Genomic DNA, 53,071 nt, shown 5'->3' with positions numbered 1-53,071 from the left:
GTTCAGATGTACCCACTTGGTAAGGCTGAGGCAGAGCACCACATCATACTCAGGTGTTTGGGCGTCCACCAGCTCATCTCGATCCAGCACATAGTTACCCTGAGGGAGAGGTCAACAGCGGCATTAAAAGAACTATGAACCCACACATTCAATCTGCAGCCTCACTTTATAGCCCTTGGCCACAATCATCTTTGATACCGTCAGTATCACTTTTTTGCATGCTATTGGTGGTAAACCAAACAGAAAGAAGCCTCACAAGATCTCCAAAGTTGGGGTGAAACTGCCGAGAAAGAATGCTAGAGTTCCTCGAAGACGCTGTCCATTAAGCCGAGCGACTCAACGGGACCTAACCCAGATTTGAAAGGGAGACCTGTGGTTCCTTCTCAGTAGTTGGGGCTGGCAAAGTTTTAGGATTGTTCTTTCCAGAGAAGTGAAGAGACCATCCCTCAGGAAATTTTTTTCTAGATAAGCTAGAAAAAAGTCCATTTTCCAATACTATTCCTGCAGATGGCGAATTGGAGTGTTTCACGAGGAGCTATGTGCAGGCAGTCTGGACAGACGCTGAAGGCATGTTACCCTTCCCTCCTGCAGAGGACTCTGACTCTTCTCCATCCTATTATCTAGTGTCAATGTGGAGATGATCCAAGGCCAAGCACTTGGGTTCCTGACCACGGACACTCTTCAACTCTATATCAAATGCAAACTAAGTCCCTATCAATGGAGAGAAACTGCAAATATTAGCCACTATCCTAATCCTCCCTCCCCCGTGAGACATTCCATGTCTGATACCCATCCCTTCATGCACCTTCAGTAGGTTAGAGGACAAGTTTCCATGTGGACCAGATCCCCAAGTAAGCATCAGCAGTAGCCCCCTAGAGAAGGTGGACTGGCCTGGATTACAGTCCAGGTAGGGAGGAGGGCAAAAGGGGTCAGATCCCATGTTGGGGCTAGGAGTCACAAGAAAGGAACCCAGGTAGAACTTCCTTCCACCTTTCCAGGTTATAGGAAGGGACACCCAGTGGATTCAGACCCTTCTCTTGAGGACCTGGTTCTCCCGGTGTGGACTGCATATACAGAAATCCCTCTGGCTCATAGCCTTCCCGTCACATTATTTAATCTCATCCTCAGACCTGGGCCCTATCCCAAGACCCTCTTACCGTAACGAAGACAACATTGTTGGGGAAGACTGATGTGTCTGCTCCATCCAAGGGTACTTGGGGTGCAGCAATGGGACCCCGGCTTGCTGTCAGTGAGGCTGGGAAGCAGCTCCTCTTTCGAACGGTTTTGACCCCTTCCTCACTCTCTGCCCCTGGGTCCCCCTCAGCGGTCTGGGGTTGCAGACGCAGCTCCTCTGACAGGTAGTGTCGGATGTTTTGGCGGGCCGAGTGGATGAGCTGGGCATCAATATCCAGGCCTACCATGCGGGATGGGCCCCACTTACAGGCAATGCTCAGGGTCACATGGCCCACATTGCAGCCCAGATCTAGGACGTCCCGACCCTTAAACCACTCAGGCTTCAACACCCGAAGGCGCCCATCCTCACAGGAAGGATTCCGGTACCCATAGTACTTGCAGTAATTCCCATACTGGAACTTGCGCTGTTGCTTTTTGAAACCTGCTGCAGGTAGTGGGTGGAGGTGGTGGCGGCCTCCCCCACTCCCGCGGCCCTTTTCCTTGGGACCCTGGCTTCCTCCACTCCTAGCCCCTGCCTCTGACTTGCTGGAAGTCCTGCGACGTTTTCGATGTCGTGAGGAGGAAGACGGGGGTGCAGAGGTAACTGAGGCAGCTGAAGAGGCTGAGAGGGAGCCTGAGGGGCCCGGTAGGGCAGACGGAAGGGGAGACACGACCTCGTCCCTGCAGTTGATGGCCGTGTTGAGTTCATAGGGCTGGGGGGCATCACGGTTTTGGTTCTGGCCCCTGTGCCGTTGCTGCTGTGTGGCGCCCTCCCCATGGAGTGAGGGAGTGGGGGGAGCTGTGGGCGGCACCGAGTGGCTATCAATCCCTCCAGTTGCCTGCTGCTGCTGGTGGTGCTGTCCCCGGTGTCTATGTCGCTTCCGACCAGTCTTGAGTGGTGAAGCAAGAACTACTTGGGCCTCATCAGTGCAAGTATTGAGACTCAGTGGGTCAGTAATATCTTTGGGGATGAGAATCTCCACGGGATCTCGCCCCTTGGCCGGAAGCGGGGATGACTTAGGGGTCTCAGCATTGAGTGCGCGGCTCACTTCCTCATCCAGCAGACTATTCAGGTTCAGTGGATCAAAGATATTGCCCCCCAGGAGGAAGTTGGAAGGTAACACAGAGTCACAGTCCGAATTAACCCGCCTGCGCCTCTTGAAGGCCGGATGTTTGAAGCCTCCACCACCTCCCCCTACATTGCAGCTATTTCTCCGCTTGCCCCCACCTCCCCCAGGGGGCCGGTGGGGCTGATAGCCGTTCCGGGGTCGAGGCGGGGCAGGGGGTCCCAGTTCTGTTCCACCCCCTCCCCGTCGCTCCTCCCCCAGGTCCGGGGGAGCCGCTCGCCCGTGGGGATCCGACAAGCGGGCCTCCCCGTGCGTGTGGAGGCCGCCCCCGCGTTGCTGCTGCGACTGGCTGACCCGAGGCTGGGCAGTAGCCCCGGGGCTCTCCTTGCCCGCTCCAGAAGCCAAGACCCCGGCTGGGTGTGCTCGCGGGCCAGGCCCACGCTGCGTACCGCCGCGGAGCTCCCCGGAGGCGGGCTCTTGGTGCGGCTGCACCGAGGGGCTGCCCCCTCCGCCTGACTCCTCTTTGAGCGGCGGCGGCGGGGCAGGTACCAGAAACGGCTCCTTCTCCGCCGCCATCTCTATCATTTCCTCCCCTTATTCCGTCCCAGTCGAGGGCTAAGAGGGTGGACCAGGGGGCTTAACCCCCCCCCTTCCTACACCCGCTCCCTTCCCCCCTTTCCTGGGTGCGCGCGCAGCTGCTCTCGCCTAGTCTCGCGCCCTAGCGCCTCCCCCGAAGCGCGGCCCCCTTGCCTACGAGACCAAAACAAGATGCCCGCGAGACCCGAACTCCAGGAACCAACCGCGCGTGCGCCGACCCTTCTCCACCACCACTACCGCTTTGCCGCGAGCGCGCACAGCCCAAGCGCGTTCCTCTCGCCCCAGAATCACGCATGCGCACTCCGCCGCCACCCTGGTCGCGCGCGCATCCGAGTACGAACCAACTTAACGGCTCCGGGAGTTTAAATATAGCTCCCTGTAATCCCCCCCAAAAGCCCACCACCCCAAACTGACACCCTACTTCCCTTCGCAGCTATGTTCGTCCCTACTGATATCCTTTGTCTCTGCCGCGCGAACCCACCCACCGTAGGCGGGGACGGGGAGCTGGTGTGAAAAGGTCTCCTTGACACCCGACCCTTGTTCCTGAGGAATGAGTCTCAGCGGTCTCCGCCCGGCTCTAAACCCAACAAGCTCCCTACCCCGCCTCCTTCCTCCCCCTAGCGGGGAGCGCCTGCGCACATCCTTTTGGGCTTGCGCGGGTTGCTGCAGCACGTGCTGAGGGTGGTGCCCCGCCCTCCGTCCTAGGGGCGGGGACTGTTACGTCGCTTCCCCAGGTTTGGTACACGTAACGTGCGTTAGCACGATTGGGAGGGGCGTGGCTAAGGAACGGGTAGGCCCTCATGAATTATTCATGACTGGTCTCCGTTTGCCCACCTACTTAGAAGGGATGGGGGTAACGAGGGGGGGGAACCTTAAAAGTAGGGGAAGGAGCGAGTGTACTGACCGTCTTCCTACGAGCTGTTCTCAGTAAAATACGATAAGTCATTTTAACTCACCCCCCTGGAAAATATTCACTGCTGAACTGAAAAAAAAAGTCACTAAAACAGCTGATGTCCAACTTCCTCTTCCAACGAAATGGCCGAGTAGTCCTCTCGCTCTTCAGCCTTCCCCTAATCGCGATCACCTGAGGACACCACGCCCTTCCCTCCGTCTCCCAAAGCCCCGATACCAACGCCCCCGTACCCCACCGGACTCCTGCGAGCTCGATCCCCTAGCCCGAGGACTGCGACCCTATGCCCACCACAGCCACCAAAAGCAATACATTCACCACTACCACCAGCTCGCACGCAGGCCTTCCCGAGCGCACGCTGCGGCTTCTCGCCGCCTTATAGATAAACGAGTGTGGGTGGGGAAGAGGTTTAGGCTTGATTGCCCCAGCCTCGGCCAATGAGGAGGAAGCTATTCGACGCCCATTCTACTGGGTGCAAGGCGGCCCGTTCTCCCAACAGTGCTGGGGTGCGGGCCCTGTTGCACCCCAGAGGGTGGGAGAGTCGAGAATGGGGAGGAGAGTCTCAAACAAAATATTAAAATACGGGTGCGAAGGAGACTAAAAGGAATAATAGGAATCAGGGAACGAAAAGGAAAAGACAGCTTGGGGCAGAGAAAAATTTAAAGAAAGATGTGGTTCATTAACGATCAGGCACTGCTGTGGACGCCTAAAGGAAAAAGTGAGGCCATCTAGGATTGTGGGATTTGTAGTTTTACAGGGCGTTAGCGTGGAAGATGGCGACATTCACCTGCGCAAGCGCAAACGCATCTTCTGGCTGCGCATGCGCCTCAGCACTGAGAGTTCGCCGCTGGAGGGAACTGTGGAGCTTACGCGTGGCCTCGCGCCTTTTCTTGGTGGCGGGAAAAGTGGGTCGAGGTTGGAGGGGCTTGCAGAATTGTTGCAGTAGTTCTCTCTGTTCCTCGCTCCAGAAGGTAGCTGTCTCTAATCTGGTTGCAGATGAAGGTGTTAGGCGCAGCTAATCCTGGGATCTTCCGTCTGAGTTTCCTCGTCAGGGTGACAACTCTTACCCCTGCTCCTTAGAACCTCTAACCTCAAACTCACCCCCAGCCGACAAACAAAAGTAACCCATTCTTTCTTACTGGCGGGCAATGACGGTCCGAGCGAGAATGAGGATTCTGGTGTCTCCGCGGGAGGGGCAGCGGAGGGGGAATTCTCTCATGATGGGGTTCTCGATGGGGGAAGAGAATCTAGAAAGACGCCGTTTTCCTCTTGGAGGGGCGTCAAGAACTTTTGTCTGTGATACCTCCGATCTTAAGAGAGGCTTGGTGAAGGAAGAGCGAGGAAAAATGGGGATCACCACAAAGTTCTTCCCTCAAATGTTAAAGGTGGGATTAAGGCCTTTTACTGTTCCAGACCTAGGCAGCCTGAGAGGAAAAAACGGTGCGGTGATCTGGAAGTTGATGGCGACGTGCTCCTTTAGGCGAAAACAACACCGAACAGGCCGGTGGCGGCCGGCCGTCAGCGAGGGCCGCCGGGAGCGCCTGCGGCGGCGGGTAGCTGGAGCCGGAGCGCAGCCCCGGAAGGGCGCCTTCTTGTGATAGTGGCCCTATCTCTGCGCCTCCGTGCGCTCTCTGAACCGAGAAGCTGTAGTTCGCCATTTACAAGATTCTGTAGGAGTTCTAGGTGAACTGTGGTAGTGACGACAGGAATGTCTTGTCAGGTAGTCTAGTGTAGGCAGCAGGGGAGCTGGAATCTTCTTTTTCCTTCTGTCTTGTTAAATGTGAATCATCCTCTCTGAGGAGAAAAGAAAAGAAAGAAAGCAGCTGTTACTGATTGAGGCATGAAAATAAGCAGATTAAACATTAACGCCAAAAGGGAATCCAACTCCAGCTTAAAGGAGATTTTAGATAGAGTCTTTAAATACAGGTTTTTGAAACTTGCAGAGTTTAGGTTTAAAATAGAGTATTTTTGATCAGTCTAAAAATGCACAAATTTTAGAGTATAATTCTAAAGGGTTGACTTTTATTTTCTTAAGACCAAGGATTCCAGAAACAATATAAAGGGAATAATTGGATAGTTAGGAGGGAGAAATTTGTGAACACATTTTAAATGGGGGGAGGAGGGAAGAGAATGAATGCTGTTTGAAAAGTATTTACAGGACTGAATTAAGTTATTTAGCTACACCAGTTCTCAAACATGTTATATACTCTTTTGTACTCATGAAAATTCTGAAGGACTTCAAAGATTGGTTTATATCCATGGCAGAAATTAAACAGAAAAATTTAAACATTTATTAATGTTAAAATAACAATAAACTCGTTACATGTTCACATTTTTATGAAAAATATATTTTCCCAAACAAAAGGAAAGTTAGTGTGAACATGTTGTTGTTTTACATTTTTGCAATATCTTTCATGTTTGGCTTAATAGAAGACAGCTGGATTTTCATCTGTTTCTGAATTCAGTCTGTTATGATACAGGCACACCTTGTTTTATTGCACGTCCCTTTATTGTGCTTCACAGGTGTTGCATGTTTTTTTTCGTTTTTTTACAAATTAAAGGCAAGACCCTCCATTAGCAAAAGATTACAGCTTGCTTTATTGTGATACTCACTTTATTGTGGTGGTTTGGCACCAAATCTGCAATATATCCAAGGTATGCTTGTATCTTGTTCCGGTTGAAGTATATGAGAAAATCCAGCCTAACACAGATAAGTAGTTGGAAAAGGGAGAGGACCCCCAGGAGTCTTTGGATCACACTTTGAGAACTGCTGAGCAAGGTGATTTTTTTCTTAAAACCAATATGATGATTTTCAGTGTTTAAGTGAAAGTCATTTATTAGCTGGTCAGATGAAAGTTGGTGGTACTTTTTTGTGTATTTATTAACTATTTAGAAATATGTCTCTCTCTGAACTAGATTTCAGTATTTGTTATTGTGGGAGAAAATAATTAGTCTGGAGCAGAGCAGCAGAGACTTGAATTGTCAGTTACTTCCTGGCTTTCCTTTCTCTATTGATCAGGTTAGAGATTTACTTTAAAGGTAACGTTCTTCATCACAAACCCACTCTCGATTAAGGGGAAGTGTTACACATCATTGCTTACTAGTATAGATTTACTACAGTTTGTTAACTCAATAATGATCCACAATTTTATCCAGTTGGTTGGGGCTCCAGTAACACACTTTTGCCTACAGAGGTCAGTAGAGGCTTAAATAATTATTTGAACCTAACTTGGAAAATTTGTGCATTTTTAGATTGATCAAAAATACTCTGTTTTATTTAAAGAATTTAGAATTTAAAAAAATAACTTTTGAAGTGATAATATGTGTATGCTATAACATGTTAGAGATGCATAGGGGGGTACAGTAAAAAGCTCCGTTCCATACAGTTCTACTCTCCAGAGGCACATTATAAAGAGAGACATTTTTAAATTTTATTTTGTTTTTTTTTTCTTTTAAAAGATAGACATTTAAAAAAAGAAATGTTGTCATCTCAAATCTACTACTTTTCATTTTTCATTTAGTATAGCTCTTCTTAAAATTTATATTACCTTCATAGGGACTTCTAATGATTATTTTTGGGATTCTGGAATCTGAGAGAAGGTGTTTGTCATTTGTGGTCAAATTAGTATTCCTTTTGCAACCAATTTGATTCAGTTTCTAGCTTCTGCTTAGGATTATCATAAAGATAGAGACCAATTTGCTGTAGTGTTTCTCCCCCAATTTCCCATTTGCCTTTTTCCTTAGAGCAAATACATTTGGGGGTTGGTAGTGGTGAGTTATGATGCAAAAGTGAGAAAATGTGCTCTTTAATATGAAAGGAAAAGTAGTTATTGCAGAACAACACATCAGAATTATCCACATTCAGAAATTAAGAAATAGAACAGAAAAATACCAAAAGATAACTTAAAAATACTTTACACCCAATCATGCTGTAGCCACACTAAGTCAAGTCCCAACACCTTTTCAATTCATCTTAGGAACCAGGGAGAGGAACTTTACACCCCAGACAACTGAGTGTTTACTATAATTTGGCCGTTTGAAGGTCTTAAAATTTTCATATCCTTTAAAGGGAACTGTATATAAACTTAAAGATCCATTTTATGCTGCTTTGTGGGTTTTTTATAAGTGGGAGATGGCAGAGTTGGAAGATTGAATTGCAAGTCTAGGGCCTTCAAAGTACTCAAAACCAGCAGTCAGAAATAAGATCACTGAGAAGAATAGATGTTGTATTAGTAGAATTTGAAAGCAAAGGCCTGGATTCAACTTGGCTCTCCCATGTATTAACACTGACATTTGGGGCAAACCACTTAACCTCCCTGCATATTTTTCATCTGTAAAAAGGGGAAATGATATTTTATGACCTCTAATAACACTATCTGAGTTACAGTGTTTATTATAACTGTTACAAAAATAAGAGTGAATTATATTCTTTAAACCTAAGAAAACTGGGTAGAGGGTTATAAATTTAGGCTGATAAAAAAGCAGTTCTCTTCTAACAAGTGGATAGAAGTAATATCAATAGTGGAAAGAATAAATTGGAAAAATGTACAAATTATTGGAACATCACCCACAAATTGAGTCTCAGCATTTTGCTGTGCCACAGATGGCTTATAGATGTATGAATATGTTAAACTCTTCAGCACTTAAAACACTAAGAATTATTGCTAATCTTTAAAACAATAACTCTAAATATCCCCTGGCATGTAATTGGCATTGCTCAGAAGGCAGAAGTATAGTCAAGAAGGCAGAACATGTAGTTCAGGGGTTCCAGGAAAAGAAATCCTGAACCCAAGAAGACAGGAAGAGAAAAAAGTTTAAACTCATGTTCAATCAGAGCTTTAGCAGTTAATTTCTTTTTTCTAACAGAGCACAAAAGTGTAGCTTCTGAGCTGAATGATGACAACATTGCAGAGTAAAGAAGGTGAGTCAAGAGTGAGGGAGGTTGATTTTATACATATCTTTCATTTTTCCCTTCTCAGATTCCTACCAAAGAGAAGCTCAGTTTACATATTTTTTATTTCTACTTTGTTAAAGTTACTACATTTCTAGACACTTTGAGTAAAATATATATCTTAGAAATAGTCCTGCTCAAGGAATATATGAACTCATAAATATCTATAACATAAATTTGAGTGGGGTGAATGTCACCAGGCAGGTACAGAGTATTATGGAAGCTCAGAAGAAAGAGATATTACTTACACCTGGGAGGATCACTACAATTTTCATTGTATCATCTGTAGATTTTAACTATATTTTTTTCATTTTCTCTTAATTTCCCATAAAATTTTGTCCAAAGTTAAAATAGACAAATTTTTAAATTTTTATATTTAAATAATTCAGTTTCCCAAATGCTTATATTTTTCATATTTATCACCTTTCAATTACTCAGTGGTTCCTAAGCCTGAAAGTACATCAGAATCATCTAGATAGTCTTGTAAAATTTCAGATTCTCGGGCCTCACTTCAAAATATTTCATCAGAAACTCAGGGCAGGGGAAATGAGGGTGGGTGAGTAGAGACCTAGAAAGATGAATTTATTAAAATATTTCTCCAGATAATTCTGATATGGTCAGTCAATTGGCAGTGTTTTTTTTTTTTTTTTTAAATATATTTTATTGATTTTTTACAGAGAGGAAGGGAGAGAGACAGAGAGCCAGAAACATCGATGAGAGAGAAACATCGATCAGCTGCCTCCTGCACATCTCCTACTGGGGATATGCCCGCAACCCAGGCACATGCCCTTGACCGGAATCGAACCTGGGACCCTTCAGTCCGCAGGCCGACGCTCTATCCACTGAGCCAAACCGGTTTCGGCCAATTGGCAGTGTTTGGCAGTCTCTGTGTTAGACTCGTATGTTTCATAAATTTCATTTGATGATCAAATTTCTTTCAGAATATGGGAAAGGATCAAAAAAATCCTTTATCCCACCTGCACAAAAATTGCATAGCCTGATGCCCTATAACCCTAACTCACACAAAGAGGAGACTCTGGGGATCAGTTCCCTGGAGGCAGAGGCCGGACCAAACCTGCTAAAGGCCAAGTTAGAGAAGAAGGAGGAGGAAGCAACCACAGTGAATGGTCCATGCAGTGACCAGGAGAAAAAAGTAAAGGTTCAAGACAACAAGCAAGCAGAGAAGAAAGAAAAGGTATCAGTCATACTGATGGGCTCTAGTGGGACAGTTTTTTCTAGTCATTCATCCTGGACAAATAGAATCTTTCCATGTTTGAGAAATTCATCTTGTAGTTTCAGTTTTTTATTCCTTTTTTGGGACTTCCATTTTTTTCTTAAAAAGATAAAAAATGTTTTGATGACAGTATTTAGCAGGAAATAATGGTAGGTATGTAGGGGCTGAGGTGGTTTGGATATGAAAGTAGAGGTGGACAGAAATTTAATCAACTTTTTTCATTTTTTGATTCCTTTATTCCCAGGAGATCTGGGATAGAGTTTATGGAGTCCTTATATATGATCGACTTCATGCTCTCAGCCTTGTGAGTTTACTGCCTCATCTAACGGAGGCTTTTCTGACTGGCCAGAGAGGAGAACTGGGAAAAGACGAGCAGTTTTCCTTCTCTACCCTTGTCTATGCAGGAAAAATCACATCTTACCAATGAAGAGTTTGAGGAGATTTTCCAGACTGTGATACAGAAGTCCCTCCAAGAGTGCTTGGGTATGGCTTATGGTGAGAGAAAAAGAGTTTCAGGCAGAGAAACTGTTACCTGAGATGTTGAGTAAATTGACAGCTTCCTTTCTTGCCTCCATCCTCTTAAGTAAGAAAATATTAGATGGGACTTTGACATACTTTAAAATACTTCATCTTCTATCAAGGACTATAGCTAAACCACCTTAGATAGGGGGTGCAGACTTTTAGAAAAGTAGATTACATTGACTTCAGAATGTAAATACAGTTTCATCTAAATTTTTTAAAATGTAAGTTAAATTCTTTTCTATATGTTCAGAATTTACTTAGAAAGATAAATTATTTTTCCCAGGTTTGAAGAATTTAGTTTCCATCTACCCTTGTATATTTTCTGTTTCCCGTACTGTTTCAACATGCTAAAGGATTTTATTTTTAGAACAAAGGACTCTATAGCATAGGCCCCAAGACCCTATCAATAAGGTCATGGGGCTAAGGAAAATGATCTGATATTTTCAGCTATTCTTAGATATAATTCTATTCCTAGAGGAAAGCTTAAGGAAAAAGTATATAAGACACAGTAAATAAAATAAAATTAACATTTCCTGGCTATCCTGGAATGAGGCAGGTCAATCTGGAAAGGCTTTTAGAAGGACATAAATTTGTATTTTTTCCTGAAATTTTAAAGACTTAAAATTTTATGATATGACAAAAGTCCAAAAGTAGACTCTTTCAGGCAACAGGTGGAAGACATTTTAATGAAAGATTATAATTTAAAAATAATGGAGTGGTTATTTCTTAACATTACTTCTTTGCTTATAGTGTTTTGTTTTGGAAGAGATAGAATCTAGCCTTGATTTTGCAGAGACTTCCTGTGCCCAGCCCATAAGACATACCCAGTTAGTCAAGGAACCAGGAATTGCTTCTTCTACTACTGATAATGATAATGCTGATGGGTAAGTTTATTCCTGTTAGGTGAGTTGATTACAGGGTGGACTTAATATTTATAAAAGGTTGTCTATGTACCTACCTACCAACCTACCTATCTGGTCATTTTTTTTTCTGGTCATTTTTTATATCTCTGTAAATTTGTCTCAGTTCAGGAAAGCTACCTATTTGAATTGGGAAAAATAGGCAGGTAGATAGGTAAAATGACATCAGGAGGCCTTAGAGAGCCTAGGATTCTTCTATCCTCTTAAAATTTATTTTTGGATTCTTTTACCTTTTCATTTAAAAATATCTTATTTTCAGAGAGTGGGCAACGGTACCTCATATTCTAGAGAGTTCAGCCTCTCAGGAAGATGGAATAATCCCATCTAAGCCAGGCCAGCCAGATTTTGCATCATCTGAGAAGAAATTCGGTAAACTCTCCTTAAGGAGAAGAAAGAAAAAAGCTCGTAAGTATAGTCAGATATACTTTGACATCTGGCTCAAATACTTAATCCATAAAATTAGGGAATGGGACAGTGGGCCGGCTGAGAATTTCCAACCTAAAGCTTGAAACTATCATGCTATGATTTTTCTTCCTTCATCCTTCTTTCTGCATTACTATCTACAAAGAATCTCTCCCACATAACTCCACCCTACAATTATTTTATGTTCCCAGAAGATGAGAAAATGAAGAAAGCCCAGCGAGGACATGAGCATAAACAGAAAGACCAACTGAAGAAAATGGTTCAGGATCATGCTCAGATCAAGGACCAACAAAAAGGAGAGGAAAGTGGTTTTGGTAAGTTCAGCCATGGTTTGGAAAACTACTTGGGCTTGAAAACTGGAGATGAAGGAGAGAGGCAAGGGTTAGAATGTTAGAGGGAATTCTGCAAAGATTATAATTAATTTCTCATTGCTACTTGTTAGAGGATATGCTGCTGAAGAAGAAAAAGATTTAATTCGTTGAATTATTTGTTCATATAATCTATAGTTTTGGGGTACCTATTATATACCAGGCATTTTAGGAGGGCTGGGTAAGTGCAGAAGAAATGAGTATAAGTCTGTCACAAGGGAGACAGGCTTCTAAGGAAGGTAGATAAGAAAGCTATAAGTTGGGAGTAGAATTGGAAAACTTTCTAAGACAAGATACTGCTTGAGCCAGAACTTGAAGTATAATTTAGTCAGATGAACCAAGGTAGAAATGGGGGTGGATCAGAGTGATACTTTTCAGAGTTATGGAGGAGGACTAATGTTGGTAGCTTTTGGTTGTGCTTTGGGGTAGGAGGTTACAGGGGTAGGGGAGATAAGGCTAGAGACATGCAAGGGCCAGGCCATAAAGGGCCTTGCATGTGAAGTTAATGGGTTTTGGGTTTTATTTTATAGATAAAGAGGAACCATTGACATTAAGTAGGGGAAAATTGATAAGATTTCTATTTAGAAAGCTCACTTTGGCAATAGCATGGAAGATGAATTCCTGTGAACAAGACTAGACTCAGAAATAGTGATCCAAGCAAGGAAGATAGACAATATAGACAATAGCAGTGATGAGGAAGAGACAAATTTGAGATCTTTAAGAGACAGGATCACCATGATATGGTTACCAGTTGGATATGAGAGCTGAGGAAGAGTGAGGCGTGAGTGAATGAGTGGCTAAAAGGATTATGATCTAAAATGGAGAGTATAGAAGAAAAAGTTTAAGGTGGTGAATTCATCTGTGAGCAAGTTATGGGGTCTTTGATGAGATTCAGAGCTCAAGAAAGAGGTCTGGGTTGGAGATAGAAATTTCGGCGTCATCTACATCAGTAGGAATAGATGAAATTTTTCTACGAAGAAGGTAGGGAGTGAGAAGAGAAAAACACTGAGTAAAAAACCCTGGGGGACATAATGTTTAGAATTGAACAGAAGAAGAGCTGCCCAGGGAAAAAACTAAGAAGAACTAAGAGAAATTAGAAGGGTAGAAGGAAAATTAGGAGAATGTGGTATCACAGATGCTAGGGGAGGAGAGAATTTCATAAAAGGGAGTATTTAGCCTTGTCAAATGCTACTATAGAGACATCAAAGGGGATAAAGATTTGAAAATGCTTAACCGATATCACAATTAGTAAGTCATTATGGTCTTGATTAGAGCAATTATATGGGTTGGTAAGGGTGAATGGCAGATTATAGTTGGTTGAAGAATAAATACTTTTTTAATTAGTTTAGATGAGAAAACTAGGAGGGAGAAAATGGCAAATAAAAGGAGGAGTGGGTATAGAGTTAAGGGAAAGTTATTTTGAGCATTCTTTAAAAAGAAATAGTCTTGACCTGTGTGTTATCAGCATATTTATGTGCTCAGGGAAAATTGTTTATAGAGAGGGAGAGATTGAAGGGAATGAGAAGAAAACCAGAAGAATTATTCTTAGAAAGGACAGTTTAGCCTTTGAGATTGGATGGATGGAAGATAAGGATGGATATAGATGTATTTCTTATTTTAACAATAGTTATTAATGCCTTATATTGTTTGCCAGGCATTGTGCTAGGTGCTGGAAATATGTTGGTGAACAAAATAGATAATCCCTGACTTTATGGAATTTGCAGTTTTAGTGTATTGGACAGATAATAAACAAATATTTTATATGAAGTAATCGAGAAATTTTAGGATAAGAAATAAAATAGATCATATAACATATTAGTATTTTAAAACTTTGAATATAAATACTTATAAATATAAATAAAATGAACAATATGGAGGAAAACAGGCTTGTGCCCCCCCCCCAAAAAAAGACAGAACCCAAAGTGTAAGGAACAATGGAATAAACAGTCAGCTAGTGTTTAACATGTATATGTGTGTCTATATAATTTTAATTATAGAAGCATAATATGGTTTGTACATACTTGAAAGAAAATTCTAGCAAGACTATGCAGTCATCAAACAAGGTAGTCCAGGGCAATAAACTACTCCTCATGTTATTATGACATGGTAATATAAGGAACTGGAGCTATTAGCCTAATTTGGGTACTTGGATGGTCTGGGTGGTACTGATCTTCTCCTGAACCTCTCAGTATTAGGGAAAGGATTGCACTTTATTTTTTGTCAGAGATTTCTTTTTATATAGCTTGCCAAAAAGGGCATGCTTTAAGGTAAAGGATGGCCAAGATTCTTCTTCAGACTCATAGTTACAACCAGAACCAAACTTATACAAATGCAGCCAGACAAGAAAACCAGTCATTATATGGAATGATTTGGGGGTGTCCCTTCTCCTCGCTCTGGTTGCTACTGCAATTCCACCATTGCTCTCCTGCATTTTAATTCAAGGTTTTCAAGCCAGGTGGAAGGCAGATTTTCCTTGGAGAGAATTTACACATTAGCATTAATGATGAATGTGAACACAGTTTTTATATATAAACTGAAAATTGGAAGAGGTAGCACTTTCCAGAGGGAAGGATGTGGGGATAGGAGTGGGTGTTCACACACCACAGTTCTGGCTGCTCCCATCAGGATTGCACTTTAGACTGAAAGATGGAAGTTCACCCTTTAGGCAGTGCTTGTGAGTCAGGTTTTGATTGTAGTGAATGTGTAAGCCTCTTACTATAAAAGAACTATGCTTCCTGTTTCTTATAGTTGCCAAGGAGAGGTGAGTCCTCCTAGAGTAGGAAGTTAAAAGGGAAGTGTCTGATAAATACAACCAATTTCTGTTAAGTACTGTGAATGAAAAAAATCGAGTGTCATTAAAGGAAATAATGGAGACCCAATTAAAATGGATCAGTCAGCCCTAGCTGGTTTGGCTCAATGGATGGAGCATCGGCCTGTGGACTAAAGGGTCCCGGGTTCGATTCCGGTCGGGGGCACATGCCTGGGTTGTGGGCTTGATCCCCAGTAGGGGGCATGCAGGAGGCAACCAATCAATGATTCTCATCATTGATGTTTCTGTCTCTCTCTCTCCCTCTCCCTTCCTCTCTGAAATGAATAAAAATATATTTTAAAAAATAAAGAAAGAAATAAAATGGGTCAGTCAGGGAATTCATTTGTAAGGAAATAACATTTAAGCTGAAACCTGAAGGAATAGTAGAAGTAAGAGAGAGAGTTTTAGGTAGGGTGAAGTTTGGCAAATTCCAGGTACTAAAAGAAAGCTGGTGTGATTGGAGTTCAGAGAGCAAGGGGAAGCAAGGCAGGAAAGTAGCTCTGGTTAAATATAAAGAAGTAGGTAGTAACTAAATCAAAGACCATGTTACAAAGTGAGAATTTTTTCCAAAGTGCGGTGGGAAGCCACTGGTGAATTTTAACCAGGAGAACAACATCATTGAGTTAATGTTTTAGAAGAATCCAATTAGAGAATGAAGTATGAGGGGACAAGAGTGGACAAGAAGTTAGTACTAGATTAGATTTTTGGTGGCTTGGATTAGGATGATGAAATTGGAGACAGAGAAATGGATGATTTCAAGATATGTGTTAGAGGTAACTGTCAGAACTTGGTAATGAATTGGATATGGAGGGGGGGATGAAAGAGGAGAGAGTATGTTAAAGATGATTGGTTCCTAGCTTGAACATGTACATGAAAGGAGGTGGGGAAAGGTGGAGGAAGAACAGATTTGTGGGATAAGATTAAGCGTTTGGGTTTTAGGTCCATTAGATTTGAGATCATTGTGAGACATCCAAATAGAGTTACAAAAGAGCAAGATGGCTATAGATATCTGGAGCTCAGAACAGAGACTGTTAGTATATACATCTCTGTGTTATCAGGTATGAAAGTGTATTTCGAAGCTATGGGAATGGAAAAGTTTGCCTCAGGAGGAAGTGTAACATGGGAGCAAACATCCATGATTGGACTTTGGAACGCCAACATTTAAAGCTTTAATGGAGAAAAATGAGAACCCAGTAAAGGAAGCTGCCAGAAAGATGGAGAGAGGGAACAGGAGAATAAGTGATCACAGAATCCAAGGAAACTAGTATTTCAAGAGTGAGAGGTCAACTGAAATGCTCTTAATGTGTGCTTGACATCAGTCTTCATTATCATAGAGCCATGTTGAGAGCCTCAAGCTCCATTTTCAGACACATCATCTTCTCCTCTTCCTACACTGTTTGAAAGGGAACTTTAAAGAACTGTTTATTGTTGTCTTTGAAGATTTCATACCAAGCCATAAATATCTAGTTCTATGTCATTAGGATGATTTCCCCCCTCACTCATTTCCTCATGAGTATTCATTATTTTCACAACCAACCACTTATTTTATTGATCTATGTTTACTTTTATAGTCCCCAACCCCTTCTCACATTCTTTTTTTCTAGTCTTGCTAGGGCATCTCTATAAACATCCAAAAATATCATTAGCAACTATCTTTTCAGACTAATACATCATTCCCAACCAGTACCTTGTTCTTCAAAATTAATTAATCAAGAATGTGATCCATAATATGCTTTTCTGAGGATGGTTTCAATAGGATGGAGGGCATTCCTTATGTTCAGGTATTTAAAGTAAGATTTGACAGTGGGAGAGTGAACTTACTAGGGAAACATATTGTGAATATATAGTGTACCCATGTGCCTAGTTATGTGATTTTTTTCTAGTAACACTCAATTTAATGAATATAGGCACAGAAAAGGTAGAGTGGGTTCATTAAGAGTTGTGTTTTACCAGCTGGGTAGGAGGAAGGACAGAGGGAAATGAAGATGCCTGCAAGAGGATCTAAGGAATCAAACCTGAGTAAGTACAGAGTAGAGAAAAGAGGTTGCTTCTGGATTGAGGGGAGGGTAAAAGATCTAGATAAAGTGAAAGTTTCTATAGGGGTCCTCTGAGCAAGTGAAGTGGGAGGACAGGGAATTTTTATCAGAGAGGGATATTTGGATAAGTGGTTCAAGGGAGTATGCAGTCCCTGCAGATGACCGGTGGGGCATACAAGGGTAGGAGTGGGTTACTGAAGTGAAGTGGGTTATTGAGATAGCATGGAAGATAAGGTCAAAGAACTCAGAGAATGGGATTCTTTGTGAGTTACCCCTATGGAAATAGTGATCATTTGGAATGAGGCCAGGAGGTAGAGAGGAGAAGGCTGAACCAGATGTCAGTATCTTTTCAAGGGAGATGAGAGGGTGGTATAGTTCCATCACCTGGACCTCAAGGGAGGAAGGTTTTTATAGAAGAAGATGGTAATGGTCTGGAAATGGCAATAGGGAATAAGGATGATACTGAATCCATTTTCTGGCCTGAGAGACATGAGATGCACGAGAAGGAACCAATTCTATTTAGAGAGCTGCGGGTGGGGTGGGGTCAGGTAGAGGCAACGTCAGTGCATCACCAGGTTTCAAAAATGAGATAGAGGTTCAGAGAAGAGGTTAAAGATATGTGGACTTTTGTCTGGAATTCTAAAAATAACAGTGGAAGGGTTTAGGAAGGAAAGAGGAGACGCTGTGTCGGGTACAGGAACAACTCAGAAAATGTGGGGATAGAGAAAGGTGGGATGATGGTTTGGCAGGTAAGTGATAAAAGGAATGCTTTGCCCAGCCGCGGTGGCTTAGTGGTTGAGTGCCGACCTATGAACCAAGAGGTTATGGTTTGATTTCTGATCAGGACACATGCCTGGGTTGCGGGCTCGACCCCCAGTGATAGGTGTATAGGAGACAGCCAGTCAATGATTCTCTCATCATTGATGTTTCTATCTCTCTCTCCCTCTTCCTTCTTTGAAATCAATAAAAAATATATATATTTAAAAGGAATGCTTTGTCTTTCAGCAGGGCCTGAAGTAAATAGTTGATTGAGAAATGATGGACTTAGACCCGTGTTTTTGGAGGGGGGTGAACTTGGGGCTCTTGGTCCCAAAGGTTGCAACTTGATGATTTGGTGACAGATAAATCTGCTGAGATTCAGATGGAACTCTGGATGTTGTACACAAAAGATGCTGGGTAGCCTTTCAAAAGAATTTTTCAGCATTGACATGCTAGCAGAGAATAAGGAACTAGCCAGTAGGATGGAAACCAAACTTTTTAAAGAACTGTCAATATAGGAAACACTTCTTTCTGCCCTGGGTGGAGGAGCAATGATGGCATGGTATGGTAAAAGACTGAAATGTGAGACCTGGGTTGTAAATTTAGCTCTGCCACAAATTTAGACTAATCTTCAGCAAGTCAATTATCTTCTCTGAGCCTTTCTTTTCCCATTTATAAGTAAGGATTGGACTAGGTGATCTCTAAGGCTATGTGATTCTGGTGAGGAGTATATTGATTTTAAATGAGTTGAAGAAGGAAGAGCACATTTTTGAGTCTCATTTCAGTTTTTCCCCCCTGTCACAGGTCAGTGTCTAGTCTGGGTCCAGTGTTCCTCCCCAAACTGTGGGAAATGGAGGCGGCTTCATGGGAACGCTGACCCCTCAGTCCTTCCAGATAATTGGTCCTGTGACCAGAATACAGGTAGAATGGAGTGGAAATGTTTATGGTGTTTTTTGTTGTTGTTGTTGTTCCACCTTTCTTTCCCTGCATATATCCTTTAAATTAATTATGTTGTAGGTGTAGTTTCAACTCCAGGGGTCCTTATAGTGTCTAGAGAAAGAAAACGATCTTCTTGTCATATCAAGATGAATCTGGCATAACGGGCTAGAAGAAGACAACCTAAAGAGTTATGTTGTCGGGAGGGGCATGGAATCTGAACATATTTTCTGAGCCCAGCCAATGTAGTTCAGTGGTTGAGCATTGACCTATAAACCAGGAAGTCATGGTTGGATTCCTGGTCAGGGCACATGGCTGGGTTGCAGGCTCGATCTCCTGTGGGGGGTGGGGAGGGCGTGTGTGAGGCAGCTGATCAATGATTCTCTCTCATTGTTGATGTTTCTATCTCTCTCTTCCTCTCCCTTCCTCGCTGAAATAAATAAAAACATATAGAAAAGCACACGTATGTTTTGAGAGAATTCCATCTTTTTCAGCATTGGTCTGACCCTGGAAATACTGATTAGATTATTGGTATTGGGTTGGATAGCAAGGGATATGAAATATACAGGGAAAAGCAGGTAAGAAAGATCCAATGGCATAGAATTCTAGAATGTTTGAAACTACTTGAAAAACATTATGATGCTCTAATTCAGCACAATTACTTTACAGATGAGAAAACAGTGTCTCAGAGAAATTATAGTCATAATGTTACATAGAAGGGTCAAACAATGTGGGATATAGAAGCCTGGAATCTCTTTCTCTAGAGCAGCGGTTCTCAACCTGTGGGTCGCGACCCTTTGGGGGTCGAACGACCCTTTCACAGGGGTCGCCTAAGACCATCGGAAAACACATATATAATCACATATTGTTTTTGTGACTAATCACTATGCTTTAATATGTTCAATTTGTAACAATGAAAATACATCCTGCATATCAGATATTTACATTGCGATTCATAACAGTAGCAAAATTACGGTTATGAAGTAGCAACGAGAGTATAAGGAGGCAGCACTCCTACTTCTAGGTTGCATTTCCCCCAAGGGTCTTTGTTCTTCTTCCTCCATGCCCATCTCCCAGGTGCCCTTTTGGTCATACCTGCTGCCTATACCTGTTTCCTGTCCTATCTCCTGCCCTCATCCAGGCTATTTTCCTTCTTTTTTTTGGCAGACTTGGAGTACAATCACTGTGATATCCCTGAGGAGACCTGGATAGGGCATGAGAGTGATGTGGCCTATGCCTCCTACATCCCAGGATCCATCATCTGGGCCAAGCAATATGGTTACCCCTGGTAGGGCACCATGGAATACTTAGAACAGCCTTCATGAACTTGAGAGTGGTAGATTCAAATAGAGAAGGAAGGAAATGGAAAACATTTGGAAATGGTACCTGCCTTAGCCATGGCTGGGTGCCTCAGTTGGAGCATTGTCTGGTACACTGAAAGGTTGTGGGTTTGATTCCTGGTCAGGGCACATACCTCGATTGTGGGTTCAATCCCCATGGCGGGGTGCATACAGGAGGCAACCGATTGATGTTTCTCTCTCTTTCTCCCTCAAATAATTTAAAAATCCACAACATATCCTCAGGTAAGGATTTAAAAAAAAGAAAAGACATGGTACCTGCCTTAGAAAGAGCATGGGGTGGGGGAGAATATAAAGTACTAAGCTTGGAGGCTTTGAAAGAGCATGTTCTCTAGAATTTCATAGTGGATGTTGTATTTCCCTGGAAAAAAGAGTCTGACAATTCTATCCTGAATGGGTAGAAAGAGGAGAGTGGCTCTACAGCATTTTTAAAACATTGAGATATTAGGGATAAAGTAAGACAACAAGGGAGGGTAGGATGGGTAATTTCTTCATTGGAGCTGTCCCTAGTCAGAAGACTTTGTTCCAGACTTGCTGGAAGGCCTAAGGATAAGATACTTTTACAAGGAAGATCCTAAGCTTCTTTGTACATTGATGACAGTTACTTCAGTCTTCAGTCATTTGGTAGTGATCACTGGGAGGGATTGACGGAGGTGGTGGTGTCTGACTTTGGTTACAAAACATATTGCTCCTTTCTTTACATGTATATTAATGAGCTTGTGTTCTATTCATCTAAACCCATCTCTTCCGTCTCCTATATCCATCTATCTTCTTCAGGTGGCCAGGCATGGTAGAATCTGACCCTGACCTGGGGGAATATTTTCTTTTTGCTTCTCATCTTGATTCCCTGCCGGTGAGTTTTCCTGATTCAGGTAGGTGGTCAAGCCAAAGTAATGACCAAAGCCATCCTAACAGATGCACAGAGTTAGAACATAGGCATAGCCAGCAGACATGAGCAGAATCAGACACTTAGCTGGAGTGACAAACAGAAATAAATTCTCACACATAGAAACAAACTTGTATCTAATTAAATATTTATTAGGACATGTATGTTTTGATAAATTTGCATTGGTTAGGATTACTGAGGTCAGGATGGAAAAACAATGAAATAAGTGGGTCAGGTGGGTCAGTATAAAGGAGCAGAAGAGGCCCAGCATCTCCTTCGTTGTGACTCCACAGTTCTTCCCCTCCTTTTCTGGCTGGAGGGCCAAAGCAAGGAGAAAGACAAGAGGCCATAACATAACCATCTTTTATTTCAGTCTAAGTACCATGTGACATTTTTTGGAGAAATAGTCTCTCGTGCTTGGATCCCAGTCAACATGCTAAAGAACTTTCAGGAGCTGTCTCTGGAGCTAGCTGGAGTGGTGAGCAACCCTTGGGGGTCAGTTGTGATACAGCAAACTTGAAAACGAAATTTTCCCTTTATTAAACCTGATATTCTCCCAGGGGAAGCTGTATCAGGAGAAAGTCTCATGACTGACCAAGTGTGCAAGCGTGAGGTTATTCATGAGGGACTCTTCTATCTACCAGGATTGTAACAAGATAGTCATTTTTCTTAATCCTTTTCCCTGCCTTCAGATGGGAGGCCTTCCTGAAGACTAGTTTTCTACAGTTTAGCCAAAGCAGGTGTGGTGGAAATGAGGGCATAGATTAACTCAGGGTTTCTCAGTCTGGAGACGATTGACATTTTGAGCCAGATAATTGTTTCTTGTGGAGGGCTGTGCTGTGCATTGTAGGATGTTTAGCAGCATCCCTGGGCAACTAGCCAGTAGGAATCTTCCACCCCTGGTTGTGACAACCAAAGAGTTGTCTCTAGAATTGCCAAATGTCCTCTCGGGGGGCAAAACCTCCCCTGGCTGAGAATCACTGCATTAGCTATAAATGAGCAGAGGTCCAGCAGCTTAGGGGCCTTAGAAAATTAGGTAGTGAGTATTAAATCAAACAGCTGGATCTAAAGAAACTTACGAAAAGCTTAAAAGTGTAATCATCTGAAGTCCTTTAATCTTGCCTTTTCAAATTTCCATGGGAATTACTTTGGAGAGGACATCAAAATGTTGGTTGAAAACATTGCTAGGAATTGGTGAGGGTTTTTTGTTGGGGGCTAAACGAGAATTGTGTCTCTGAGCTCAAAAGATTAATAAGAGTATCATGTCAATACCAGGAGCTGGAAATAAATGTAGTTAAAGATAATATCTGGGCCCGGCCAGCATGGCTGAGTGGTTGAGCATCAACCTATGAACCAGGAGGTTACGGTTCGATTCCTAGTCAGGGCACATGCCTGGGTTGCAGGCTCGATCCCCAGTATGGGGTGTGCAGGGGTCAGCTAGTCAATGATTTTCTCTCATCATTGATGTTTCTATCACTCTTTCCCTCTCCCTTCCTCTCTGAAATCAATAAAAAAATATTTTAAATGTTTTTAAAAAAGATATCTGGTGAGCAGTATGTTGGGGTCACGCCTCTAATATTTATCATGACTCTACTCTTCTTCCATTTCAGAAAAAGTGCAGAAACAAGGACTGCAGCCAGAAACTGGGGGCAGCCATGATAATGGCTCAGGAGGCAGAACAGATCGGTATTCAGGTGGGAAAGTGTTCAGACAACATACCAGTTCCTCTTTGGGACTTGAGACCCAAAGCAAACCATGTGTTCGCTGCTGCAAAAAATTGGTTTGTACTTCTCTGTTATACAGTCTTAGTCTTAGAACTACATAGTCTTTTCTTCCCAGGCCAAATTCCCTCAATTCCTTAACTCATCCATTCTTTTCCTTACCCTTGGATAAATGGGATCTTCTCTCAGTCCAGACAGAGACAGTTTGTGGTGGGGGGCTAAGATATAAAGTCAAGTCTCAGATATATGTACCTTAATATCTCTTTTATGCAGTCAGTGTTTACCCTCAATTTCTGCCTTTAGGGGTGGGTGGAGAATGACAAACAGTGAATTTATCTTTCCCAGTTACTTATTGAATTATAAACTGGAAAAGAGATGATAATATGATTATATATTACTTTACTACAATATGTTATAATAGTTAATCTCCACAAAAATCTAGGTAAATCTAATGTGAAATTTCAAGTGAAAATGGTATGGAATATAAATTCAAATTCTATAACTAAAATCTTGAAGACAGAGGGCAACAATAGTCCCTGGGAGAGTAGTAGATGATGCTTTTGTTTCTTGGTTCCCTCAGGAGCGGGTTAAATTGTTTGGTTTCTGGAGCAGATACAGTGGATCTGACAATAATGGGGAAGGAAAAGGTAGGATATGTAGGAGGCAAAGACTAAAGAGGGAGAGGAGGGATTCCTTCATGAGGACAGCAGCTAAAGCTTTTCTTTGTTTTATATCTGACTAGAGGACTGGTGCACAAAATTCGTGCATGGGTGGGGGGCAGCGGGAAAGGGGGGTCCCTCAGCCCGGCCTGCACTCTCCAATCTGGGACTCCTTGGGGGATGTCCGACTGCCTCTCGCATTCTGGGACTGCTGGCTCCTAACCGCTTGCCTGTCTGCCTGCCTGATCACCCCTAACCCCTCTGCCTGCCTGCCTGATCATCCCTAACTGCTCCCCTGCTGGCTTGATTGCTCCTAACCGCTTCTGCCTCGCCCTGCACCAAGGACCCAGGATTCCCTCCTCCAGCCAGTTGCAGGCACCTGGGACCTAGGCTTCCCTCCCTCTGGCTGGCTGCAGGCACCCAGGACCCAGGCTGGCCACAGCTGGAGGGGACCATGGGTGGGCGACTTTGCCTGGGCTGCAGCCACAGGTGCCCAGGACCGCGGGGCGGGCAGCCTGTCCCTCTCCCAGGCCACAGGCACAGGCACAGCCACTGGCGCCCGAGACCACAGGGCAGGCAGCTTATCCCTCTCCCAAGCCGCAGCCTGGCTGGTCCCCATTCCTCTCTTGTGAACTCATTTGTGCCTGACTGGTCCCCATTCCTCTCTCCCCAGTGTTGAGTGTCTGAGCCGTTAAGGCATGAGGGTATGACAACCATTTGCATATTAGCTCTTTATTATATAGGATATCAGCCTAGTTCTAGATTTTTATAATAGGAGGTTTTCCATGAATACCATTGGGCCAGTGTTGGGGATGAATAGATGAATGGATGAGTGGAGAGAGGAATGGAGAAAAAAAGGGGGCAGGGAAGGAGGGTGCACATTAAATAGTGATGAGACTTTGAAAAGGGTTGAACTGTGATAATCTCCTATAGGATCATGATTTATGGAGAAAATACTACTTGGACATGAAGGGTAGAGTTAGAAGACTGATTCTCTGGGATCAGCTCCATTAACTCATCACCTATTTTATTGACTAAATGATTTAGCTTTCCTTCCTATTCCTGTTCTAGACTTAATGCTCACTGGGGCTAAGAGCCCAGATTCCTTCTTGGAGAAAGAAGAGGAAGAGTCAGACTTGGAGAAGGAGGAGGAAAAGGAGGGAGAGAAAAAAGTAAGATTGATCTTTGGGGCTCCTTTTAGGAGAGTCCTATAGGGCATCTGTTGGCATGGGTTATATACTAAGGAAGTATCCTGTCTCTGCCTCAGGAAACCCTAACAATCCTGTCTCTTAGGGTCTCCAAGGAATTTCCTTGATTATTCTCTATAATATATCACATCCCTAGGAACTTATTTCTTTTTTAAAGATTTTATTTATTGATTGACTTTAGAGAGGGAGGAAGGGGGAGAGAGAGAAACATCAATTTGTTGTTCTACTTATTTATGCATTCAGTGGTTGATTCTTGTATGTGCCCTGATTGGAGATCAAATCCCCAACCTGGCATATCAGGACAATGCTCAAACTAACTGAGCTACCCAATCAGGGTTAGAACTTCTTTCTTTTTTTAAAAAAAAATGTATGTGTGTATGTATGTATGTATGTATGTATTTATTCTTCACCAAGAATATTTTTTCCATTGATTTTTAGAGAGAGTGGAAGGGAGAAAGGAAGGGAGAAGGGGGGGCAGAGGGAGGGAGGGGATAGAGAGAGAGATAAATGTGGATGTGAGAGAAACACATTAATTGGTTGCCTCCCGTACATGCCCTGACCAGGGCGGGGATCGAACCTGCAACCCAGGTACATGCCCTTGACTGGGAATCGAACCTGTGATCCTTCGGTGTACAGACCAAAGCTCTGATCACTGAATTGCACCTGCCAGGGCTCTTTTCTTTTTTAAATTTATTGATTTTAGAGAGAAAGAAAGAGGAAGGGAGAGAGAGAGAGAGAGAGAGAGAGGGAAGAGAAGGGAAGGGGAGGGGAGGGGAGGGGAGGGGAGGGGAGGGGAGGGGAGGGGAGGGGAGGGAAGGGAAGGGAAGGGAAGGGAAGGGAAGGGAAGGGAGAGATTTGTTGTAACACTTATTTATGCATTCATTGGTTGCTTCTTGTATGTGCCCTGACTGAAGATTGAACCTGCAACTTTGGTATATTGGGAGGACATGCTAACCAACTGAGTTGCCCAGTCAAGGCAACTTCTTTCTTTCTTTCTTTTTTTAGGGCAACTTATTTCTTGATTACCATCTCAATTCCTACCGTAGTTCTTTGGTTCTGTCTGGAGCAGTTTCAGAGAACACCAGTTTGCCTCTCTTTATTCTCTCTTCCCACTATGTGGACAATTAGGCTATTCATTGACTTGTTTCCTTAGTCTCTTTTCAGGCACATGAAATACAGATTTTTTTTCATATTTGAAGAGACTTTTTAGAGTGGTGTTAGGTTCACAGCAAAATTGTGAGGAAGGTACAGAGAGTTCCCATTTACCCCTTCCTTAAACATACATAGCCTCCCCCATTATCAATATCCCCCACCAGAGTGGTGTGTTTGTTATAATCAATAAACCTACATCGACATACCCTAATCATTCAAAGTCCATAGTTTATATCACCGTTCACTCGTAGTGTTGCACATTCTATGGGTTTGTACAAATGTGTAATGACATGTATCAGTCACTATAATATTGTACAGAGTATTTTCACTGCCCTAAAAATCCTGTGTGTTCTACCTGTTCATCTCTTCTCCCTCCCCAAGTATGCCTCAGCCTTTGACATCCTCAAAGGTTTTCATTGTCTCTGTAGTTTGCCTTCTCCGGAATGTCATGTAGTTGGAATCACAGTATGTAGCCTTTTCAGACTGTCTTCTTTCACTTAGAATTATGCATTTAAGGTTCTTTCATTTTCTTTCATGTCTTGATGCCTCTTTTTTTCCTGAGTAATGTTCCATTTTCTGTATATTCCACAATTTATTTACCCATTCACCTTATCTTGGTTGCTTCCAAGTTTGAGCAATTATGAATAAAGTTGCTATAAACATTGTATACAGGTTTTTATGGGAACTTAAGTTTTCAGCTTCTTTGGATACCAAGGAGTTTGGTTGCTGGATCATAAGGTAAGAGTCTGTTTAGTTTTGTAAGAAACTACCAAACTGTCTTCTAAAGTGGCTATATCATTTTACATTCCCATCCCACTAGCAATGAATGAGAGTTCCTGTTGCCTCACATCCTTGCCAGCATTTGATGTTGTTAGTGTTTTGAATTTTGGACATTCTAATAGATGCATAGTACTACCTCATTGTTGTTTTAATTTGCATTTCCCTTATGACTTATGATGTTTAACATCTTTTCATGTGCTTACGCGCTATCTGTATATTTGGGTAAGGTTTCCATTAAGGTGTTTGGTCCATTTGTAAATGGGGTGTTTTTTAAAAATTTTTTATTGATTTTTAGAGACAGTGGAAGGGTGTGTGAGAGAGACACATTGATGTGGAAGTGAAACATCAATTGGCTGCTCCCTGCATGCTCCCTACTGGGGATCAAGCCTACAATCTGGGCATGTGCCCTGACTAGGAATCCAACTGGCAACCTTTTGGTGCACGGGAGGATGCCCAACCACTGGGCAACACTGGCCAGGATGGGTTATTTGTTTTCCTGATGAGTTTTATGAGTTCTTTATATTTAGATAACAGTCCTTCATCAGATATGCCTTTTGCAAATATTTTTTCTCAGTCTGTGACTGTTCTCATCCTTTCTGTAGCATCCTACTCTATTAAAAACACAATTATGTAACTTCATTTATCTTTTCTTATTTTTCTCTCCCATACTTAGGACCCAACTTTGCCCAGTCCCAAGCCAGCCAAAATTCAGACAAAACCCCCCAAGGCAAGAGGTAAGCAAGCCAGCTGGAATGGGACATGTGTTACAGGTAAGGCAGGGAGAAAGCAGAGAGTGTAACGGGCCTGCAGGTAGCTGGAACTTACATCTCAGATCTAGAACCTGAGAAAACATGGCAGAACTCATGCTAGTGTCATTGGAGAATCTGTAGCATCCTCATTTCTGAATATTGAATTATAAAATCTTAGAAATGAATGTTTTAAATTCTTAGCAAGAAGGATAACTTTCTAGAGAAGAACCATGAGGAGAAGATGATGGGGGTGGGGGAGAGGGGAGAAATATTGGGGAGGGGAGAGGAACTGAAGGAATTTACTAGATTAAGATTAGCAGAAGATGCAGGGCAGAGACTTAAATGTGGGGAATCAATGGACCCTTGACAAGTTGTTATTTAGGGAGAAATAAATGTTCTTCATGGTGGGGGTGTGGGGTGATGCAGGCATAGCAGATGGACGAGATGGGACTCAGCAAGGGAAGTCAGTGAAGAGATCTCTTGGAAATGAACCTGCAGCTGCTCCTGTACCCAAAAAAGTGCATGGGAATTCAGATCCTGACCAGCCAGGTAAGGCTCTCCAGTGGTTCTCTACCTTCCTAATGCCGCGACCCTTTAATACAGTTCCTCATGTTGTGGTGACCCCAACCATAAAATTATTTTCGTTGCTACTTCATAACTGTAATTTTGCTACTGTTATGAATCGTAATGTAAATATCTGCTATGCAGGATGTATTTTCATTTTTCGCGACCCACAGGTTGAGAACCGCTGCTAGACTTTGGAAAAAGTTTGGGGAAATAGGGTTCATGTCTATATCTCCTCTCCCTGGATATTTTAAAACAATTCTACACTTTTTAATTACTTTAAAAAGAACAAAAACTGGCCAAAATGGCATCTCTCAGATTGTAGAATGCAGTACACACTATCTTATCTAATAAAAGAGACACATGCAAATTGACCATGTCTCTGCTACACTCACAAGCCACACCCACAAGCCAATCAGGAGTGAGTATGCAAATAAACCCAACCAAGATGGCGGTGGCCACAGAGCTGGAGTGAACAGGCTTGGGTTGCCCCTGGCGATGGAGGAAGCCAAGCTTCCCACCTGCCCTGGCCAGCTGTGGGCTCCGCTCAAGGCTACAAAGTTTCAATTACGGAAGATAAATAAATCCCAGATACCTGCTTCCAGCCGCTGTGGGCTCTGCTCAAGGAGGGTCTGGGAGCCTGGGTTGCCCGGGGCCATGGCCAGCCTGCAAACAGCCCTCAGCCCCTCGCCCAGGCTGTCCACGCCCCCCAGCGGGGACATTCCCCCTCCTGAAGGGGCTGTGGGCAGCCTGAAAATGGCCCTCAGCCACTCACCCAGGCTGGCCACGCCCCCCAACAGGGACCCCCACCCTGATGGGGCTGTGGCCAGCTTGAAAACAGCTTTCAGCCCCTCACCCAGGCTGGCCACGCCCCCCCAGCGGGGACCCTCACCCCATGGACATGTGGCCGGCCTGCAAACCACTACAGGCCCCTTGCCCAGGCTGCCTCATGCCTTAAGGGAACCCCCACCCTGATCCAGGACACCCTTCAGGGCAAACCAGCCGGCCCCCACCCGTGCACCAGGTCTCTATGTATACTAATAAAAGGGTAATATGCTAATTAGACTAGGAGACCTTCCAGGAGACCTTCTGGACGTTCTTCTGGACAAAGCCATGGTGGCGGGGCCAAGGTAGAGGCAGTTAGAGGCCAAGAGGGGAGGGCAGTTGTGGGTGACCAGGCTGGTGGGGGGCGGGGCCATTGGGGGTAAGCATACCAGCAGGGGGGGCACTTGGGGGCAAGCAGGTCATCAGTGGGGGTCAGTTGGAGGTGATCAGGACAGCAGGGGGGCAGTTTGGAGTGAGCAGCCCAGCAGGGGGCAGTTGGGGGCAAGCAGGCCAGTGGGGAGGGGAAGTGGGGGCAAGTAGGCCAGCAGGGGGGGCAGTGGGGGTAATCAGGCTGGCGGGGGGCATTTGGGGGCAAGCAGGCCAGCGGCGGGGGGCAGTTGGGGCCGAGCAGGCTGACAGGCACAGTGGTTAGGGGCAATCAGGCAGGCAGGCAGGCAGGTGAGTGGTTAGGAGCCAGCAGTCCCGGATTGCGAGAGGGATGTCCAACTGCCGGTTTAGGCCTGATCCCTGTAAACTGGCAGTAGGACATCCTTCGAGGGGTCCAAGATTGGAGAGGGTGCAGGCCCGGCTGAGGAACACCCCCTCCCCTGTGCATGAATTTCATGCACCGGGCCACTAGTCTATAATAATAAAAGCATAATATGCTAATTAGACTGGACATCCTTCCAGACAACCTTCTGGAGGAAGCCGGGGCTGTGAGAGAAGCCCGGGTCCTGGGTGCTGGAGGGAAGCCTGGGTCCCAGGTGCCAGAGGGAAGCCAGTGCTGGTAGCTGGGGGAAGGAAGGCCTACTCTTGCACAAATTCCGTGCATCGGACCTCTAGTAGAAACATAATGGTTGTGGATTTGATTTCATCCAGAGACCCCAAAATGGTAAGGAGGAAGGAACTAACATTTATTGAGTATTGTCATGCAATGGCTAGATAGATATGTCTATGTTGCTCCCTTTCGTTTTTTCAATATCTCTATGGCTGGATATTTACCATTTCAATTATAAGGAGACTGAGGCTCAAAGAGTTTAAAATTTGCTTGTCTCATGTCTCTGTCATACGGTTAATCCATGGCTTGAATCCAGGTCTTTCTGACTCCAAAGCCTATTTCTTCCTATTGAGAAAGGTAATCTTTTCCAGAGGTGTTTTTTTTTTTTTAATATAAATTTTGGAGTTTGATTTGTAAAAGGTAAGGACAGATGACTTAATAAGATTCTCAGTTCTTTCACTTTTTCATTTAGGTCCTGAGAAAAAATTTAAAGCTCCCCAAAGCAAGGCTTTGGTAACCAGCTTGTCTGAAGAAAAAGAGATTCTAATGGTATCAGAGGGCCTGATCCTACCAGCTCATCACAGGGCCTGTCCTGCCACGGGGAAAGTAGAGCCTGGACCTCAAGAGCTGCAGGAGGCTGGAAGCTTCCCTCCTGACGATGAAGCCTCCAGTGACCTGGACCTTGAGCAACTCATGGAAGATGTTGGAGAAAAGCCAGAGCAGAGGGTGGAGCTGCAGCATAGAGATGACACGGAGGAGTTCACCTTCTTTGAGGAGTAGTTCTGTGCTCTCATGTTCTCTTCCCTCTTCCCTGAGAGTAGGAGGGAGATCCTCTCAAAGGGCCCCAGAGAATTATTGGGATTGGCCATTGACTACAAGATTAATTCGCTAAAGTCAGGGTTGTATGGTTTATGTGTTAATAAAATAGGTTACTGGCTTAATTGGTTTGGTTTGTCTCTAACTACATTCTTCCTTTTGGCTTCTCTCCCTCCTCCATGTCACTAACATCATTGTTTCTGGTGGGAGGCCTGCATAGCATAGGAATCTGGGAAGGCAATGATACTTGAGTTCTGGGAGAAGGACATAGAAAAGGACAAGTCTGGTTCAAATCCGGGCTCACCATTTACTAACTGCGTGGCCTGAGGAAAAGCACTGTAGCCGTTCTGGTTCTTTGTTTCACGTCTCAAATGAGTACATCCAATACCATATAGGGTTGTTAATGTTTAAATGAGGTAATGCATAGCACAATACATGCCAGTTATTATTATAAGGGAAGTAGAGTGGTTAGACTGGGGGGCAGACCTTGGGTTCCAGGCTGCCTACCAGTGTTTGGTAACTTATTGTTTCCAGGCCTGAGGCAGTGAGCTATCTATTATAGTTCATTTTTGGTGAGAAGGAGAGAAGTTGAAGGTGACATCATTTTTTTCTTAGATACATGCAGGCAAATCCTACAGGTACTTTTATTTTTGTGGGCAAGGGAACGAGACAAAGAGGGAACTGGAGCAGATGGCTATTTTTCTTTGGTCCTTGGTGGCCTTTGACCCCTGCTGGCTTCTGAGTCATCGGTGTCTGGCTGGGATTGTTATGGGAAGTGGTGATCCTTCTGTGCAGCTTACTCTAAGGAGGTCATCACTCAGTCACACTCCTTAGGTCTTTAACATAGAGTATAGGGTCTCTTCCTGGGGGCTCTCATGGAGAAGGTGGCTAGGAGGTGCTGTCGGTGAGGGTGAGGTTGAGTTGGAGAGGGTAAGGGAGGCATAGAGGATGCTGTCAACCTGCGTGAGAACAGAAAGAGAAGGGGGTTAGAAGCGGAGGGGGAGCTGACCTCATCTTACATCAGTGATCTCATACCTGAGTGCCCTGCTGATACCACAGTCCCTCTATTCTTTCCACCCCTACTTCTCCAAGCTTCTCTTTAATTCTTTCAGGCTCTAGTCTGAGCTACTTACTTTTGGGTCCGGCTTGGAGTCTCTATGTAGTCCTAGAAAAAAAAAATGTGCCAGGATCAGAGGCATGACAGCCAAGGTAGAGAAATGGGCAGAGGGCTCAGTAGTGCGGTCATCTGCTAGGTCAGGACCAGGGTCCATGGGAGGGATGGGTGAGGCATGGGAAAGAGGAAAACGCTGAGGGGAATGTGTGTGGGGAGAGAGTGTGTAAGGAAGAAGGAAGGGCCAAGGTGGAGAGTGGGAAGTGATGGTGGTAGAACTGACCTTTATGCCCCATGTTCTCGTGCTTCTCCTCAGTGTTACGGAAGGATCCCCTGCGTGGGAAGGAAAGGGTGGGAATTGTGTCAGAGGCTGGGCAGAAAGGAGTCAAAACCTGCATCAGGCTGGTTCTCTTCGGGGCTCTGCGACCTGCTTGGACCTACTCAGAAGATGTAGGCAATGGTGTGAGGCTCTCAGAAGGAGGCTGCCTGGAAGAGCTTTGAGAGGCAGTGTGTGGTGTAGCCCAGGAGAGGCCCCTGAGTGCACCTGAAGGAGGGCTCTTCTAGGGAACCGCTGTTGTAGGAAGGGGCACAGGAGGAGAAACCAGGGGGGTGAATTCCTGTCCTCACTGCCTCGTTAAAACTGAGAAGGGAAACCAGTGACGCTCATCTCACAGCCTCTGGGCGGGTGCTCAGGCCTCGGTCCCCAGGAGGAGACGCCATCCTGGGATGGGTGAGTAAGGCAGCTGGCAAAAGTCAGGGAGGGAGAGAGGGAGGGAGGGGGTTTAGGGAAGGGAAAGTGTAGAAATGGGAAGAAGGATGGAGAAAAGGAAACTGGTGGGAGGGTGAGGAGGACCAGGGCTCAGGGCAGGAAGGAGATCCCAGCCCAGAGGAGAGGAGGCCAGGCTCGGGGCTGAGGGGGGAAGGTGCTGTGAGAAAAGGCAGACGGCAGAGGTGATGGAGGCAGATGATTCTTGTGGTTCCTTTGAGCACCTCACCAGGGGAAAGGCAGATTGGACAATGAGCAAGAAAAATGAAAAAATGGGGAACAGGAAGATGTGGGAAGGATGATGTTCAAGGTGGAAAGAAAACAGGATGAACAGAAGGAAAAGCTGAGAAATGGCCATGAAAGGAGGAGAAGGGGGTTACCAAAGAAAGGGAAAAGGGAAACATTCTGGGAAAGAATTAAACTGCTGGAACCCCTAGGTCCACCATTCTTGATTTTTTAAAAACTTTTTGGCTTGTTTGCTTTTTAGTAGCCATTCTCAGGAAATGTAGAGCCTAACCTGTTGGGGACATATAAGGATGTGGATGTTAATGTGAAAGCAGAGGATGAGAGTAGCTGTGAAAGACTCCCTCACACTGTTCTCAAGGACACTTCCTGTTTCCCAAACCAGCACCCCCATTGGAGGGCAAGCACTCACTTGTCTGGGGCTCTTGCTTTCTTTCCACCTTGAACATCATCCTTCCCACATTTAGTCTGCAGACCTGTAGAGGAACCAACAGCATGTCAGTGTGCCTTCCATGAACAGCATCTCTCCTGCCTTTCTGCCTCATCCTACTCTGAGAGCATCCTTGGATAAACCAGGGCAGCAAAGCAGCTCTGCTGAAACCCCTGTTGGAAGGGCCTAGGACTCAGAGTGGCACCAGCTGGCATCCTGAGGCTGCCCACACCTCTCCTGCTTTTGTCCTCAACACCAAGTCAGGAGAGCAGCTCTTCTCTGCACCCTGTGCCCCCTTCACCCTGCCCTCTCTCCCTAACGTTCCCTCTGCTTCCTTCCTCTTTCCTTCAACTCCTTGCAATCCCTCAACCTTCTCCTTCCACTGCTGAGCCTGGCCCACCTTCCCTCCCCTTCCCCCCCTCAGGCACCATCGCTCCTCCTGCTGTGACAAACCAGCTTCTTCTGCTTTCCTTTGAGTGGTGGCTGTTTCTCTCTCCTACCTCTGAACCTCAGGGCTGGGATCGGCGTTTACACTGCAGCCTGTTCCTCTCTTCCACCGAGGACTCTGTTGTTCCTCCCCACCTCCCTGCACTCTCCCCCGCAACCTCCTTCTCAAGTCTCTCCACAGCATTTCCCAAGCATTTGGCCCCAGTTCACACACACCCTCTCCACCACTGCCCACCTTCCTGTGAGGTCTCATCATCCACAGGGACAATCCTCTCAGGCACTGGACTCACCCATCCCCCAACTCCAGTGACCTCCACTCCACTCTCCCATACCCTGGACATTATTTTTTTTAATCACTGGGAATGAAAACTCTGAAATATTAAATGCTAGTATTATTTTTATGCTGTAGCTCTTTTTCCTCCCAGCTCTCTTTTGTCATCATCCCCTCCCTGTACACCTGTGCTTTGACCTCCCTGAGCTCTTGTCCCCTGATAATCCACTTTCTTTCAGGTTATCCAGGCGACTCAGAGTCCTCCACTCTCCATTTGTGCCCTTTCACCAGCTTCTTAACCTCCTGAGTTCCCCTGTCCTGCCACACTGAGCTGACAAATCGCCAATCCTTCATGTGTCTATTGCACGGAATGCTGCTTGCTTACCCAATATCCATTCACCACCTCTTACTCAGTTACAGAAAATTGATTTTATTTGGAGTGGCAGTGTGCTCCCCTATGGATAGACGTGGGACATATTATATTATGGCCAATAAGTTATAAGGGAAAATATCGGTAGGACTTCCAAGAAGGCTTCTGGACTATATCACATTTTTTCTTCATCTCTGACCCTTATCCTTACTGTCAGGAGAACAGATAACTGGGGTATAGTCTTTTGCAGTTTCCGTCTTCCTTCTGTTTCCCATTTAGATTCAGAAATAATGGCTGGAATCTTTGCAGCCACCTTGGACCATGAGGCAGCCCTCAGGGTAGAATCCTGTATCCAGGACAGTTAGCAGAAAGGTAGGAACCTGAGTGGCTAAGGACTGATTTCCTGTGCTGTCTGCTTCCAGTTTCATTCATTCATTCATTCATTCATTCATTCATTCATTCATTCATTTAATATGTTTTTATTTATTTCATAGAGAGAGGGACAGGGAGAGATAGAAACATTAGTGATGAGAGAGAATCATTGATTGGCTGCCTTCTGCACGCACCCCACTGGGGACCGAGCCCACAATCTGGGCATGTGCCCTGACTGGGGATGTGCCAATGACCTCCTGGCTCACAGGTCAAAGCTCAACCACTGAACCATGCCAGCTGGGATTTTTTTTATATGAGAGAGAAAAAAATCTCTTGTATCTAAACCACAGCTACTTGTGGTCTCTGGAGCTAGCAGGTGAACACAACTCCTAACCAATGAGTCTTAAAGGTTTCTAAGCTGCATGGCTGAATACTGGTGGGGAAAAACACAAGCATGTGCAATGATGCTTTCACAGATTTATGGCTTCATGCCTAATCAAATCCTTAAATACTATCTTCCATTTCCTCAGTGACTATATTACATTTTCTCTTCATCTCTGACCTTCATCCTCACTCTCAGGAGTAGCCACTGTGGTATTTTCCTTGCTGAATGAAAAAAAAATCCCTATTCTTATGCAGTTGAATTTATCAATATTTTTGTTTATTACTTTTTGACTTTGTATCATACTTAGGGAGGTCATCTCCACTCCATGCTTCCAGCACTATGTATTGAATTACTCAGTTTTCCCCATTGATTACCTTTTAATTTACTAAATTCTTGCATATATTTGAGTCTATTTTTATCCTGCATATATTTTGAGTTTTTCATTTTCTTCCATTACTTTATCTTTTATCTGTTTGTTTATTATGTGCTAGTATTGCAGCTACTCTAAATGCATTATGCTTAATTGTCATGACAATCCTGGGGTAATTACTAATATTATCCCCATTTTACTGATGAGTAAGTTGAAGTACAGAGTAATAGTACCACTGTGACAGAGTTGACCCAGCCAGGATTGATTGCAGGCAGTCAGATTTTATGCTCTTTAGCTTTGTGCTTTAATATCTAAGAGGGCAGCCTGGCCAGTGTGGGTCAGTGGTCGACCTATGAACCAGGAGGCCATGGTTCAATTCCTGGTAAGGGTTGTGAGCTCCATCCCCAGCGTGGGGTGTGCAGGAGGCAGCCAATCAATGATTCTTTCATCATTGATGCTTCTCTCTCCCTCTCCATTCCTCTCTGAAATAAATAAAAATATAATAGAATAACTAAGAGGGGAAATCTTGTTGCAAATTTTTAAAATGTAATTTAAAATCAATTTTGGATGCTGTTGGGGCATAAATAATTAATGCCTCTAACCCTGCTCTCTCTTTGAGCTATAAATGCAAACATCCAAATTTCTGATGGACATCTCTACTCACCTGCCCATACAGGTATCTCAAATATAACATATCCCAAATTAGAGGAATCATTTTTTCTCTCCCAAATCAGGCTTTTGACTTGCTATGGTCCCTAATTCACTTGGTGGTTTCATTACAGTCTCACTCACCCAAGTTGCAAACATGGAACTTCTTCCTGCTCCCTTGCTGCTACATCAATCTAATCATCAAGTCTTACTGGCTCCCTCTTAACCTTTTCCAGAATCTGACTGTCTCCGCAGACCTATGTATCTGCAAGGTGAAGTGTGTAGTTGCCTCTTGGCTGCTTCATGTTGCTTCTGGAATCTTGGATGTGATTTATGAGGTCTTCTTTTCCATAGCACTGAGCTGTACACTTAAATATGGTTAAAATGGAAAATTTTATAGTGTGTGTCTTTTGCCACAATAAATTTTTTGGTGCCTCCTCCATAGCACTGAGCTACTTTCAGTTCCCAGAATGGTTTCCTGTGCTTGGAAGAACAGTGATCTCTATACCACCCTCACTGCTTCCCTGGCTAATTCTTTTTTATTCTTTGAGACTTTTTGCAGATGTTGCTTCTGGAAAGTCCTCCCTGGTTCCTCTCCTTCCTCCCAACCTACCATAGTTCTTTCCAAGTGAGGCAATTAGCCCTTGAAGTACCTCCTGCTCTCTCTGAGTTCCTTGAAAGCAAGGAACTGCATGGCTGAATACTGGTTGGGAAAAACACAAGCATGTGCAATGATGCTTTGTGCATGAGTAGGGTCCCTAGGCCTGGTGGGCGATCAGGGCTGATCAGGGCCTTCCGGCTACCAGCCAGGGCCTTCCTTCATTCTGCGCCACACCCTGATGGTCAGTGCACGTCATAGTAAGTGATAGAACTCCCAAGGGGACATTTTGCATATTAGCCTTATATATATATACTAGAGGCCCGGTGCACAAAAATTTGTGCACTCGGGGGGGGGGGGGGGATGGCGGGTCCCTCAGCCCGGCCTGTGCCCTCTCGCAGTCTGGGACCCCTTGGGAGATAATGACCTGCTGGCTTAGGCCTGCTCCCGGGTGGCAGAGGGCAGGCCTAATCCCTAGGTGCAGCCCCTGGTCGGGCTCAGAGCAGGGCTAATTGGGGAGTTGGGGCGCCACCCCCTGTCATGCACAGAGCAGGGCGGATTGGGAGGTTGTGATGCCACCCTCAGTCACGCTCAGGGTAGGGCCGATTGGGGGGTTGGGACACGGCCCCCTGTCACACTCAAGGCAGGGTCGATGGGGAGGTTGCGGCACCACCCCCTGTCATGCACAGAGCAGGGCCAATCAGGGGGTTGGGGTGCTGCCCCCTGTCACACACAGAGCAGGGCCCATCAGGGGAGTTGGGGCACCGCCCCCTGTCACACACAGAGCAGGGCAGATCAGGGGGTTGGGGCGCCACCCTCTATCACCCACAGAGGAGGGCCGATCAAGGGGTTGGGGCGCCGCCACTCTCACAGGGCAGGGCCGATGGGGAGGTTATGGCTCCACCCCATCACACACAGAGCAGGGCCCGTGGCAGGGGAGGGGGTTGGGGCACTGCCCTCTATCACCCACAGAGCAGGGCCGATCAGGGGGTTGGGGCGCCAACACTGTCACACACAGAGCCGCAGGGCAATCAGGGGGTTGGGGAGCTCCCCCCTATCAGGCACAGAGCAGGGCCGATCAGGGGGCTGGGGCACTGCCCCCTGTCACACACTGAGCAGGGTCCGTGGGGGTGGGGGGTGGGGCGCTGCACCCTATCACACACAGAGCAGGGCCAATCAGGGGGTTGGGGCGCCGCACCCTGTCACGCTGATCCCGGTGCCAGGAGGCCTCGCGGCTCCGCTGATCCTGGTGCTGGGAGGCATATTACCCTTTTACTATATAGGATAGAGGCCTGGTGCATGGGTGGGGGCTGGCTGGTTTGCCCTGAAGGGTGTCCTGGATCAGGGTGGGGGTCCCCACTGGGGTGCCTGGCCAACCTGGATGAGGGGATGATGGCTGTTTGCAGCTGGTCACACACCCTTCAGGGTGGGGGTCCCCACTGGGGTGCCTGGCCAGCCTGGGTGAGGGGATGATGGCTGTTTGCAGCTGGTCACACCCCCTTCAGGATGGGGGTCCCCACTGGGGTGCCTGGCCAGTCTGGGTGAGGGGCTGAGGGCTGTTTTCAGGCTGGCGTGTGACTGAAGCTCCCAACTGCTCCTTTTTTTCTTCTTTTTTTTATTCTGGGCCAGCTTTAGCTCTGGCTCCAGCTCTGAGGCCTCTGCTGCTGAAAGCAGGTATCTGGTTTGTTTGTGTTCTATAATCGAAACACTGTATCAATTCCAGCTCTGAGGTCCCGGCTGGCTGAAAGCAGGTTTCTGGGGTTTTGTTTAGCTTCTATATTTGTAACTATGTTTCAAACTGCAAGCTCAGAGGCCGGCAAGGCAGGTGGGGAACGTTGGTTTCCTCCATCACTGAAGCAAGCAAGCCTCATGTTAGCTTCAAGCTGCCTGGCTGCCAGCCGCCATCTTGGCTGGCAGTTAATTTGCATATCGCCCTGATCAGCCAATGGGAAGGGTAGCGGACGTACGCTAATTACCATGTATCTCTTTTATTAGATAGGACTAGAGGCCCAGTGCATGAAATTCATGCATGGGGGGGTGTCCCTCAGCCCGGCCTGCACCCTCTCCAATCTGGGACCCCTTGGGGGATGTCCAACTACCGGTTTAATGGGCAGTCAGACATACCTCTTGCAATCCAGGACCACTGGCTCCTAACCACTCACCTTCCTGCCTGCCTAATGCCCCCAACTGCCCTCCCCTGCAGGCCAGTTCACCCCCAACTGCCCTCCCCTGCAGGCCAGTTCACCCCCAACTGCCCTCCCCTGCTGGCCTGGTCACCCCCAACTGCCCTCCCCTGCCGGCCTGGTCACCCCCAACTGCCCTCCCCTGCAGGCCTGGTCACCCCAACTGCCCTCCCCTGCTGGCCTGGTCACCCCCAACTGCCCTCCCCTGCAGGCCTGGTCACCCCAACTGCCCTCCCCTGCTGGCCTGGTCACCCCCAACTGCCCTCCCCTGCAGGCCTGGTCACCCCCAACTGCCCTCCCCTGCCAGCCTGATCACCCCCAACTGCCTCTGCCTTGGCCCCCACCACCATGACTTTATCTGGAAGGAAGTCAGATGTTGGAAGATGTCTGGTCGACCTGATCTAATTAGCATAGTACCCTTTTATTAGTATAGATTATTAGTATAGATAGATTATATAGGACTAGTAGTCCTGCACACAAATCCGAGCGCCAGTATGTCACTGCTGCCCTCCTGTAGCTCTCCACCCGCTGCCCTGCCCTCCTGTAGCTCTCTGCCTGCTGCCCTGCTCTCCTGTAGCTCTCCCCGCCTCCCTTCATAGCTTGTTGCCCTGCCCTCTCCTGTAGCTCTCCACCTCCTGCTTGCTTGCTGCCCTTCCCCGTCCTGTAACTCTCTGCCACCCATTTGTAGCCAGTAGGTCACAGCTGCCCTCCTGTAGCTCTCCACCCACTGCCCTGCCCTCCTGTAGCTCCCCTCCCCCCTCCCCCCTCCCTCCTCATAGCTTGCTGCCCTGCCCCCTCCTATAGCTCTCTGCAGCCCTCTTGTACCTCACTGGCCCACCCTCCTGCTGATCCGTGACCGTGCTTAGTTGTTATGCCTCAGGGTGTAATGGCTAATTAGCATATTTCTTATTATATAGGATAGGATTGTCTAAAAGGTGGGTGGAGCCTTTTTTAGCAGGAGGAGATGCTCTTGGCAGACAAAAATAAATAACCCCTATATCTGGACTGATAGCCAGCCATATGCACTATACTGCCAAACCGGTTATTAAAAAAGTGAACCGCTTTCTTACACCTTACACCAAACAGCTCTTGTCCTTAAAAACCCCTCCTCAACCCCCACCTTAGGTTTTGCCTTCGCAGTTCACCCAGATTAAGTTCTGATTGGTTGGTTTCTATGCCAGTCAGCATCAAAAGCTCTGCCTCCTAGGCAGCCATTGGCTTCTCTGAGAAATCCAGAATGGCCCCGCTTTCACCTTGTCGCCAGCCCTTCAGTCACGCTCCCAATCCACTACCGGCTGTATCTCTGGCTGCTCTGAGAAGCAGCACCTCAGGTCTGTGCTGGTGGCAATTTTGAATTCTCATCCCTGACCTAACCTTCTTTTATAACTGCCTTTTTATATATATAGATAGATTACTCCAATTACAAGCCAGGCCCTGGAAAAGGTGCACCCACTAATGTTTGCTGAGCTGAGCCAACTTTCTGTCCCATCTGCTCTCTCCTTACTTTTCTCAGGGCAGATCCTCCCCTCCCCATGAACCAAAAGGTGAGGACTAATGATAAATTATTAAGTCAAGAACCAAGACCTGGAAAAATGATCAGATTTGTGGAGAGGGGTTTGTCTGCAGTGGTGATTGCTCACAGACACCACTTGAGGAGAATGTTAATACCACTTGAAGTCCAGACCCCACCCCAGTAAGATTTTGCAATTTTAACAGGCTCCTGTATTCATTCTGATGCAGGTGGATTCAGAGAAACATCTGGTTGGGAAGATTGGAGAGAGAGTGGGGTCTGTGACCACTTACCTTTGCTTCTCCTACACCTAAGGTAGACTACCAATCCCAAAATTGTGATTATGAGCACGGCACCTGCCAGTGCCACCCCAACTATCGCTCCTGGAGTCAGGGGCCTAGACCCTGATGTCCATTTGTCCCCCGAGAAACCGAGGCCATCTGTGGTGGTGGTGCTGGTGGTGCTGGTGGTGCTGGTGGTGCTGGTGGGGTCCTTGGTGGTTTTCTCAGTGGCTGAGAAGACATGAGAAACAAGCAAATTCTTCCTTAGGGGACTGGAAGTATCTGGGTGAAACTGTCACATTCTGTTCCCTAGTTTGGGGAACACTGGGGGTGGGGAGCAACCCTCTGAAGCTCTCACACCAGGGGAGGAGTAACAAGGTGAAATGCTGAAGGCTTATCACATACATCATTCAGTTCAAATCCTGAATCTACCACCGATCGGTGGTGTGACCTCAGAACCTCATTTCATCACCTACAAATAGAGATAACTAGATCACAGGATTTAAAAAAAAATTTATTGTGGCAAAAGACACTATAAAATTTACCATTTTAACCATATTTTAAAAAATATTTTTTATTGATTTTACAGAGAGGAAGGGAGAGGGATAGAGAGTTAGAAACATCGACCAGCTGCCTCCTGCATGCCCCCTACTGGGAATCGAGCCCACAACCAAGATACATTCCCTTGACTGAAATCGAACCCGGGACCTTTCAGTCCACAGGCCGACGCTCTATCCACTGAGCCAAACTGGTTATGGCACCATTTTAACCATATTTAAGTGTACAGTTCAGTGGCAGTAAGTACATTCACATTGTTGTGCAGCTCTCACCATCAGCCATCTCCAGATCTTTGTCATCTTCCCAAACTGAAAATCTGTCCCCATTAAACAACTTCTCATTACCCTCATCCCAGCCCTGGTACCCACCATTCTACTGTCTGTGTCTATGAATTTGACTACTCTAGATGCCTCATATAAGTAGAATCGAAGAGTATTGTCTTCTGCAGGATTGTTTTAATAAGTGAGAAAACATCTGTAGAACACTAGTATATACTAGAAATATGTTTTTAAAGTTACATTAATATATATTGAACTTTAGTTTCTACAAACAGATTGTACCTTTGTAGATGTTTAATGTACCATTAAAAAACTGATATAGTATTAAGCCACAGAAAAAATCTAACTCTAATAAAACCTTTAGGTTAGCATGGATCAAACTCTCTGGATACTCTTGCTAGAAATTAATACAGGAGATACGGAGAAGGTGCAGGAAGAATAAAACCAAGTCTGTTTGTGTAATTCAGGTTGTGAGCCACTTTATAAATTATCTAAAACAAGCTCTGTGGCCAAGACAGGGCAGTGGATTTACCCAGGCTCGGAGGAGTGATTCATCACTGACGTGGTTAGAGCTGCCAGCACAAGTGATTATAAAAAGTAAATCGAGCCCAGCCGGGTGTGGCTCGGCGGTTAGCATCAACCCAGGAACCAAGAGGTCACCAGATCAGTTCCCGGTCCAGGCATATGCCTGGGTTGCGGGCTCGATCCCAGTGTGGGGCATGCAGGAGGCAGCCAATCAATGATTCTCTCTCATCATTGATGTTTCTATCCCTCTCTCCCTTCCTCTCTAAAATCAATAAAAATATATATATATATATATATATATATATATATATATATATATATAAAAGTAAACAAAAGACATCGAGTGGCTGAATGGATAAAAAAACATGACCCATACATCTGCTGTCTACAAGAAACCCACCTCATTAGAAGGGACTCACACAGATTGAAAGTGAAAGGATGGAAAAATATCTTTCAGGCAAATGGAAAGGAAAAGAAAGCTGGGGTAGCAATACTTATATCGGACAAAATAGACCTCAAAGTGAAGGCCATAACAAGAGATAAGAAAGGCCACTTCATAATACTAAAGGGATCAATACAACAAGAAGATATAACCCTGGTAAACATATATGCACCCAATGCAGGAGCACCCAAATTCATAAAAAAACTCCTGGAAGATATCAAAGGAGAGATCGACAACAATACAATCATAGTAGGGGACTTTAATACACAACTGACAGCACTGGATAAGCCCTCTAGACAAACAATCAGCAAGGATACAGCAATCCTAAATGACTCACTAGATCACATGGACTTAATAGACATCTTCAGAACACTTCACCCCAAAGCCAGGGAATATACATTCTACTCAAATGCTCATAAGACATATTCAAAAATAGACCATATATTGGGTCACAAGCAAAGTATCCCTAAATTCAAGAAGATTGAAATCATAAAAAGCATCTTCGCAGACCACGATGGCATTAATATCAGAAATAAACTACAATAAAAACAACCCAAAATACTCAAACACCTGGAAGCTGAATAGCATGCTATTAAATATTGATTGGGTTACCAATGAGATCAAAGAAGAAATTAAAAACATCCTGGAAACTAATGACAATGAAAACACAACAATCCAAAACCTATGGGACACAATGAAAGCAGTCCTGAGAGGGAAGTTTATAGCTCTACAGGCCTATCTCAAAAAACAAGAAAAAATGGTAGTAAATCAGCTAACTCTACAACTCAAAGAATTAGAAAGAGAGCAACAAGAAAACCCCAGAGTGAGCAGAGGGAAGGAGATAATAAAGATTAGAGCAGAAATAAATGACATAGAGACCAAAAAAACAATACAGAAAATCAATGAAACCAAGAGCTGGTTCTTTGAAAGGATAAACAAGATTGACAAACCTCTAGCCAGACTCACCAAGAAGCAAAGAGAGAGGACCCAAATAAACAAAATCAGAAACGATAGAGGCGAAATAACAACAGACCCCACAGAAATACAAATGATTGTTAAAAAATACTATGGACAGAAAAAAAAGCAAATCGGCTTACCATGTACCCCTTTATGCTGGGGCCTGGGAGAGAGCCCCTCCCCCACTAACCTGGAGACAGATTAGCCACACCTTCCCACCTTCAAGTTCCCCCATCCCAGTGAGTAATATAGGAAGATCTATTAATAAAGCACGCCCCATAGTAGGTTAAAATAGGTCAAGACAACAAGATGACCAAGTCAGTAGGTGATCAAGATGATCAAGACCGAGTGGCTAATGGTTAAGAGAGGAGGCTCTGGGGTCAAACTGGGTTCAAATTCCACCTGCACCATGAAGGTGACTTTGTGTAGGTGTAAGCCTCAGTTTCCCCATCTGGAACAGGAAGGTGATAGTGGTTCCTACTATGATTGCGGGGTCATGGTGCAGTGCCGGAAGCCGGTCCATCCTTGCTGCTTGACACAGTCGCTGCAGGAAAGAAACATCTGCACAGCATATGTTTCAAGGGACCTGGCGTATATAGCATACTGTTCTTAATATGTTTGCTCCCCTTAGCGCTGTGTGTTTTAACCAAGGTCACCTCTCCGAGAAAGGTTGTTTCTCCAGGTAGGGATTTTTCCCTGAAGTTAGGGAGGGGATGAAACTCCTTAACTAAGTGCCAGGTGGGTAGTTAATCACTTTAACTACAAACAATCATGCTTAAGCTACATAATCTTTACTCCCTGGAATGGAGATAAGAAACGCCCTAACCTTTGTAATAGAAATTGACAGGATTAAAATCAACTGGTATAAATACGGATGTAACAAGACAATAAACAGCAGAACCTCTCTGGAGATGGAGACCAGAACTTGGCTGGAGATCCTGGCTGGAGATCCTGGCTAGGCTGCTGATCAACTGAACACTGTCTCCGTGTCCTTCCTTCTTCGCCGACTCCGTCTACGCCTTTGGGAACCCTGGACCTGCTGGGGTTGGACCCCAGCAGTGCAGGGTAACTAGGGCGATGCATGCCAAAGTGTTCAGTTGGGACAAGGGCACATAGCCGGGAGCTGCCTTGTTGCTGATGCAGAGGGGCCTCTGACGACCAGGACAGAGAGAGAAGGGAACAACACAGGGCTTTGTGTGGTGGGAGTGAGGACTTAGGGGGGTTGCTGTGAGAAACAAAAAGAACTCAGAGGATGAAGATGGGAAGAGGGAGATGGGGACGAAGAGGAAAGAGATGAAACTGGGGAGGGAGCATTGAGGGCCATGTTCTGGGGAGCAGAGTGAGAAAAGAAAGCAGAGAAATTGGGACAACAGGTGCTGGGGTGTTACCAGGGGTGGAGGGAGGGAGGGAATTCCTTGGGCCCCTATTGGGTCCCTCCTGTGTGTGCCAGGCTGAGCTCATGGCTGTGGGGGGACACAGACGTGGGGCTAGCTGGGGCTCCACCTGCAGACACAGGACAAAGGAAAGCCAGGCCACATCCTGTAAAAGTCAAGTCCGCCTGGAGGACATGGGGTGAAGGCAGGAGGCAGGGCTGGAGCCCCAACTTGGAGCAAGAAGGAGGATAACCAGGGAGCCTGGAAGGTCTGAAGCCTGGGGATGGGGTGGGGCTGGATCTATGGGGCAGTGAGGGAGGGGCAAGGAAGGCAGCCCACGTTGGGGGAGATTACGGTAAAAAAGGTAAAGCTGGCAGAGGCTGGGAAGCAGCCAGGGGCAGGGAGAGGAGTTTGAGAGAAAGGTCAGGAAGAGAGGCGCCTGGACCAGTCCTGGGGGACGAGGGCACCAGTGGCCGGGGCAGCGGGACTCACCTCTGGTGATGATGAGTTTGGTCCCGGGGATGGACTGCCACACCTGCTCGCCTTCGTTCCGTGTGGTCAACCGGACTCGGCAGAAGTAGCTACGTCCATCCTCTCTCCGCAGGTTGGAGATTCGGAGGGAGCCGTTCCTCTGGCCCTTTGTCCAGTTCAGGGAGAGGCGGTTTTTAAAATCCTCATGGGTGAACGGTGAGGTTGTGGTGAACGGCGGGGTTGTTTTGTAGATGAACTCTCCATGGAATTGTTTCCATCTCCAGGATATACGCACCTTGGGATGACTGGCTAACTCCCAGGGGTAACAGAAGGAGAAGGGGATGTCGATGGAGCCACCCTCAGGGGCTGAGAGGTGCTCTGGTTGTTTGACTTCATAATCAAGGTTTGAAGTGCATTTTGCTGAGCCACCTGGAGGAGGGGGGGAGAGGGAGGGACTTTGAAGCCACTTGGAGGGACCGAGAAGATAACCACGGACCATCTGGCACCCTCACCCACGGGCGGAAGTGTGGCAGAGAATAGGACTGGCCCTCTGGCTGGGCGTCCCCTCTCCAGGGGGCATAGAAAGGAGGGTGAAGGATGTGGGGGACCCAGCACTGTGGGACCAGCCCAGCCCAGCCCACTGCTGTGGCAGGTGGGAAGCCTGGCTGGCCACAGCCCCTCCCTGGGGCTCCCCTAGGGCCCTGGTCAGAGCCAGGGGGTCCTGGCCACTCACCAGCCTGCAGAGCTGCTGGCGGCAGCAGGGGCAGCAGCAGGAGCAGCAGCAGGGGCAGACCCATCGCCTCGCTCTCCGCTCTCCTCGGGAGGATGAGAAAACAAGCAGAGCCTCGAGGCCAGAGGGGAGGCTCTGTGGAGGGGCTGCCTCAGGCTAATCTGACCACCAGAGAGGCAGGACCAGGCTCCTTCCGAGGACTGGGCGGTGGGAGCCCTCCCCAAACATGCCTGCCCAGAATGGGCAGCACTTCCGTTTACAATCTGGCTTCTTCTTTTCTGATATTGCCAAAGAGCTTCCCCTGTGGTCAGTGACCAAGAGCCATGATATCGGCCCCCCAGTCCCCACCTTCATGCTGATGGGAGTGGTCCTGACCTGGCTGCCTGGGGCCTCTCCCCTCCCACCTCAGCACCCTGTCTCTGCAGGGGCTTTCCCATCTCCTTAGGAGTCAGTCCCGTCTCTGTCTCTCCCTCGCTCTCCTTTTCCCTGCTTCTCTGAGTGCCTCTCAGCCTCTGTTTCTCTCATTGCAGGGGAAGGGGCAGCAGCAGGACCAGCTCAGGCTCTTTCAAGAGAGGAAAGGCAGCCAGGAGTCTCTGTCCAGCTACAGCCCCTGGAAAAGGAGGCGGGAGGTGCTGGTGGAGATGCCCCCAGGCCCAGCCCCAGCCCAGGTGCATCCAGCTGGCTCTTGGCCCCTCGCCCTCCCCTGTAGTTCACAGGCAGAAACAAGACCCACAGGCCCCATTCTGTTCCCTCTGCATCTCACACCCGCGCTGGGATAAGAGGTGAGTGTGGTCTGGCCCTTCCATCTCCCCAGAGAGTGGCTTTCTGGAGGCCGTGCCTTCACCCACAGAATTCAAGTGTGGATCTGCAGGGCCCTCTGTTCTCACCCTTCACTATGAGACAACCAAGGCTCGGAGAGGGTGTGCCCAAGTCCGTGACTCTCAAGTGGTGGGTCCAGGACTGGAACTCCGCTCTTGCTGAATCCACAGAGCCTTCTGGATGCTTCCACCTGGCTGCACCGCAGAGTCTCCAGGCCTCAGCACCAGAGTGCAGAGCTCTGAGGGCTGAGCCGCAGGAGGCTGTATTTTTATAACGCTCCTTAGATGGTCCCATCCACCGCGGTGGGAGCCCTGGCTAATCCAGAGTCTTCCCTGGACAGAGGGGCTTAAGGCTCAGAGCAGTAATGGGTCACCCCAGCGACAGTCCCTGGGACCATCCCTAATGGAGGGCACTGCCCGCCTGTGACGTGGTGAACGGGGTGAGAGGTTGGGAACTGGGACCTTTGGTGACTCACAGGAGGCTCTGCCCATTGCCTCCCCAGAATGAGGTTGCCATCAACTTACTGAGTAGACTGTGGGAGTGGGTGGACATGATTTTATCAGAGGAAGTGGCCTTGGCCTTCTGGAGATGGAAGCAGCAGACCAACTTCCTTTTCAATCCGTTTCTTCCCCAACCTAACCAGTTTCTTCTCCATTTCTCCCACAGCCAGCCAGGCAGCCCCCGCCTCTCTCTGTGTCTGCTTTTCACACCCTTCCTGCTGGGCCTGAGAAGAGAAGTTTCAAATTTTTATGGAAGTCTCTTATCTGACTCAGCCACAAAACATCCATTGCCTCATTTCAGCTTTACAACATTCTGTGGTGGGTGTATTGTAATCTCCATTTTACAGTTGAGAAGGGAAGTTGAGGCACAGAGCTTAATGTCATCCAGTCCTCTGGGCTGTGAAAGATGCTTGGGTGGCCTGGCCAGCGTGGCTCAGTGGTTGAGCGTTGACCTATGAACCAGGAGGTTGCGGTTTGATTCCCAGTCAGGGCACATGCCTGGGTTGCTGGCTCAATCCCCAGTGTGGGGCATGCAGGAGGCAGCCGATCCATGATTCTCTCTCATCATTGATGTTTCTATCTCTCTCTCCCTCTCCTTTTCTCTCTGAATTCAATAAAAATATATTTAAAAAAAATAAAATCTCAATTTAAAAATTGAGCTAAATATTTGAATAGATATTTTGTCAGAGCAGATATATGGGTAACTAATACGCATGAGAAGATGTGTAATATCCTTAGTCGTTGGGGAAATGCCACAACGAGGTGTCATTAAACATCTATTAAATGACTAAAGTTAAAAGACCGACCAGCCTGCCTGTCAGCGAGGACGTGGAGCACCTGGCGCGCTCAGACACCACGGGGGGTGCGAAATGGCACAAGCACCTCGGCCGTGACCTAGTCACACCGCTCACAGGTATCGCAGGGCCGACCAGCGACGCCCGCAGCGCCTGGGAGCTTGTAAGACATGCTAATTCCCAGGTCCCACCTTGACCGCTGAAGTTGAGGACCACTGCTCTCGGAGTCTGATCGAGGGCCTGCCTTGTGTGTCCCTTTAATTTTCACAGCAGTTCTGTGAGATGCAGGATTTTACGCTCACCTTACAGAGAAAGAAACACAGACTCCAAGAGTCACCTCACTCCAATTTCCTCTATTCCTCTGGAGTTTGAACCACCCTCAGGTCTCTTTGCCTCGTGAGCTAGATGCTTAACCGACCCCTCACAGTCTAACCTCCCTCCCTCTCCTCTCCTCCCACAGCCTTTCGCAGAGAAGGTTGTTCATCTGTGCCTCATTCAGCTGCTACTCATCAAGGTCTGGGGAAGCAAAGGAGAGGGATGCGGTCCCTGAGGTGGGGCAGGCCGCGGGAGCCATGGCAGTGACAAGCCTTCTCTGAAGGACAGGAAAGGAGGAGAGACTAGGGGCAAAGTCTTGGTCCCTAGCCTTCCTCATAGACTGTGTGCCTCTGCCGACATCCCCCTCTTGACTTCATCCTGATTTCCATCAGGGCAGGGGACGCGGAGAGGGTTCGTCCTGGCCCTGGGTGGGCGCAAGCCTGCAGTGAGCCCTCCAGGAATTAGTGTCCAGCTGGGAAGGGAAGACGTGCCATGTGAAACAAGTAGAGGGAGGCCCAGACCCCACCAACTTAGAGCTGAAACAGGCAAGGATGACCCTCCCACTTTCTGGGTGCTGGGAGCTTTGCAATTGTATATATTAAAGATGTTTTCTTATTTGCTATATCCTATTTTTTAATGTTTCTTTTATATTTTTAAATTTATTTTTGAAAGTATTACAGATGTCCCCTTTGTTTTTTTGTCCCGCCCCCCACACACACCCTCCTTAGCCTTTGCCACACTATTGTCTGCGTCTATGGTCTAAGCATATATGCATATAAATTCCCTGGTTAATGTCTCCTCCCCAACCCCCACCCCCATTTTCCCTCTGAAATTCATCAGTCTGTTCATGGTTCTATGTCTCTGGATCTATTTTCTTCATCAGTTTATTTTATTCATTAGATTCCACATAGGAGTGAGATCATGTGATACTTATCTTTCTCCTACCAGCAATACATTAAAAAGATCATACCCTATGACCTTTATTTATCCCAGGGATGCAAGGCTGGTACAATATTCACAAATCAACAAATGTGATACATCACATAAACAAACTGGAAGACAAAAATCACATGATCATATTAATTGATGTAGAAAAATATTCGACAAAATCCAACACCCTTTTTTGAGAAAAACTCTCAGCAAAGTGGGAATAGAGGGATCATACCTCAACATAATAAAGGCCACATATGACAAAACTACAGCCAACATCATACTCAATGGGCAAAAACTAAAACCAGTTCCCCTAGAACAAAAATATTCGCTGTGTTCTTGTGGTTTTCTTTATTGTTTTTTAAAAATATGTTTTTATTGATTTCAGAGAGGAAGGGAGAGGGAGAGAGAGATAGAAACATCAATGATAAGAGAAAATCATTGTTGGGTTGCCTCCTGCATGCCCCACACTGGGGATCGAGCCTGCAAACCAGGCATGTGCCCTGACCAGGAATCGAACGTGACTTCCGGGTTCAAAGGTCGATGCTCAACCAGCCGGGCTATTTGCTATATTCTTGATGCTCTGACATCCAGGGCCTCACTGACCCGGAAGAGGTTGCTCCTCCCAGGGCCACCTAACTCTCAGACATAGCAATGGACTTGCCCAGGAGCATGCCTTTCATATGCAAGCCTACCAGTCCAGAGCTCAGACTTCCATCCTCCTCCTCTATCTGGCTCTTGGGCTCCTGGAGGCTAATATTCGTCTGCTTTAGTCACCCATGGCCAACCAGATACCAGGCAACGCGGGACAGCCCTAATCCCCAGAGCCTGCAGAAAGTATTCAAACTAGCCACTCCTAACCCTGACCCCCCTGCCTCGTCTTCCCTTTCTCACGGAAACGAGGACAAAGCCTGCTGTCCATGTTTCCCCTTAGCTCCCTCTGCCTCCTGACCGACCCTGGTGCCCAGGCCGTGCCTCTTGTTTTTAGGGATCTGTGAGTATAAACTTCTTTCCTTGTGACAGTTTTATTTTATGTCTGTGAGTCTTACCATAACATGATTAAAACAAATCTAGGGTATATTTTTGAAAGATCAGACAGAGGCCGAAAACCAGGACGGCAGGCTTTATTAGAGGAGAAGGAACTGCCAGGCTGTCTTGCAAGGAGAGGACAGCAGCACGTGCAGAGGTGAGCATGCCTTTTGAGGGGCGGAATGGGAAGGAATGGGGGCTTAGTGTACTCGGCGCACGCTGATTGGTGGCTTAATGTATGGTCCTTATAGGACAAGGGCTTAGAGTATTTGGCAGGTGTGGATTGGTGGTCCAATGTATAGTCCATATAAGGTACATGGTTAGTTGCTCAGGTATTTCTGGGCTGCAGGTTGCGTCATACTCCGCCCACCTGTTGAGGGAAGGGAGGATCTATCAATTTTCAAATAACACAACTCTCCCAGCAGCCTCGGGAGCTAGGCAGGGTCTAGACCAGTGGTTCTCAACCTTCTGGCCCTTCAAATACAGTTCCTCATGTTTTCGTTGCTACTTCATAACTGTAATGTTGCTACTGTTATGAATCATAATGTAAATATCTGATATGCAGGATGGTCTTAGGCGACCCCTGTGAAAGGGGTCTAGCAGGACCAAAAGGGTCGCGACCCACAGGTTGAGAACCGCTGGTCTAGACATTAATGGTCCTCGTTTACACAGGAGGATCTGGAGGTCCTGAGTGAAATTATGAATCTCAACTGAGGCCACATGGCCAGTAATTGTCTGCTGTGGTGCTGGGGCTGAGCCCAGAGTCCACGTTCTCCACTGCTTTCCCACCAGTGACAAGAGTCATCTGGGCCGTAAAACAACCAAGGGTTCCTTTTTCTGTGTTGTATTCCTGCTGCACAGAGAAGGCGTTTGAGGGCTGCCTGGGGTGCGGCTCATGGAGCGTTGGGTCCTTGTCGCCTGGCACAGGGTGTGGGGCACTCGTGCTGACCAGTGTGCACGGGAGGAACGGAGGGGCCTTCAAAGGGTGGGCGTCAGGTGATAATGACCCATGCAGCTTTCCAGGCAGCGGGCAGTGCTTTCTGAGCTACCTCATTCTGTCCTCACGCAGACCCTATAAGGGAGATACTGTTATGTCCGCTTTACAGATGAGAACACAGGCCAGGGAGGCGAGTCATTCGCTCCAGCTGTCTGACTCAGAGCCGCCACCTGTAGTTTCTGCCTCCGTCCTAGTCACAAGTTTCCTTTGTCATGTGACTGAGACTTTCTGGCACGTCAGCCTCCTTCTCATGCCACGGGGCTGCATTTCAGCTCTACTTCAGTCTGACAAATGCGGATTGAGGTTCTAGGAGGTGAGATCAGAGGGCTGAGAACCAGCAAGCAAAGGGTGACTCCTGCCTTCGCTGAGCTCCCAGACTGGGGGAAGAGAAGGAGACTCCCAAAGAAGGGAAGAGGAGGTCGCTGTCTCCCCGCTTCTCAGAGCTGTGCGGTGCTGGTCAGTATTCAACAAACAGCTTTCCAGAAAGAAGTGCTGACTTGTAACATCTGCCAATTTCCATGGTGTAGAAACTTCCTCAGTACCGTTTAACTCCTGCATGGACTGTTTTTGTGTCCCCCACCTCCAATCCCCCCGCCCCACACACACACTCCCACCCCTAAATTCATATGTTGAAGCTTTAACCCCCAGGATGGCTATCTTTGGAGATAATTAAGGTTAAATGAAGTCATGAGGGGGCGGGGGTACTGGCTGATCCAGTAGGAATAGGTCCTCATATGAAGTGACACCAGAATGCTCCTGATCCAGTAGAATTAGGGTTCTCATAAGAAACTGCTTTCACTCTTTCTCTGTTTGAGGATAAACCATGTGAGCACATTGCACACCCTCAACCCAAGGAAAGAGGCCTCAGAATGAACCCTACCCTGCTGGCCCTCTGACCTTGGACTTCCCATCCATGTGAGAACATAAGCCACCCCATTTGTGGTATTGTTATGAAAGCCAAAACAGACTAATGTAACTACCAGTGTGAAGTCATTGAATGTAGAGCTGGAAAGAAATGCACAGTAGTTACGATATAGTATTCCCATCATGCAGATATAATAGCATACTTAACCTCCAGTGCATAGATAATACTAACATATGATAAAATAAGTAGGAAGTGAGGAGCTTCCTTCATTTTTGATATAATTTATCTGTAATTTTATATTTCATTTTTCTTTAACTATCTTAAAGTGTACAGTTCACTGGCATTAAGCACTTTCACATTGTCATGTGCATATTATTTAATTTAATAATGGCTGTGTTTGACAACAGGCTCACCATAGTCTTCTGTGTCAGCAAGGGCCTATCCCCCAGAGCTTTATGGCGGTTGGGCCCAGTCCCCTTGGGGCAGGCTGTGGGGAAGAGCACTCCGTGGGGTCAGAAGGGTGTTAGTGATGAGATCCCTCATTACAGGTTAGGAGTGTCACTGGTGTTGAGTTGTATGAGTTATTTTTTAAAACATATTTTTTTTTTATTGATTTCAAAGAGAGAAAGGGAGAGGGAGAGAGATATAGAAACATCAATGATGAGAGAGAATCACTGATCAGCTGCATCCTGCACTCCTCCCACCGGGGATTAAGCCCGCAACCCCGGCATGTGCTCTGACCAGGAATTGAACCATGACCTCCTGGTTCATGGGACTCTCAACCACTGAGCCACATCGACCAGGTTGTCTAAGGAAGTTTTTTATACATTTTGGATATTAACCCCTTGTTGGGGCTGCTGTTTGCAAAGATCTTCCATACAGTTGGTTGCCTTTTTGTTTTGATGGTGATTTTTTTGCTATGCAGAAACTTTTTAGTTTAATATAGTCCCATCCATTTGTTTTTGCCTTTACTTCCCTTGCCTTTAGTATCCTTCAATGGATGATTGGATAAGGAAGATGTTGTACATATCTACATATATAAAAGCCTAAGCGACCGAATGATTGGTCGACTGGTTGCTATGA

The 53,071-nt window shown here is 46.2% G+C and overlaps 3 protein-coding genes across 3 annotated transcripts in view; 1 reads left to right on the top strand and 2 right to left on the bottom strand.

Annotated features, from left to right (window-relative positions):
* Nucleotides 1–4,048, bottom strand: part of MEPCE (methylphosphate capping enzyme) — a 5,170-nt gene extending 1,122 nt beyond the window's left edge. Inside the window, exons 1-2 of the mRNA XM_081090611.1 lie at nucleotides 1,158–4,048; nucleotides 1–99 (exon numbers count right to left, since the gene is read on the bottom strand). The exon at nucleotides 1–99 is cut by the window's left edge and continues 120 nt beyond it. Of these exons, the coding sequence (XP_080946737.1) occupies nucleotides 1–99; nucleotides 1,158–2,825 (1,767 nt within the window). The 5' untranslated portion in view covers nucleotides 2,826–4,048. The remainder of the gene's footprint in view (nucleotides 100–1,157) is intronic.
* Nucleotides 4,049–8,640: 4,592 nt separating this feature from the next.
* Nucleotides 8,641–30,542, top strand: ZCWPW1 (zinc finger CW-type and PWWP domain containing 1; the record flags this gene model as incomplete). The annotated part of the gene is made up of 16 exons (XM_081090530.1): nucleotides 8,641–8,668; nucleotides 9,640–9,893; nucleotides 10,337–10,427; nucleotides 11,248–11,338; nucleotides 11,634–11,779; nucleotides 11,989–12,111; nucleotides 18,574–18,690; nucleotides 19,873–19,993; nucleotides 20,841–20,916; nucleotides 21,323–21,427; nucleotides 22,560–22,643; nucleotides 23,251–23,317; nucleotides 24,401–24,501; nucleotides 27,143–27,203; nucleotides 27,645–27,767; nucleotides 30,077–30,542. The coding sequence occupies 16 exons, from the start codon at nucleotides 8,641–8,643 to the stop codon at nucleotides 30,382–30,384; spliced, it is 1,896 nt and encodes a 631-aa protein (XP_080946656.1). The 3' UTR covers nucleotides 30,385–30,542.
* Nucleotides 30,543–30,813: 271 nt separating this feature from the next.
* PILRA (paired immunoglobin like type 2 receptor alpha) lies at nucleotides 30,814–45,981 on the bottom strand. Its single transcript, XM_081090529.1, has 7 exons — nucleotides 45,743–45,981; nucleotides 45,031–45,438; nucleotides 40,418–40,636; nucleotides 32,953–33,016; nucleotides 31,815–31,864; nucleotides 31,554–31,585; nucleotides 30,814–31,379 (listed from the first exon to the last, which is right to left on the bottom strand). Exons 1-7 carry the CDS (start codon nucleotides 45,804–45,806, stop codon nucleotides 31,251–31,253), a joined length of 966 nt encoding a protein of 321 aa, XP_080946655.1. The 5' UTR covers nucleotides 45,807–45,981; the 3' UTR covers nucleotides 30,814–31,250.
* Nucleotides 45,982–53,071: the final 7,090 nt, after the last annotated feature.

The sequence above is a fragment of the Myotis nattereri genome (assembly GCF_964212035.1).
Source record: "Myotis nattereri genome assembly, chromosome: 4".
NCBI classification, from domain to species: Eukaryota; Metazoa; Chordata; class Mammalia; order Chiroptera; family Vespertilionidae; genus Myotis; species Myotis nattereri.
This window is presented reverse-complemented; position numbering and strand designations above follow the sequence as displayed.

Coding starts and splice junctions, on each gene's coding strand:
- PILRA (XM_081090529.1), bottom strand. CDS start 45,806: ATGGGTCTGCCCCTGCTGCTGCTCCTGCTGCTGCCCCTGCTGCCGCCA. Junction 31,586..31,814: donor CGAGAACATGGGGCATAAAG/GTCAGTTCTACC, acceptor TTTTTTTTCTAG/GACTACATAGAGACTCCAAG. Junction 31,380..31,553: donor ACTCCAAGCCGGACCCAAAA/GTAAGTAGCTCA, acceptor GTTCTCACGCAG/GTTGACAGCATCCTCTATGC.